The sequence below is a fragment of the Carettochelys insculpta genome, chromosome 1 (assembly GCF_033958435.1).
Source record: "Carettochelys insculpta isolate YL-2023 chromosome 1, ASM3395843v1, whole genome shotgun sequence".
Taxonomy (NCBI): Eukaryota; Metazoa; Chordata; order Testudines; family Carettochelyidae; genus Carettochelys; species Carettochelys insculpta.
The window spans coordinates 275,661,755-275,721,391 of NC_134137.1; the positions used below are offsets into that span (position 1 = coordinate 275,661,755).

The 59,637-nt window shown below is 42.9% G+C and overlaps 1 protein-coding gene across 3 annotated transcripts; it reads left to right on the forward strand.

The window, feature by feature from the left end:
• The first annotated feature begins 624 nt into the window (after positions 1-624).
• RIC8B (RIC8 guanine nucleotide exchange factor B) lies at positions 625-55,230 on the forward strand. Of its 3 annotated transcripts, none has more exons than XM_074983842.1 (11): positions 691-769; positions 6,092-6,139; positions 22,475-22,641; positions 23,115-23,723; positions 27,689-27,783; positions 32,550-32,703; positions 34,110-34,205; positions 39,365-39,509; positions 43,889-44,033; positions 45,773-45,892; positions 54,793-55,230. In XM_074983842.1, the coding sequence occupies exons 3-11, from the start codon at positions 22,570-22,572 to the stop codon at positions 54,902-54,904; spliced, it is 1,548 nt and encodes a 515-aa protein (XP_074839943.1). In that variant the 5' UTR covers positions 691-769; positions 6,092-6,139; positions 22,475-22,569; the 3' UTR covers positions 54,905-55,230. The 3 variants fall into 3 exon arrangements, with proteins under 3 accessions (XP_074839942.1, XP_074839943.1, XP_074839944.1); XM_074983843.1 differs by lacking the exon at positions 22,475-22,641 and adding an exon at positions 11,922-11,982 and having other exon boundaries at positions 706-769; XM_074983841.1 differs by lacking the exon at positions 22,475-22,641 and having other exon boundaries at positions 625-769.
• Positions 55,231-59,637: the final 4,407 nt, after the last annotated feature.

Here is a 59,637-nt window from a genome sequence, read left to right on the forward strand (position 1 = left end):
GCACATGCGAGGTGCCAGTCCTGCCTATTGGGTTGCAAGTGGTAATCGTCGCCCCCCCGCCACCCCCAGTGGGACCTTTTCACCTCCTGCAAAAGGGCACCAGTGGTAGTGGGGCTGTGAGGGGGCACACGTTGTTATTAGCTGCAGTGCTTTTTTTTGTGCCAGTACTTGCCAGTCCTGGGTACCGGCACTTCGGCAGCCCCAGCTGTGGGATTGGCTGGGGGCAGGGGACCGGCTGAGTACCCGTCCACCCTCTCGTGGCGACTGAGAAAGGTCTCCCTTTCCCGCTCGTGCTTCCAAATGACAGGCGTAGCCCGACGGGACTACAACTCCCAACATGCTTCGCGGTAAACTCAAGTCCCTGGCGCATTGCACGCTGGTAAATGTAGTCTTTTCGTGTCTCGACCCTACCCGAAGATATTTCTGCCGGGACATGAGGAGCGCAGCCAATCGCTACCACTAATCGGGCAAGAGCCCGCCTCTCTCTTGTCCGGCCCATCCAATAGCGACCGAACTCTCCCTCCGCCGCTTAGCCCCGCCACTCAGATGGGGCGGGACCGGGCCGTTGGTTTCCAGGGCGAATGTGGCGTCATTGGCGGTAAAGGGTGGAAGGTCGGGGCGCAGCTGGGTGGGCGGCGGCGCTGCGGCTGCGGCGCTCGCTGTTCGGGAGTGCACCGTAGGCATGGAGCTGGAGACGGCGCTGGAGGCCGTGAGGGGGCGCGGCGGGGCCGAGGGCCTGGAGCAGAGTCTGGGCCGGTACAACGAGAAGGTAACGGGCCCCCTGGGCAGCCCCCCCCCCCCGGTCTGCATGTAACGGCCCCCCACGTCGCTCCAGCCCTGGCACATCACCCTCGCATAACGCCCTCGAGCCCCTCCCCCCCACTGTGCCGCCCCCCCCCCACCTGTCCCACTCCCAGTGCTCCCAGGCTCCGCTTCCTTGTCCTGTTATAAACGCCGCCCCCCCCCACGGTTCAGTGTCTTCACATCCTGTGTCCTCGGGAGCACACAGGGTATGATGATGGTCCCATATACTGCAGCGCCCTGGTTACTCTGCAAACTCCCCTTCTGCTTTACCTTGTAAATTTGCACAAATTAACAAACACTAATTACCTTGCATAAGTTCCCCAAATATACTTCTGTGAAATAACTGCCTGCTTGTTTCATCACCCAGTCTCTATGCTTCCCATTTCTTATTTTAATATAAAAAAAGTGGAGATACACATCTCCTAGAACTGGAAGGGATCTCAGGAGGTCATCTAGTCCAGTCCCCTGCCCTCTTGGCAGGACCAAGCACCATCCCTGACATCTGTTTGCCCCAATCTCTAAATAGCCTCCTCAAGGATTGAGCTCACAACCCCAGGTTTAGCAGGCCAATGCTCAAACCACTGAGCTATCCCTTCCCTTCTTACCACAATTACATGTGTTCAACATGACAAGATATTTAACTATTTGATGGTTATACGATTGATTTGGGAAACAAGTGTGTATATCTATTTGACAGCCATGCAAGAACTTTATTATCCTTGTCCACACCTGTTAAAATCTAGCAGTTACTGGTACTGCAGGCTGATGGAAGAGTTGAAAAAACATAGTATTCCTATTTTTGAGTGGGGATTTTATTATGTGAGGGATCAATAATGAGGCAGCTTCAGGGAAGATTAATATTTGTGCAAATCTGTGTTTATATTTTCTTCCACCCCACTCTCCCATTTCTCGCACCTTAGGGTTAAGGTGTCATGTTTGTTCAGAGCTTAGCATGAAAGGTTGAGGCCTTTAGACTTTATCCTAATGTAAAATTACACAGTAAAATAGACCTGAATGTGTGTCTGTGTTCCCTAGATTATAAGTCATCATGCACCGTATGAATACTATATTAATATTAATTGCCCTGAAATCTCGATGATTTGTCCTGCACATTCAGTAATAATAATACCATAATGATTGTTTTAGCTGCGGCTGTGGCATTATTGACTGCTACTTTTAATAGCACGATTGCAGAATTGGGGTGGAGGGTGGGATCACACTTAAGTAATTCCATTCATTTCCCCTGGAAGATGATGGTGGGTAACTTATCCACCTAAAGGACCTGCTTTGTACATGTGAGGAGGCTGCATGATGTGGAGTCCATGTGGTCTGTGATGACTGTCAGTATGTGAATAAAATGTATTTCTGTCTCTTTCATAAAATCTGGGAGACAGCTGATTTAATTTGCTTCTGTGAGTGGCCACAATAAGGGTATGAGTGTGCAAGAAAGTCAGTTGAAGCTCATTTGGAAAAGGCTGAGTTGGAGATGTTGGCAAGAAGTATCCGCCTAAAGGCGGGCAAAGGGATGTCTTCTCAGTTACCACAGGGTTATACCCATGTGTAATCAAAGGATCTGTGAATATTTTGGATTACCTGTAGCATGAGTGGTAGAGGTGCAGTTTTTTGCTTGTTGGGCTAGATGAAGTCCACATCAGACAAAAAAAGACCAATCATGACATCTAGATTGTTGTGGTGTAGTCTATCTTTGAAGATCATTTCACACAGGAAGTAGCTGCCTAATTCTCTGTTCCATCAGGCTGCTGTTACAGTTGTTCTTCAGAGCTGGAAGTATTGTCTAGTGCTTCTGGATGCAGGTGCAGGCTCATTTTTAATTCTAAACCTGCTGGATTTGAGTGCTGGCTTCTTAAGTTGCTATGTCTCCTTTTACTGCTGTTGCAGCAGCTCCTCTCAGCTTACTATCAGTTCAGTCTGAGTCTTGGCCGTAGATTGTAGTCTGTACCAAGACTTTCCTCATGACTTTATAGGGAGTAAGATTTTCATTTTCTTTGTTTCTAGCCTTGTGATTTTTAAAAGGGAAACTTTTGAACTGGATAAGTGAATGGTTGTCTTCCTACATGTGAGATGGAAAGGAACTTGTCTACATTTCTCACTAAGTTGTGGTTTCTGATATTTAATGACAACAGTAGCTGTTTTCCTGTCTGTTTTAGTGGGAATCTTCAGCTACCTGGGGTTTTGTTGGAGACTGAGTATTTCAGCATGTTCTTTGCTGAAACTTGCTAAACTTGATTATATTGGTTAGGACGATTGCTAAGATACCCCCTGTGTGTGAACTTCTGCTCTAGAATTCTCTTGCCTGTCACAGCAGAGACTTTATGTAACTGTCACCTGTGGTACAGGGTGTAATGCCTTTAGGGCAGACAGTACAGGAATTTAAAGCTGACAAATGTATTTTTGTTAAGTTCCATATATGTAATCAGTGTCTGAATGCACACATACATCTCACCAATTATTTCTATTTTCCCCTGTCCAGCAGAAAAAAAATCCCTCATTTGTTCAGACTTGTCATGCCCCAGTAATTTCGGGTGGGAAATGGGCTGGGAAGCTTTCCTCAGTAGGATTTAGCATTCAAGGTGTGGTTAAAATTTCTTCCTCTGACTGGAGGTTTTGCTGTCTGTTCCAGAAAAAGCTGGCCTGGGAATGAGTCTCTAAACGTTGTCCTGATCTGGGCCTTTCTCTGTCTGTTATTCTTGCAAAGAAGTCTTACCACAGTGTTTTCTGTATCTCATTTATTTAATCCTCGAAGGCAAATTCAGACATAAGCAGAAAATGTCACAATATGTAGGTGCCATTAAAAGTTGATAATTGATTAGATTTCTTAACAAGACACATGGAGAAAAGAAAACACTATTACTGTAGGCATGCTCATCAAATTTTTAAGAAAACAAAACTGAGCAAATTCTAAAAGCAGCAGGTATCTTCCCTCCCTACTAAACAGTAGTTATTTCTTTTGTAGAAGGACCAAGTTCTGTATATGTCTAACGTTTAAGAGCTGTTTCTTGGTGGTTGCAGATGGCTGCTTAAAAAGAGCATTTGTTTAGGTGCTTATTCCTTCTCTCCCCAATTTATGGCCCCATTTGCAGTGGCACACTAAGGGTGCATCTGCAGTAGGAAATAACTTCAAAGTTAGGCAATACTTTGAAGTACCAGCAGAGAGTCTACACACATTTTTCCCTTACTTCTAAGTTAACTTCGAAGGGAGCCCAACTTCAAAGTCCTTAACTCCATTCCTGGAAATGGAGTAGTGCCCTACTTCAAAGTTGAACTTTGAAGTAGGGTGTGTGTAGACGCTCGGCTTTGAAGTTATTTTTGTAGTGTAGCCACAGCCTAAATGTGTGGGTTTTTTTTTTCCCTCATGCTTAACGATACCTAACCCCCAAGACATCCCTATATCAGTTACATGTCTGGGCCCCTTTCTTCCACTCAAAATATTTGTGGTGAGGGGGTAGTATTTGTGAGCTCATCTCCAGTTTTGGGTGGTGGTTCTTAATATTGAGCCAGTTCTGGTTTCATAAAGATGAATCCAAAGCTTCCCTGAAATGATCTGTTAGTATCTTCATGACCATTTTAAGTATAGTTAGTAACAGCTATCACAGCCTTACCAGTTATTTTACTTTTTGCATTGATAGGCAGGTCTTATGTGAAAGAAGTAAAAAGAATCTTAGGTTGACAGTGAGAGCCTGTTTTTACTTGTGGAGCTGATGCTGATAACATTTGACAGGGGGCAGAATAGGTGCATGCTTGGCGCCATGCAAGACAGAGTGCCTTTCAATAATCCATGAGAGGCAGTCATACTTGTTCTTTGGATCATTTGTATGTAAGGTTATGTAGCTTGTTTTATTCCTCTTACAGTGTTAAAGATAGGAAAGAATCAGTGTTCACTTCATTAGATAAAATTACATAGCATAACAAGAGACTTACACTCTACCTTTCTATTGCTTTCCATCTTTTTTTAGCATTCTTGAAAAATGTTAAAATTGTTTTTTGCCACTTGTGTGATGATTAATATTTAATGCAGTGCAGAGAATTCTAAAATACAACTTACAGTCCATGAGCTCAAGGTCCATCAGACCACACCTTTCTCAGACTTTATTGTACCCAGAATAAAAGAACACTAGGTTATGCATTTAGATGACCAATAAAAATTAGAAATTGAAGAAGTATGTTAACAGATCTTGTACTGTAATCAGTGATATTTGAATAAAACTTTTCTGGGCGAATTATTTTAAAAATATCCCAAACTGGAAAAATCAATTTAAAGCAGGATTTTTCAACTTTCGAATTAGACATGCCATCTGCTTGTGTATGTAAAATGTGAGTTGCTGCTTTACACATGTAACTAATCCTTACCAGCTGTGTAGGTTGAAAAGATGGCAATAATACCGGTTTACACTTAAGGGAAACTTGCTGTCCTGATTCTACTACAAATTGAAGTTAGTAACGACAATGCCTCTGATCACAGTGTGGGTCAGTCTTTGGCCATAAGTGACTTCGCTATGGCCATGCTGGGGGTAGAGTTTAGAACTACGGTAGAACTCTGAGATATGCACACTCAAGTTGCGTGTATCTCAGGTTAATGCGACTGTGAGTGGTGGGAAGCTGGCACCTGGCTTTGGACTTCCCACCACTCAGGGGAGCCAGGAAACTGACCAGCGCTGGTTAATTTCCTAGCTCCCATGCATGGTGGGCAGCCTGGAGCCAGGCACCAGCTCCCTGCCACTCAGAGGAGCAAGGAAGCACTGGTCAGTTTCCTGGCTCCTATCAGGGGCAGCAACGGACTTGGGGAAACTGCTCCTCTCAGGGGCATCATCCTGATTCTTGGCTGCTGCCACTGACTGGAGCAGGCAGCCCAGAGCCAGTCTCTGGGCTGCCTGCCACTCACAGAGACAGGATACTGACCAGCGCTGCTGTGCTGGTTGATTTCCTGGCTCCCCCAAGTTACACAGAGGTTGCATTCTTGCACAACCCTGAGTAAGTCAATTTTGTGTAACTTGGGGGTCTACGGTACCTAGCTCTTGGATCCAGGCTCATTCTACAGCTATAGAGGTGATTGGGGAACAGTTTTTAGAGGCGCTTACTACAGTCTCACAGTTGGGTATACAGAGGGTTAGAGTACATGATTCAAGAAAGTCCCTTTGCACTCTGTCAAACTGAGTGTTAAAACTGGCATTTGTCCTAATCGTAGTATGGCAGTAATTTTACATTTTAACTGAGGACCAATATGACAAATGTTACTGGACTATAAATTTAAACTTGTTTCTTTCTGCAGAATAGGGCCACTTTCAAATTTGATCCTGCAGATGAGGAGAAAAGAAAGGTAAGCAAAACAAATCTTTCTACTTGTGCATCCCTCCTATCAGGCAGTCTTTCCTTTGCTCTGTGTGGTGTGGAGACAGCTACAATTAAGATAGTATAAATTTGAGAGTTTGTCGTACTTACAAAGGTACATGTTTTTGCCTCTCTGGGCTTTCAGAAAAAGGAACTCAGAGTTCCTGATGAACTGATAAAGAAAAATAGCAAAAGAGACAAGTAATCTTGTTGAAGTTTATGATTAGGATAAAATAATTGAAGGGACCACTAACTCAGCTAGGCAAAATGTAATATCCACTTGCAAAGGCCAAGGAAAAAACTGGCACATTCAATGGAGGAACTCGTTTCATAGCCATAGTATATCACCAGTTTGTTTCCTGTATGCATCTGCTGGTGGAAAGAATGTACATAATTGGAAAAAGAGGCTTATGGAGCTTCTAAAATTGAACTACAGGGGGTATAAAATAACTAAATAAGTGTCACTTCATAGTTAAAGAGCTATAAATAGCAAATTATATGCTGTATGTTTAGGGAGTTAAAGTTAGCAAGGTAGGAAACATCTGTATTTTATGGCATGTTGCTATATGGGTGTTGGGATTTAACAGGTTGTGGGAAAACCAGAAAAATCTGGCATTAAGTGCTGTTGGTTTTGTTTTTGTTTTTCAAAGTTATGGTATAAGAAGAAGTGCATTATCATAAGGCCCTTGCTTTTTTTTTAAAAATTGATTTCAGACTGACTTGAGGATTCATTGGCAAAAGGAGAGGGTAAGAGGCTTGTGCTCTTGCTCTGGTTACTGGAATTAGTAATGAAAAGAACAGTTACAATACAGTAACTGTGTTTCTTCAAGATGTTCTGCACATGTGGTGCCCATTTATGGTGTAGAGCTGGCACAGCAAATGCTTTCACTGGGGATGTGCAGGGGAGGTGTTAGGTGTACACCCTGCAAACCCTTGCCCCATCCTCCACAAAAGGACATAGCTTTCCCAGCTGTCACTCATTTCCTTCACGGAGTGTCCATTTATCAGACTCCAAGTTGTGGGGAAGAAAGGAGAGTTGTGCATGCAACGCGTGAAACATCGTGGAGAGCCACAGTTACTAAGTAACTTAAGTTTTTCATATTACTGAAAGTGTGGATCACTGCTGGCTAATCACTGAGGTGAGAGCTAGGAGTTATCTAAAAACTGTCTTTCAAAACGGGCATCAAGGCTTGAATCAGTGGCTGATGAATAACGTTGCGTAACATATGAGTTGAAGTCAAGGTAGCTGCTCTACCTGTATTTGATAATGAAACTTATCTTAAATATGGTAGTCATACAGTTTGTGCTCTGATGGAATGAATTCTGATATTCAGCAGAGGTTTTTCGTTATCATAAGCATCTTGTACAATTAGACAACAATTTTGAAAAATCACTGTAATGAAATATCTACGGCTGTAGACCATTAGCCACACTGTTTTGAAGTTTTACAAAAAATTTTGTTCTGTTCAGATAACATAATAATGATGATTTTTTGGTCACATGGCGTACTTGTCATTGGCTTCATTTAAATTACATAAAGTTTTGGAAAGAAAACTGGGAAGTAAATAAACTGATAAGAGACTCTGGCTGTACTTTTGTAACAAAAAGACAATTGTAGTCACATAGGCACTGTAGCCATAAGAAAAACTGTTGGAGAGATTTATCATTAAGTCCTCTACCTAGTGTTCCCTATAAGCTGAGCGCTTCGGTGGCTGCCTGGGAGAGATTCATGTGCCACCCCGTTGATTAGCAGAGCACCTACTGTGGGCAGCATGTGTTTCTAGTGGTGGAACACATCTGCACATGCCTTAGTGCACATAACAAAACTTATTCTGCTCATGGAGGGAAAAAATTAGGGGGAACACTGCTTGTAACGTGCTTATTCTACAAGCTGATGTAATTCGCCACTAGGAATTCCACTTTGATAATAGATGAATTGCATAACTTGGTGGAGTTCAAAGTAGTGATGGTGCAGATCTGTTAGTAAAGAGAGCACAAGGTTTAAGTCACATGTTAGAGTGATCTCTTTCACAGAAGGAAAAACATGACGAGCCCTAGCAAATCTTTCCATTAAAAGGGGTTGAGGGGAACTTGCCTTCCCTCTGTTGGATGATGGAATGTGGAAATCACTGCCACATGTACTCTGAAATAGTAGTTTGTTCAAAGTGCTTTTAAAGATAAGTAATCTAAAATAATTGGAACACATCACCAAAATGAAACAAAAGCGTTAGCATGTGCCCATAGTGATTCCATGTGGCTGTGTACGTTGTCCTGATGGATATCTTTCTGCTCTGAAGAAGATTATTTTGAACAGCTGAAGAACACTTGTCTGCTGAGGACATCCAAGTATTATCCAAACTGTGAAATATGAAGGTGAAAAATTAGGCTGTTATTCTGAGAGATCATATCTTTCTGTACCGGTATTGTGGTGACTGACTTGACACCAGTTTTGGTTCTCAGATCTAATACTAATGGAGTCAACCTGGAGCTACTAGCATCACTCAAACCTTCTCATCTTTTTTTCTCATGTCTTGGGATCAGTGAAGGTGGAGGGGAAGTATATATCAAATGGTCTGACCAACAAATTATGAAAGTATCCGTTGGATTCCAGACTCTTTTCTGCTCAAGAACAAAAAATTGATATTTCCTGTTTTGATCTCATGCAAACAAGTCTAGTTGGAAAATTCCCCACTCTTGGAAGACATGGGTTAGTGGAGAAATTTTGATTATTCCCGCCCCCCCCCCCCCCCCCCAATGAGGCAAGGATGTTTGCTTACTTAGTCCATAGTACCATTTTTCTCTCCCAGGAACTGAAGAGCTGTCAGACTGATGTACTTCTGAATACAGCATTCTGATAGTTTTGTCATCTTGACAAAGGTGGTCTGATCTCACACCTGTTTATCTGTGAGAACTTGAACTGAGGAGTCTTTGACTGGCAGAAACATTTTTGCAAGCTAATCTCACTACTCTAAATTCTAGTATGTTTATTTGAGTCACAGATTCTAGATATGGTCAGGGATCCTGAATATGCAAGTAAAATGTGCATCCAAGCCTATTTTGGATAAATTAGCTATCAGAACTTTGGACATGACTGGAGAAGCATAGCAATTGCCACACATACATTTCCCTTTGTCATCTACCATTCCATCAAAGCTCCAAGATTTGATCTGGTATCATTGTTTTTAGTGACAAATCATGGAGTATTGATTTGTAAGCTGACTTGATCCATGCTTGAAACAGTCTTAGACATAATATGGCAATTGCAATTACTAGCAAGTATGAAACTCTATGACCTAGAAGTTTGAAATGCTTTCTTATTGTAGGCAGAGGTTAGGTACAAACGTGAAGGATACAATTTTTTTTTTAAAAATATGTCCACTAGGAAGAATGCTCTCATAGCTATTGAATATAGAGTTCATCATAGCTCTCCCATTGACTGGGACAGATCCAGATTTAACTTTGATCCCAAAACCAGGGATGAAAATAACTTCATCACTTTGCTTGCTGCTGCCATGGCTTGCATTTGTGACTTCCCCTTTACAAGACAGCTGTCCAGATAAAAATATCTGCAATGTTTGCATGCATAAAAGAGCTATTAGCACTACCAGGCACCCTGTAAACACCTTCCCAAGTGAGTGATCTTCAGAAGGGAAGAACCCAGACTGGATAATGTCTCCGCAGAGCCATAAAACAGTGCATTTGTAAGTGGACTTGCATATCCACTGCTAACCGCCTTAAGGTCTCCACTCTGGATTTTCTGTCTGGGTTTAGTCTCATAGCCTTTGGATCTGCTAAACCTACCCACAAGACAGTGGGGAATTTTCTGACATGGTTGTCTCCCTTGGGGTGACATAAGGAGTCATGCTCCTTTGGAATCTGGTGCCCGAATCATGGTTCATACACCATTTGGATTATCCAGAATAATCCAGGGACCCAAGTATCCCACACCCTCATCTCATATAGAATGAGGGGGCAGAAGCCATTCAGTCTGCTCGTCTGCCATCACACTCAGAGGGTCTGTACTGCCTGCCCAGCACTCATGGGCTATTGGTGCTGCTGCTGCCCCTGCTTGGGGCTTGCGGAGGATCATGTGAGCAAGAAGAAAGAACACATGGCAAATGGGAGGGAGGATCAGGCTGGCTCCATCCTCCCTGCCACCACCTGCTCCCCTGTTGCTGAGCTCCCACCTTGCCTGCAGCTCACTCTCCCAGGACCCAGCCTGCTCCCAACAGTCCCCCCTGCACACACTCACTTGGCGCCGCCTGGCCCGCTCCCAACACTCCCTTAGCCACAGCTGCCCCATGCACCCTCTTGTCTGGCCCACTCCCAACACCCACTCTGGCCCAGTTCCCAAAACCACCGGCCCACTGCTCGCCTTCTGTCAGGTACCACTGGTGCAGCCTGGAGGAATGAGCCGCCACCTCCTCCACCACTATAGGCACATGTTGCACTGAAGAATCTGATGATGGTGAAGGGACTGAGCAAACAGAACAACATAAATGTTCTGTAAGTTGAGGGTAATGAACTAATCCTTGGTGTCTAGCGCTGGGATAAATTAAGAGTTACTGTGTAGAACTTTTATTGAATGTATTGAATATTCCTGAGGTCTAGAATTGAATGCCAGCCATTTTTTTTTTTTTTTGTTATGAGGAAATAAAGATGTACTAATTTTTAATGCTTCTAACCTGATGAGGTCATCTGCATACTAAAACACAGAGATTTATACATATGTCATTGAACTCAAAGGGACCTTGAGAGGTCATCAAGTCCGGTCTCCTGCACTACATCTGGACCTATCCCCATCAGATTTTTTTTTTTAATCTAACCTGCTCCAGGCCCTTGAAAGGCTCCTTCAAGGATTGAGTTTATGAGCCTGGGTTTACAAGGCTAATGTACTAACTGCTAAGCTATTCCTCCTTTCACCTGAGTGTTGTTGCCTGTGACATTCTCATGAGACTAGTCCCTGAAAAGGAGCCAGGAAGTGGGGCAAGAAGGAAGCAAAAGTTAGAAATTGAAGGGCATAACAGTCCTTGCTTATCTGAAGGAGCCTTTTATCTATGGCAAATGGCATTCAACCCTGTTGGAAAAAAGATAGGAACAAGTGTGAAGTAAAAAGTTATAGATCTTTGTAGATTAGTACTACATAAAGGATATATGGAGATACACATCTCATAGAGCTGGAAAGGACCTCGGGAGGTCATCCAGTCCAGTCCCCTGCCCACTTGGCAGGACAAAGCACCATCCCTTTCACATTTGCCCCATATCCCTAAATGGCCCTCTCAAGGGCTGAGCTCACCACTATGGGTTTAGCAGGCTAGTGCTTAAACCACTGAGCTATCAGGGAAGAGGTAATTGAGCTGACTTCTTTTAATATGTACATCTTTTTCTAAATCATTTAGAAGGCTTCTGGTGTTGAGAATATGATAAAGAATATTGAGTAGCTTCTGACCATTGAATGACAAGTATTCAATTACTGCTGGAACTTCTGGTAAAACTGAGGCTGGTAACCATGCTGAATGTTGCATTATGATACCAATAGCCATTTAAATGAGCACCAGAATCCTCAGCTTGTAATGCAGTTTGATCAGATGTTTGAGCAATAACCTGTCCTTCTCTAGGAAGAGCTTTAAATTCATCTTCATGCTCTGTGGGTAATTTGTCTTTAAAATCGGAGTCTATCCCATTGTAGATATCATGGCTTCATAAAGATGTTGAATACACTTTCTTTTTGAAAAACATTGTCTTGAGGTTTTTTTTCTCCTTATGACTAGAATTTCCAGAGTGTCTTGCTTTCTTATTGTCTGCAGCAGCAACCAGTGATGGTGGTGCCAGGTGAGTATAAAAATACTCAAATCTTCTGGAGGGCATCCAATATTTATCATTACTATGAAGTGTTTAAACTAGCTGAAATGGAGGCATAGATAGCCCAGGCATCTTTTGGTGAATCTAACATCCATTAATAGGTGTTGTAACCTTGACTTGGTCTGCTAGTGTAGACTATCAAATAGTTTTATGCTTTTCCCTGAACTATGTCTACATGAACATAGTAGATGCACGTAATGTGCTTCAGCAATTTCTGGAAAGTTTTTAAACTGTTGGCTGATAGTGAAGTAGCCTGTGCAGTTGGTTTCATCAGGTAGGAAAGAAGAGCCATATGTAAGATCAGAATGATTGTCTTGATGAGCAGGTGTTAGAAAGACACAAGTTGGATGGGATTATTTTTGTTTTGTGCTTATATAGTGGTGGTGTGGCCAAGCATGGCAGAGACGTTAGATAAGACATTGTCTTAAAGACAGACAATATATAAGAAAGGGTGGAGGCAACATAGAAAGGTATAGTGGAATGAACTGGAAAGAAAAAGGGAAGATATTATTCAGCGCACGCACAGCTGTCTACTCTGACACACTTTTGCCACAGAAAGCCATCATGGCTTCTGGGCATAAAGGAGACCCTAGCTGGGCAAGTTTTGAAGAAGTTCATTCCCTGGATGAAAATGGAAAATGTGTCAGGTGGAAGCAGTGCAAGAACATGATGCAGGGCCTAGCTGTAAGGATGAGCCATCATAAGGGAGCCTGCTTTTTGGGAGCAAATGATGTGGATATGCCTGAGAAGATCAACTGGTCAGTAAGTGAAATAATTCACTTTGCAAAGCATCATTCTTCAAGACCCTCTCTATGCCTTTTAGAAGTGTGGTTTGACAAGTAAATTCCCAAGATGTTTGCTGTGTTGGATATTGCTAGGAAAAAGTTTTAGCTTAGCTAATCCTTACTACTACTACTACTACTCCTACTACTACTACGGTCTCTTTTCGTCTCGAGACGGTGGCTAGCAGTGGTGGTGAGGATCTATGGGCAGTGTTGGTCTGCAACTTCTCTCATGGCCTATCTGTCCAGTACTGGATTTGCACAGTTGACTGCAATAACCATGTCAGTCTGTTTTTGAATTCTTGAATCAGAGTTTTTCCTTCTAAAACAGTGAGGTGCCTTCTCATAGCAATCATCGCCAGCTAATCCTTATGCCTTGTCTAATTAATTAATTAGGTTTAGAATCGATCGTTGAAGTATGCAATACAGAAAGCTGCAGCAAGAAAAATCTAAAGTTGCCAGTTGCCACTGAGCATCATTTTCTTATTTTATATTACATTGTGGTCACAGACCATAACAGTGATCCCATAAATCTATTCCCTATTTTACTTCAGAATAACTCAGCTTTTCAAGGGACCCCCGTTTTGTACTTGTTTTCTTGAAAAACAAAAGTGCAGGTTAGTTCAATTGGACTTAGTCCAAAAATAAGTGCACGCTAAACATAGTCTTAGCTTTTTTTAGTAACTTAATGTAAATCAATTTATTTATTTATTTTAGTGAGTTAAATCAGTAATTTAAATCACCTTGATTTAAATCAATGCACTCTGTTGTTTTCATGTCTGATCATATTAGCATAAAAAGCCATCTGTCCCACTTATCCAGCAGTTCCAAACAATCTTACGCTCATCCCTCATTTAAACAAGTACTTTAGTTATGAGTACTCGCTAAAACAAGGGGGACACATACCTACCTTTGTTCACGAGACAAGTGAACTCCCCACCCCACTAATACAAGCCTTACCCCCCTCCCCATGGCTCCAACCTGCTGCAGCCTGACCCCCCTGCTGGCCCCACGGATGCAACCTGCAGCAGCCTGACACCCACGCCCACACATCGCTGGCCTCATGGACCCAACCCACCGCAGCCTGAACTCCCCCCGCCTGCCCCATGGACCAAACCCGCAGCAGCCTGAACCCCCCACTCCTCCTACCCTGTGGACCCAACCCACCACGGCCTTAACACCCCACCCTCCCTGTGGACTCAACCTGCCGCAGCCTTAATGCCCCTCGCCTGCCCCACAGACCCAACCCACCACCAGCTTTTAACCCTCCCCACCTCTCCTGGACCCAAACTGCCCCCAGCTTTTAACCTTCCCCAACATCCCCACCCACAAACTCAAGGTTCACTGACCTTTCAAAAGTAGCGCCAAATGCTGCCACTCCTTTGCCGAATTAGGAGCACTTGGAACCAATCAGAGACTTTTACTTGTATTTTAATGGGAATTCAGTGCCCTGCTTATGAGTTTTTGCTTACAGTGCTTGTATAGCAAGGGATGAATGTATTTGGTGTCGAAATCCCGAGCTGTCTCCTACTTGATTGCTAAATACTCCAAACTTCTTTCTTTGACAAGTTCTGTAATTCTATCGTTAAGGTCAGTGCAAAACTGTGGAGCATATATAAAATGAGGGCTGCTGTACTCATTTCATTGTTCTTCTTTATTTTTAATTCACTAACCTGTTCCCCACTGCAACCCCTTTAATATTTTAAATGAAGCTGCTGCAGAATTTTTAATATCATTGCAGATTGCCCCAGTACCCAGGATTGTCACTCTACAACATAGGAATAGCTGCTGGTCATGGAGTGCATTACCTTATGTGTTTTAGCTTGATGTTAAGATTCCAATGAATTGTGGATATTTTTGCTTATTGTAGCAAAGGTGGGTGCAATATAGACCATATCAGTGCAAATGCTGTAGGGTCCCTACTTGGGCTGTGAGAGTTTTTGGAGGGCAAGGGGGAGAGCTCAGCTTACTTTTTTTTATGGGCCCTGTTTTGCATCTGCTTTATGTGTGGAGTGCCTATTGTCTTCATTAACCATTCTGCCCTCAGAACACTGCTAAAGTAGGCGTATTAAATAAATTAAAAACTTGCCCATCTCGTGAACCTCCTGCTGAGAGCTTAATTAAAATCAACTGGGAATTTAAAACTCGGAAAAACCTCGGTTAGAAAACACAATGGGCTACAGAGTCTTAAGCCAGTCCAGGAGAAGGCAAATGACCTGATGCCAGTTACCATGTATTCAAGTAACTTGGGATCTTCGTGTACTCTGGCACGTAGTGCCTGATGATGCCAAAATGCAGGCAGTGCCATTGCTCCCATAAAATTAACTTCATGAAACTTCATAGAAAACATGTAATGTTACTGTTTTTCTCTTCCATCACATTGCCTCCTCCCCTTGCCCTGCCTCTCCCATCTCCAAAAACAAACACACAACCTTGGATTGTGATTTAGCTGTTTGAGGCCTTTTTAAAATGGGTTTTTCTTAACAAACAAATGAGATAACTGTAGAATTGTTTAAGAATCTTTTTAATAGCTAGTGGATTTTTCCATCTGTCTCCAAAATCAAATCTTCAGACTTCACAATTCTGCATTAAGACCATGAAACATTAAGGTTGAGCCAATATCTGTTTAGCTTTAAAGCAGAAGACCTGACCCTTGAGGTTACAGATAATCTAGATTAAAGATTTAACAAAGTCATATGAGTGGGTTTGAGTTTGGGAATTTTCCACAGAATTTACAAGGATCTTAAACTGCATTCTTTGGGCACACTGAATTCCCATTGAAATTGGGCATTCTTTGGGCATGCTGAATTCCCATTGAAGTGTAGGATGTGCAAAAGAATCAATCCCCAACTGCACTGCTTGTAAGAGGCAAAATCTGTGAAAACGGTTTAAACACTATGCTATGGTAACATTTGATTACGGCTTTTGATTCCCCCCAAACTCATTTTTGTCAGCATCTCTAAGCTCTTGTACAGGAAAATGTAGTTCAGAGTGAGGTAGCTGTAGGGGCAAATTATTTATCCTCACGTTAAAGTAGAATAATATATAGCTTTATGTATTTGAATATGGTGCCTCTCTATATGCTTTAGGTCCCTTTGACATAACTGCAAGTACTGCAAATGTAAGAGAACCCACTAAACTTTGAAAGCAGGTATTTTTAGCTAAACTCTTGCTGTTTACCCTTAAATTGCAGTTAGTTCCTTAACTAACCATCCATATTCACACTGTTTATAGTCAATAGACTAGTAGTTAGCTACTGGTTTGTATGCTAGAGTAACGCAAAGCTTATTTTTTTTCTAGTACCTGATATTATCCAAGGGCATGTGTAAATGGAAGTAGTGATTCACTAAGGGGAACAACAGAAAACTCACCCACCCCCTCCATCCCCAGTGTAGCTCATTGGTGTGGTGTTTTTTATTTTGTCAGCACGATTGTTTACAATAGCTACAACAAACCAAACTGAGCTTTCATTGACCTGAAACTGCTGCTAGCGGGGGGGGCAGGTTGTAGGGGGAATGCCTTACAGGGGTCATCAACGTGGCTGAGAGGTGCTCTAAAACGGGGGTCTCAGGCTCATCCATCTTGTGAAAAATGTTGAAATATGTTCCTGTTTTTATGTATGTGTGTTCACATTTATATACTGATTAATAAAGTTTTTTACATTCCACATACTTCCTTTCTTTCTTGTGCTGAAAGGGTTTTTTTTTTCTTTCATATGAACATAACTGAAATTTCCATCAGTTTGGGTCACATTTGACAGGTGGGGGTGGGGTCTGCAGGCTGCTAATTTCAGGGATGAAAAGTGGGGCCCAACATAAAAAGTTTGCTCGTCCCTGCTGTAAAACAGAGCTAGTGGAGCCTTGCTGGTGTGTGGGAGGCTGGCTGGGTGTTCAAATTTGTGGGATGTTGAGGGACAGCTGCCTAAATGACAAATAACATGCATTTTTCCTGTTTTAAAAAAACTAGGAAATTAAGTGATGGGGGAGAGGGAGGAACCTGTGTTCGTGCAAAGTTAAGGTTGCTGGTAATCTGTCTTTTGCATAACACTTGAGTTGAGCAAAAACTCAAATTTCTGAAAGACAGGAAATGCTCAGTTAAGGTTGGTCATGCAACCTCAATGCAGCCATCTTTCAGTAGTGCTAGAATATTCCCTGTTAACAATGACATTTACTCTTCCACCCCCACACTTCCGAAAATTGCTCCTATTTTTACAACCGAACACTACAGGTTGAACCTCTCTAATCTGGCACCCTCAGGACCTGACTGGTGCGAGACGTGAGAATTTGCTAGACCACGGGAGGTCATATTTTCTAGCAGCATTACCAACATTTCCATTGCTTTCTGAACTCTTAGAAGACATTCAGGGATAAATTACAGCTAAATAACAGCACAGAACACTGAGAGCCAGGACTGGAGGCTGGAAGCAAACTTTATGGGACCACAGGAGACTTGGCCACACCCATGATAAGTGGTCGTCTGGCTAACTAAAATCATGCCGGCTTACAAATGTTGCTGGCCAAGAGAGTTCTGGATTAGAGAGGTTCAATTTGTATTAAAGGGCAGAAAAAAAAGTTGCCCACCTCTGGCAGTTTGGATCAGTTTAGTAGTCTTTATGACATTGCCTTAGTTTTAGTACGGTGTCAGCAGAGGCCGAGCTTCCTTTACTGAATCATTGCTAGTAGGTTCATCCTTCTTGATGGCTTCCCAGGGTCTAGCCAGCTTGAGATAACATTGAAAGATGTTCTCATTTGTTTTTAGCCCATATCTGACTTTGTTCCTGGGGAAAAAGGGTTTTAATTCCTCTGTCATGGAAGGCTTTGTCCTTAAAACCCTGTAATTGCTTACTGTTACCTTAAATGTTTTTTAAAATTAAAAAATTCTTTTAACCATATTATCAAACATATGATTAACCTTTTGGGATAGTGACACCCTCTGTAGTCTGTATGTCCCACAAGTATAATACACGCAGACATCAAAGAGATGTCTCAGGAAATGCTTTACAAATCATTTGTGAGACTGAAAGTTTTTTTAAATTTAAATGTAGTTAAACTAGAGGCCTGGTTTCAGCTCTGCTTGCAAGTGAAAGTTGGGCTGGAGGAAAATTCTAAACTGAAACTAGTAGTAATACACATCCAAAGTGTATGAGCTGGGCCCCATGTTGTATGGGGGTGGGGAGCTCTGCGCTGGCTAGGGTAGAGGTGGGGCTGGCATGGTGTGTGGGGGTAGGGCTCCACTGGGGGGAGCTAGGCCAGGCCCCATGCTTGGTGGGGGAGGGGCTGGCACAGTGCAAGGGGGCTCCATCGGGGGCTGGACTGGGCCCTGCGCTGGCTTGGGGAGCAGTTTGGGCTGGCACAGTGCGGGCGGGGGCGGGGGTCTGTTGGGGGCTGGGCCAGGGCCTGCACTGGGTGGCAGAGGGACTGACACAGCGCAGGGAAGCTCAGTTGGTGAGCTGAACTGGCCCTGTAGTGGCCAGGGGAGGGGCTGGGGCTGTGGAGGGGGGCATCTGTTGGGGGCTGGGCAGGGCCCTTTTCTGGCCTGGGTCAGGAAGGGGACATGGTAGAGCCTTGCTCGGACCGACACAATAAAAATAATATATGTGATGTTCCTGTGTTTATCTCCAGTTTGCAACCAACATGGTTTTCACCATTGTGTTACATAAGTTTTACTACTGTTCACCACAATTCAGAACAATGAAATGATTTTTTTTTTTAACCTTAACGGAATTTCAAGTGCAATTCTCAAAGGTACCCTGGGGGGGCAGGGCAACTCCTATTGAAAATCTGTGGGAGTTTGGTGCTTAATAATTGCCCTTTGTGCCTTTGAAAATCACCCTTATGGTGCTTTTTAAACATGCTGTACAGTAAACCCTGACTTCACGCAATTTTGACATACGCATTAATCCTATTAATGCAAATATTGAAATCCTGGGTTCCAGCTGCACACTTCCCCCAGCTGTGGGAATGAGGCAGCTGGAGCCTTGGGTGGGGCATGGCTGTGCAGCTTCCCTTTTCAGTGCTGCACCGCTGGCTCCAAGTGGTGGAGGTGGCTGCAGAGTGCTGAAAGGAGCAGCCCTAGGGCTTCCCCCAGGGAGCTGGGAGCCAGGTGCTGTCAGTTTCCCAGCTCCAGCAAGCAGCAAAGAGCTGGGAAACTGACCAGCAGCTGCTGTGCCTGGGTCCTGGCTCCCAGGGGCTCAGAGAAAGAGGGAGGGGTCTCCCTCCTGGAACTTATGTGAAATTTGAATTACGTGGGGGTTGCAAGGAATGCAACCCCTGTGCAGCTCGGGGTTTTCCTGTACTGATAGAGCTGCAGTTCTAAGTTTGTCCAGTAAGTACAGCATGGCAGTTGCAGGTAAGGGGCATGGGGAATCTCTGTCCTGCTGAGATTTTTGGAAGGACCAGTTCTGAAGGTGAGCAAGTAAACACTCAATTCATGGCTTTTCTGCTGAGACTGCAAACAAGAGTGCCAGCTCTAAATAATGGTTTAGACCAGCAGCCAGCAACCTTTGTGAAGCGGAGTGCTGAAATTTGACCTTTTGACCTCTGTATGTGGTCGCAGTGCTGGTGATACTTTTCAAAGTCACTAACAGTCCTACTTACAATTGGCAGAGTAGCCTTCTTGTGACTCCAACGTTGTTGTGTCAAGGGTTAGTTTAAAAATATGAAGGGTCATTTCTTGCAGGGATCTGAAATGTTTTTTCCCCTAATTACACAAAAGTGCTTACTCCAGCCCTGGCCTCACTCTGCAGGCTGTTTTACAAGATGTTTGGATTTATTAGAGTACTGTTTAGTACAATGATTGGTTAAGGTATAGCTAAGCAGGACTCAATTATCACTATATAAACTGAGGTCCCAAAGGGAGTTCTTGGGATGCAACTCCAGAACATAGCCCCACGATCAGAGCTTCCAGCCCTCAACACCCTATCTCACTAACCCCATAAACCCACAGAAGGTAAGGTTACTCCAGGAATGGGTGTGTGTGTGTGTGTGTGTGTGTGTGTGTGTGTCATAGAGAATGCTGTGCAGGTAACAGACCAGGAGAGGCTGGTGAAGAACAGCAGCAGGAGAAGGCCCTTTGTTTGCAGATGCAAGACCTGCACAGCAACAGAAGGTCCTAGACAGCCCCAGGCAATCCTGGCCCTGCCCAAAAACTGCTCACAAGTGATGAGGAGACAGGCAGGGAAACATGCAGGGTTCAGGAGTTTTGTGCAGCTCCGTATTTCTCATGGGCTGAGCAAGGTGCAATCGTGTGTTAGACCCTGGGTGAAGTGCCTGTGCATTCTGTACACTATCCCTCCCTCGTATCCCTTTGTAGAGGTAAGCCAGGAGCCTCTCCCTATGGCTGGAGTTCTGGAGAGGGTGTGCTTTAACCAGGGGAGACCTCTGGGGTCAGTTCTGCTCCGAGGGGCTGGGCGAGAGAGGGTGCCAGACAGATCTGTGTCCAGAGGGCCCTGAAAAGTAGTAGTGCCTTTCAGTCTGAGGGATTAAAACATGGGAGAGTGGGTACCCTTCCAGCAGTCTGATGGGTGCTTGTCTGGGCCTGTGCTGAGCCCCATGAAATGCCTGCTGACTCACCTCTGGTCTGGACACAAGGCAGGCGGGGGGCCCTGAACTCCTGGCCCCTGTGTGGAGGTGATGGGCTGTGCAGTTACTCTGCCTGAGGCATACTGTCCCCACAGCAGTGACATGCAAAGTCAGGGTTTCCAAGCCCTGGCCCTGCACTCCAGTGGTGTCTGGCTGCAGCTCTGGTGGCAGCTCTGCCACAGGGCCTCTGGCCCCACACTCGGGCAGGGGGCCTGGATCTGGCCCCATGGCAGAGGCTGAGTTGCAGCTCCACTGTGGGGCCTGGCTGCAGCTCCATGTTCCAGTTGGAGCCTAAGCCCAAGCCCCACGTGCCAGCAGGGTCCCCAGCCCTGCACTGCAGCGAGGGCTCTGCAGCGGGGACTAGGGCTTTTGCCCCACACTGTGGTTGGGACTCCACAGGGGGGGCTCACCTGCTGCATCAGGGAAGGAAGGGCAGGGCTGAGCTCCAGCTGTGTGCTGCTCTAAATTGGCTTGTGTGCCAAGAGTGGTAGGTGTGCTGGGGGAGGGGTTGCTGACCCCTGGTTTAGACCTTGAGCTAAAGCCATATGAAATTGAAGGAAAACATTTCCATTGGCTGCAGTAGCCACTGGATCAGGCTTTCATTAGGGGTCTCCTTGTACATGGTACAACTATAAGTACACAGCAGTGGTTATCAAAAAGATTCACAGATAAACTTTTAGAGGCAAAGAATGCAGGCAGACTGGTAGGTCTTTAAACCAAAACAGTCCAAATATACTGGTAGCTGTGTGTGACAGTCAATAACCAACTTGTCTCCCACTTTGATTATTGTATTGTATGCTTTCCTGTTTAGCAATTTGGTGTATCTTACAGCATTGAATCACAGTTTGACCTGCCTAGTATTGTTGAATAATATGTTGTTTCAACACATTTCTTTGTACTGTTAGCTATTGCTGTAACAATATTCCCTGATGTACACCCAGTGGAATTTTGATCTCTAGCTTTGAGTCTAAGCTATGAGCACTTATTCTAGTGCTGAAAAAGCCAATTCATGAAACATTTCCTTAAGTAGAAAACTGTTACAGTATATCAGTATTCATATGAAAATGAGAAGTGTGTACACACGTGGCATGTGTTTCTGGTCATGAACTGATTCATACTGTACCAATGAATGCCACTAAGAACTACCCAGATGAGTGACTACGCTATTTCACTAGTAACTAACACTTCAAGGGACAAGAAGCAAAGGAAAAGTTAAATGGGGGAAAAAAAAAAGGTCTTGAGTTGTATAGAATGCAATAAAGATTTTATTACCACTTACTGGGGAAGACTTTCATAACTAGACATGTGACTCTGCCATCCATGAGTAATGTCATCCTGAATTTGTGACCATAAAAACTTTACGTAGCCCTGTCCCATCGTGTAGTCTCTTCTGTCCTGTCTTCCCTTTCTTTAGGTTGATTATTCTGATTTTCTACAAATCTAAGCGAATTCAGAGTGCTTTGATGAATCTTTCTGTAACTGAAATATTGTTTTCCTTATCTTTGGATTTCTAATTCACTTTTGTGTTTTGCTCAGCAGCTATGCAAATTAACAGTGGCCTATAATATGAATACCTCTATAGCATTCTGTCCTTTTGATCAGGAGTCTCTTAATCAGGATAACCTATGACTGTTTTGCAGGCATTGTTTGAAATTATCCTATGACTGCATATTCATTAGTTTAAATTGCTAAAAGTCTGCATTTCACTGTGTCTCATCTTGCTAGTTTTCATATGCCTTCTTTTGTCTGTTAGTAAAAAGACCATTAAATACCAGTCGGAGTCAAAGTTGAGGGAAACTCAGACTGGGTCTTAAATCGGGGAGATGTATGCATGTGTAGGAAGAACCACTTAGCTGCCAGGTTAGTAGAAGAGATTTGGTACTGTATTCCAAATATTTAAGACTACCAAAATCATACAATCTTTTTAAAAAATACTACAAATATCATAAGGACCCACTCTGCTTACAGAAAAGTAACAAAAGTCTTGCTGTGACACAATAGGAATAATGCATAGAGCTGTAGTTCTGGTGAAACTGGTAGCTTGCCTGTGACCTAGAAGACACACTGTCATCTCTATCTGTATCCATATTTTGGTCATAGGTATAAGAAAAACCTTTAGGCCGAGCCTGCATGAAAGGGTTTTTCCAACAAAACTGGGCTTTTGTCGAAAAAATCCATGATGCGTCCCCACTCAAATGTGCTTCGTCGACAGTCTATCGACAAATCTCAGCAAGTTTGCCAGCAGCATTATATCTCTGCATATTCAGGTATAACGCCTTTCTCGACAGTTTTTTGTTGAAAAAGAAGCCATGTTGATACTCCGGGGCCCTCTGTCGACAGACAGGGATTCTGGTTCACTGGGCAGCCCTCTTTGCACGGCTTCCGATTGGCCATTCTGTCAAGAAAGGGCCAGACAGTCTGGCTGCTCTCTGTTGACAGAGAGGATTGCTCTTCCTATTCACTTTTATGTGTAGATGCAATCTGTTGACAGAAGTTTTGCTGGCAAATCCCTTATGACAGTCACTTCTTTTGACAGATGCTTCTTGTGTAGATGTAGCTTCAATGATATTCTTTGACTGTTTTTATAATAGTTAGTGTTTTGGAAAGTTAATAATGACCTACATAAAATAAGACTAAAATATTTGAAGAAAATGACGTACGTTTTATGGCTTGACAGTAGTAAAAGACTTTTCATTCAAAATGACAATGATTGAAATTTTGTTTTTGTATGTGTGCACAGCAACTGTGTGAAGGAATCTTAAACATCCTTGAAAAAGACCTGAACACTTCATCTCAAGTTGCTTGTCTTGAAGCCCTTCGGATTCTCTCCAGAGATAAGAAGGTTTTAGTGCCTGTGACGACAAAGGAAAACATGCAGATCCTGATGAGGCTGGCAAAGCTGGACATGACAGAAGATTCTTTGGAGGATGTGTCCTATTTCCCAGTTATAGTGGAAGCTTTAAAATGCCTCTGTAACATAGTCTTTAATAGTGCCATTGCACAGAAGCTTAGTTTGGAACTGAACCTTGCAGCTATGCTTTGCAATCTACTGAAAAAATGCAAAGACCAACAGTTTGTTGAGGACATTAAATGTTTTGACTTGCGCCTTCTCTTCCTCCTGTCACTTCTGCACACAGATATTAGGTCACAGTTGCATCGTGAGCTACAAGGGTTGCAGGTTTTGACTCAAGCCTTGGAAAGTTCATTTAGTATAAGGTGGACAGACAAGTACAAAGCTGCTGATGAGCATAATGGATCTCCTTTATCCCTGCAAGAAACAGATTGTGCCATTGAGGCACTCAAAGCTCTCTTTAATGTGACACTCGACAGTTGGAATGTCCACAGTGAGGTAAGGTCTGAGTTGAAATTCTTTGATTTGGGCTTATTTTGTCTGTGTATGCTCAGAGGTGGAAAATATCACACCCCCAATTACATATATGTGCTGTATAAATGTATGCATTAAAAAAAAAAATGGGTGAAAAGAAATGACTTTATTTTCCTCAAACAGAATTACCTGGTCATAAAATCAAAGGTTTAAAACTGTAGACTCAAGCCATGTTATATTTTTGCTTTCTGGGTAGCAAGTCCTTCTGAAACGTAAATCTTGATGCTGATAAATTCTACTTTCCCATCTCTGTGGTTTTTCAGTAGCATTAGATGAAGCTTCTGTCTCCTGACCAAGGGACAGCAGAGGGAAATAGGCTAACATCCTTTGCTTACTGCCCTTAAAGCAACTACCTCTCTCAGCCCTGGCTTCTGCTTAGGAATATCTAAGACTGAGTATTTTCATGTGAAGAGTCATCTAATTAGAACTAATTGATTTGCAGAGAACTGCAGTTGTCACAACATGTGGATGTCTATTAGTTTTATCAGATCTTTCAAGACAGGATGGAGTATTTTCTCCTAGATCTTGCCCATCTGGTGAGTTTTTGAGCAGAATCCACTGGAGTTATTGCTTGCCCTAATGAGAGCAATTTATAGCCTTAAACATTTTTCCCCATCCAGAATTTTAAAAAGTTTCCAAAACAACCTAAAATAATAGTGATTGAGCAGCAAGTTGGTCTTTACATGGTTTTGAAAGGGGAAAGGAGCCTTGAATGTCGTCATCTTCCTTGAGAACATAAAGATTTAAGGTTAATTTGGTATCACGTAACAATCACAGTGCACCAAATAGTCGGATGCCATATTTTTTTAACTAGGTAGTCTGTAATTAGGGACTTACCTCATGAAAAGCAGTCTTAGCTCTGATCTAGTCCACTAAACTAAGCTCTTGGAAACTGCTTGCTTGCTTGCTTGCCTTTTCCCCCAGCAATATGAACCCAACTGATATTGCAACAGACTTCCCAAAGTCCTGTAGACTATCAAGTGAAACCATGGCTTGGCCAAAATATGAAGAGAAGGATCAGCAGTTAGCTGTCTGGCCAGTTCTTCATTATTTTGTCTTCATTTTCTGGCACCTTAAAGGAAGGGTCTTGATACAGATATAGTGGACTTCTCAAGATGATTGATACTGCATCTTTCCCAATGTTTTGTCCCACTGAAACATCAAAAATAATGGAGCTTTATGCATATGAGAACTAACAGTCTCAGCAGTGGAGTTTTCATGGTGATTCATTTGTTGAAATATCTTTAGAAACATGGAGGTTTCAGCTCAGAACTTGAGCTTTGGAGAAGCCAAACAAGCTGCTGTAAACTGAAGCAATAGCTTGTACTGAGGGAGCATGAGGAAAGGAAGAAGTAGTCCAGTTGCTTTGGGTCACTTTTTTATATCACAATTAGTGTTTGGATCACTTCTAGGCTTCGAAATTTTATTTGGTGTGTCAAGATGAAGCTTTTATAGTAACTTGTTTGCTGCAGATTTCCAAAGCTAAATAGTACTTCAGTAAAACTATTCTCTCTAGTTCTAAACTTTAGCATTCCCAAAGGGATTGTAGTTAGGCAAAGTTTCGTTTGTCATCCTTTTTAATGAACTGGAAGAAGAGGTAAACAGTACACTAATTAAGTGTGCTGGAGATGCGGAATTAGGAGGTGTTGTGACCATCAGGCAGGATGGAAAAATATAACGGGATCTAAAGAGTTTATTCCCATGAGCAAGAAATGAAATTCAATCTAGGAAAACTCCTATTTGAAACACAATATTCAATGGTGAGAGACTTTCAGCGTAATAGTGCCAGAACTAAATTGATATTGAGTGATAATCTGTAAGTCGTGGGTGGTGGTCCAACATTTCTATTACAGTAGCATGCCAGTGGCCAAATCTCATTGAGCCCTATTGTGGTAGTTGCTGTGCAAATACTTAAGCGACATTCCTGCCAACAGGAACTAACAGTCAAAATATATATAACTAACACACACACACACACACACACACACACACACACACACACACACACACACACACACACACACACACACACACACACACACACACACACACAGAGGGAAGAGGACAGAGGTAATATGTACACCGAAACAATTATGGTGCTTATTGGCACACTTTAATTATATGTTTGGACCTTTTTTTGGAGGGACAAGTGGGGGAGTCTATTTTAAAAATAGGGAAGGATAAGCTGAGTGAGTGCGATGAGTGAGCACGTTGAGTAAGGTCAAAGAAAAGGATAAAAGAAAGGAGGAAGGAGAGAGAGAGAGAGAAAACATGGGAATTTTGGCTCTGCCTCTGCTTCTAGCTGTGCAGGCTTCTAAGAGGAATAGTGCCCCCAGAATGAGTTCTGCCCCCTTCTCCCAACCTGTAGTGAGATGCAGAAGTGCAAAAAAGAGCAGTGATGTTCTGAAAGCTTACAGAGAAATGACACTTCATGGAATGAGGAGGGTAAAGGGCAGTATAGCAATACCAAAATGTCATGGGTGTAAATGGCAGGGAAAGAAAGGTAGTTGTGGTATAAATTGGAGTTGAAATTGACCAAAGTATAATTTTGTCTGACTATCAAAATAGAGTTCATAATTAGGAAATGTGTTGGAAACGCTAGATGCATAAACACTTGCTTGCCTAACTGACACTTTGAGGACCAAAATCCCAGAATCAGGTCCCAGTGGGATTTACAAAATCCCCATTCTGCTGCTGGCAAACCATTCTCTGCTGAATTTTTGCTGTGAAAGTTCCATATGCCTATGTTTCTGAATCTAAGCATGCTCAGTGTAACTCCCAGGCTGGGCATCTAGACACTGAAGGTCCAGAGCAATTTGGGCCCTGGGTTTAACCACTGGGCAGTGGGGTGGTCTGCTTTGAGCTCCCTCTTTCTCTTCTGCTGGAACTGTGTCACTGTAATTAGTCATTGGATCCTGAATCTCACACCTTGTGGGTGAGTTCTCAAACCATCATTTGTTCTCTCCAATGATTCTTTCATTATTTTTCCACAATACACCAGTGTCAGCATCAGAGATTGAGGGAGCCTCGCATCAATTTCCCCATCAGGTGAATCAGGGAGTTGAATCATGGATAAGGGTGATTCTGTCACTCCCCCGAGTTTCTTGCAAAAGTGGCATATATTCCTGTGCCAAGAGAATTTGCAGCTGAGAAGGCCAAACAAGGAGAGGTGCTCTCTGCATGTTAGACTAAGGGCTGGTTTACATTACAGTTGTAAATTGACCTAAATTACACTACTTCAGTTATGTAAATTACATAACCAAAGTTGACTTAACTTTGGTCAATTTGCAGCAGTGTATATGCTGCTCTGTGTCAACAGACAACACTCTGCTATTGACTTCCCTTACTCTTCTGAGGGATCTGGGGCACAGGAGTCACGCAGAGAATGGTCTGCCATTTATGTAGCACGTCTTCATGAGACCTGTTAGATTGACACCATTGCATCGATTGCAGCATCGCTGGTCTAACCGTGGGTGTAGATATGCCATGAGATGCCAAATTCTGTAAGAAGACACCACTTAGGACAAATTCCTTGTCTTGGAATCTCCCACGGGCAGACTTAATTGGGGAAACTTCAGAGTGTGCAGGCTTTTGTGAATCCTAGACTGAGGCACCTGTCTTTCCCCACTCATTATGTATAGGGAGGCTAGGTGCTGAACTCAGGCTCTTTGAATCCTGTTGATCTTTTAAGGGGGGATAAAGTGAGTCCCAATAATCTCCCAGAGGAAATAATGGAAACAGAATCATGTAAACTTAGGCTCCACCAAGCATTCAAATGGACTCTGAAAATGCAGTCCTTTATTGGTAGGAAATAGATTATATGATCTAATGGGTATTTTCCATCTTTAATTTCTATTATTCTAGTGACCTGAAACCCTCATTTGCAATCGTCAAAATGAAAAATATCTTCATAATTTATATTTATATAGAATGAATCTCATCAGTTTCGTTATATGGCTGCCATCCTCCGCCACTGCTTATTAACCGTGGGCCCTACTGAAGACAAAACTGAAGAATTGCACAGGTTGGTAGAATTAACAGAACCAATATGCTTGAGGGATAACTTTAAAAAAAAAAAAAAAAGTTAGAACAAAGGTTCTCAACCAGGGGCACAGGTAACTCTTGGGGGGAGGGGACACTTGGAGATTATTGAGGGGGTACATCAACTAACCTACATATTTGCCTGGTTTTACAACAGGTAACAAAAACAATAGGGAAGTTAAGTGAGGTGAAACTTGTGGGTATGCCAGATAAGTCAGATGCTTGAAAGGTGTATAGTAGTTTGGAAAGGTTGAGAGCCACTTAAAGAATTAAATATTTCTTTTTATTTATCAGTAGGTCAAAATGTCTATTAAGACTGTTAAGTAAATACACGGAAATGTAAAAAGGCCCTTGTGCAAACATTGAAGATAAAATTATTTACAGGAATTCTAGCTGCAGCATTCTTTGAAGTTATCTTTAACTGTAATTATCTCTCATAAAGATCAATTGGAGATCTTGTGTATAATTTGTACTGCTCTGATGCACTAGGTTGGAATAGTTGGTCTGATGTTTTAGGTCACCAGTAAGCAGAATTTCTGTACAGATATTCTAAAGGGGCTAGTATCATTTCAGGTATACATTTTAATCTGTCAGAAGGTGAAACATTTGCAATAAGTTCATGATCTTGGATCTGTGCTCTTGCATATGACTGGGCTTGCAATAGTTAAACTTCTAAATTGCCTTCCACTGTCCTATCTATTATTTATGTATAAATGCCATTAAACTGCCTTAGTTACCAGGTCCTCTTCCTGTGCTCTTTGAGAAGTCTGCAGCTGCCTTGAATCTTGCTTTTTGAGTCTATAAAGTGGAATTCTATAAAGTGGTTGTTTTTTTTTCCACCAAGTTTTCTTGAACTGTGGTTTGCAAGTTAGGCACAAATATGTAAAAACACACACACATGGTGAAATTCCTTTAATCTAGTGCGTCGTCTGGGACCAGACAGGTGCCAGATTACCAAATTTTCTGGACTGTTTGATGTCACCATCCCTGCGTGTCCCCAGCTTCTTCACCACCCCTGCATGCCGTGGCTCCAGCCTCTGCGCACCCCGGCTCAACTCCACCCCCCTCCCCAGCCCGTCTGCAACTCTAACCCACCCCAGGCTTAATCCCCAACCTACCACCCAAGCCCCATAATTTACACAAATATCTAGGGACTACTATATGCTAGACCATCAAATTTTTCTGGAGTCTCTGTAAATGGGACTATTTTTGACAGATTCCAGGCCATCAGTATTTGTGGACCATCAGAGGCCAGGTTAAAGGAATGTTACTCGGTGTGTGTTTGTGTCTGTCTCTCTCTCTCTCTCTCTCTCTCTCTCTAAAACTCAGCTTGGAGTGAGCAGAATGTTGATGAGATTTGTTCACTTCTGTCTTTGTCAGTTGTTATGCATGCTGTTCGGAGGATCTGGCACATCACTTATGGAGTTATATGCCACCACAACAGGGCAGAAACTCCTCCACCTTCTGGGCAAGGTTCCTTGCCCTGATCACCTCCCAGACCAAGCCTGTGGCTGCAGGAGTTTATCTCCATCTCTTTGGGACAACAACCTTCTTGTGCTTCCAGTTAATGAACTTAGTCCTTTTGGTCAAGTGATAGGAGGTTGTGCTGTAGTGCTGACCTGTTCAAAGCCTGTTGATTATGCATGTTGAGGGGAGAGGTGAATTGGTTCCAGCTGTAGTATATAATACCATTTGTCTTTCTAAAACACCATACAAAAACAAAAAAACACCACAACCTAGGAAGTTGAGTGCTGTTGAGGTTAGAGAGTCAGGCACTAGAAAATCAAGAAATGCCACGCTCAAGACTATCTGTCAGCAGAACGTGAGTTCAGTCCTATTGTACATATGCTTATAGTACAGTAGTCCCTTGATGTATACTTCAGTTGCATCATGGGCAACCTCAACATAAATCAAATTTTGTGTAAATTGGCTGGGGGTGGGAGGGTTGGGGAGTTCCTTGGAATTCCCCTGGCTGGGGGAGCAAACAGCTGGAGCCTCTGCAGAGCTCTGCTTCTCCCTGTTTTCCCCTTGCTGGGGGAAGTGTGTGGCTACGTCTACACGTGCCCCAAACTTCGAAATGGCCATGCAAATGGCCATTTCGAAGTTTACTAATGAAGCGCTGAAATGCATATTCAGCGCTTCATTAGCATGCGGGCGGCAGCCGCGCTTCAAAATTGACGCTCCTTGCCGCCGCGTGGCGCGTCCAGACGGGGCTCCTTTTCGAAAGGATGCCGCCTACTTCGAAGTCCCATTATTCCCATGAGCTGGGAATAATGGGACTTCGAAGTAGGCGGCGTCCTTTCGAAAAGGAGCCCCGTCTGGACGCGCCGCGCGGCGGCAAGGAGCGTCAATTTCGAAGCGCGGCTGCCGCCCGCATGCTAATGAAGCGCTGAATATGCATTTCAGCGCTTCATTAGTAAACTTCGAAATGGCCATTTGCATGGCCATTTCGAAGTTTGGGGCTCGTGTAGACACGGCCTGTGTGTGTTTGGGGGTTGGGGTGCAGCCACACAGCCTCAGGTTTTCCACAGCTGGGAGAAGCTGCACAACAAGGAGCTTTTCCCCACCGGGCTCTCCAGCTGTGGGAGCCAGGGCCTGGAGGACGGGGGCCAGCGGGGAGCGGTTTTGATTTGCACTTAACTCGTACTTCTCGAGGATTTACTGTAGTAGTAAGCCTCTTCCACTCCTACATCTTGGAGCATAGGCCACTGACGTAGTCTTTAATTATATGGTTACACGCTTCCCCCACCTCATTTCATTCAGTGCACAGACTGGACACAAAAGAGACAAAATTAACACTTCCTAAGCAACCATAAATTTGGCTTTTCTTAACTTAAATCCTTGTCTGGTAACTTCATGATGTGCTGTAGTAAGGCAATTCTGGAACTGGGATGGCTTCAGCCTGGGGGGGTTCACCTCATAAAACTCAGAGGGGTTGAGTACCTGCTGAATCCCCGCAGAGGTAGTTGTAAGTAAACACAGATGTTACTTTCCAAATAATAGTTTCAGTAATTATATATTTCTACTCTTTTTAACTTCTGATAGCACTGGATTATTTTCAAGTTTGTTTCAACAATAGAACTCCTAGAACTCTTACTGTGGAATCTTTATTGCTGGAAATGAGGCAGAATTCAAACAGAACAGACCTTATCTTTCAGAATCCTGATTTTTGGATGGCATCTGCAGGGCTGACAGTTGTAAAAAGTATCTCTGTTGAAAACTGAGCAAATTTTATGTGGCTTCTTTGCATCACAAACATATTTTTATAGTCACTCTTCAGCGTATAAACCACATTTTCAACTGACTCCCATTTTTCAAGTCTTTTTTTTTTAAAAAGATGCATTTTACTATCCAAATGCATGACTTGGACAGCCTATTAAGGAGCCTTTGTATGAACCCTTGGGCTCAAAATAAACTTGAGGATTTATTGTATACTAACACCAAGTGTTGGCTGCCTGCCCTGAAATATGGTTTAGTTTGCTTCCTTATTTTGAATGCTAACCTGTAGTTTGATGTCAGTAAGTAAAAGTTTTCCTTAACTAGCTTAGTAACTGTATTGTTTTCTTGCTACTAATGTGAGTGTCACGTCATTGCTTAATATTTGAATATGAGCTGCTTAATGCATCACATAGTACAGCAAGTGCCATTTTTTGCTCACTAACAAGGTTTTAATTCAGGAGTTCAGCTGTGCTAAATAGGCCTTTGCTTTTAAATTTGCATATCAGGAGGGGGCTGGGAGTGCGAGTGGGTGGACGTCATGTCCCAGTGATTAATGATTTCTAGGAAGCTAAAAAGAGGAGAGTAATATACACAGTATTTCTACCCCCTGGAGTAGGAATGCAAACGCTATTGTGCAGATCTGTGCATAGTCACTGACTTCCTGGTAGCTGGAGAATTCATACACTCTTCTACCACAAATAAAACTGTCAGTGAATTGACAAAGATCAGAAAGCTGGGCTTCATTTATTGAAAAGAATAGCTTAGGCACAGTGATCCAGAAAATTAATTTTGTAGGTGTTTGGGAACTCAGTTGTTTAATAAGAAACCAGTAAAAAGGGGTCTTTCTATGAAAAGGCTGAAGCCACCAAATATTTGTTGAATTGAATTCTGTTCTGTTTCCTGCTGTATGAGTTGTTGGAAATTGGATGCGTTTAGATTGCTTAAAAGAGAGGTGTTTTAAAGGAAAGTAAAATAATACAGAGACTGTTGAAATTTGTTGACATCCTTTTCAGAAAGGAAGCTAATACTTCAGGCAAAAGGACACCATATCTACTGCAGTTACTACAGAATTACACTTTCTAGTTCAAATTCACAGCAACATTCTCTGGGTGTTTGAAAGTCTTAGACAACAAACTAAATTTGCACTAGAACCACAATGTCAAGTTGCAAGATAGAACTGGGATGGAGGGCAATAATAATACCTAGTTAGATATGTTTGGTGCAAGCTGCTTATTCATAGTTAGTATTTTGCTTTGTTTTCAGTTCCTACACTGGCTATTTTTAAGCACATAAGCAGTATTGGTAATGATATACTTTTCAGTCAGTGTTAATGTTGTTAAAGGACTAACTAGATAAAATACTAAATATTAATTGAAAGCACAATGCTGATTATATATGCCATGTTCTGTAGAAAAAACAAATTGTGTTGATGGAATGTGTTTTTAAATTGGTTTTTTTAATCTCTTCCATGCTTAGTTTAAGGAAGGTTGGTAGACTGAGAGTAACAGTCTTTCTCAAAATCTCTTTCAGTAACGCAATCAACCTTTTAAGCAATATTCCAGTTTCTTGTTTGGATGTTCTCATTAGTTCATCAACCCAAGAAGAATCAGTTTTAAAATATAACGGTATGAATATGGATGCCATTCAAGTGTTGCTGGATTTCATGGAGAAAAGAATAGACAAGGTATGGGGACACGGAAGGACTTCACAAAAGTCATGCCTAGTAGCAAAGGTAGAAATGAACATGAAGCAGAACTTGAGATCCATATACCTTCCTCCTCTACTTCAGAGTTTTAAATCTTTAAGAGGAAGGAATGGTATGCCATTCAGCAATCTGGCAGGTCAGACCCATTCTGGAGTTGGAAAGTTCATGTGATAAGTATATTAATGCAGAATTCTTTATACATTTATGAAGCATGTCAAGAGGTATGTGATGTATAAAAGTAAAACATGTATATCTCATAGCACCACTATTAAAATAACAGGGAAGAGCAAAGAAGAGATCCCACTCAGTCAGAATTTATTTACAGATGATAAAACCAGACTGATTTCCAACCAGTTTTCTAAAGTGATATTGATTCTGTTTCCTCTGAATACAGTGAAGTTTTAAAATACAGTTATTGTTATAAAAAGTGTCTAATGTGAACCATTTGTCTCTAGTGGCTAAGATGTCAGATTTTACTAACTAAACTTTTTATTTCTGTTAACACTGAAGACAGTACCATCTACTTATAGAAAAGTGAGATCAGCAAAACTTGATCAGGACAGAGTTCAGCAAATAATTTAAATGAAGGCTTTTAAGTTCTGAGCCAATATGCATTGGGTTTTGGATGAAACCTTAAATGCTTTGCTAAACAAAATGTGTTTAAAGTGAGCTCACAGCACAAGGAGAATTTTGAAGGCTGAAGCTGCACCATTAAATTGTGCATTGCACGTAATGTTCAAAATTCAAAGCAGTTGAAAATATTTTGGGTTATGTTGTTTTTAAAAGCTAATCTTCATTTGAAAATTTTCAGTTAATGTAACGTTCCTTTTTAAATTACTGAATGGAGCATCAGAAATTATGGACTTCTGAAGAATTTTGGTACCATGTTCATACGCTTTTTTCAAATTGTGTATAGTACAGTACAACATTGACCTCCTGTGGCTCAGCAAATTCTCTCATTCAGCACCAGTCACATCCTGAAGGTGCTGGACTAGAGAAGTTCAACCTGTAATCTATTTTCATGCTGAGGTTTTCTGTGCAAAAGTTTTAATTTAGAGGAAGACTTTACATAATATTGTTATAAACTTCTTACTGAAAGATTTCAATGGCTATGTTGTAGTAGTGTGTGGTGAGACTCTTAACATTTATGTGTTGCTGACATTTGAAGGGGTTTTTTAACTGAGAAGGAAGAACCTTCATTTCATTGCCAAAATAAGAATTGTTCTTTTCCACTTTCCTGCCTACTAAATTAGACTCTTACTGTTTTTTTTAAAGTTTCAAGCAAAGCATGCCTATAAGAACTGCATATAACATATAAGGTATAATGTTGTCTGACTTTTGTAATTTAGCCAGTGCTTGGGGTTTTTTTTATTATTCCACTTCAGGGAAGCAGCTACAGAGAAGGTCTAACTCCAGTTCTGAGTTTACTAACAGAATGTTGCCGAGCTCATCGGAACATCAGGAAGTTTATCAAAGCTCAGGTAAGGTTCAGATATAAATTTAGAAGCCTGAAAATAAAACATGCAGCAAAATTTTTCAGGCTTCTACAGCACAGGGAAAGTTTGATTGTATTTTAAAATTTCTCTAAAAGTTGTCTATATCCCTAAGAAACTGCAATGTCTTTGTTATCTTCTCTCAGCTCAGTGACAAAAATATTAATATACATTAAATGTTTTCAATGTAATGTTATAATCTGATTTCAAAGTACAGTAGACTTCAGATAATCGGAACCTTTGGGACCTGGATGGTGCTGGATTGTTGGATATGATGCACTAACAGGAGGGTACTATAAACTGGTTTATATATATATATATATATGTATATGTATATGTGTGTGTGTATATGTATATGTGTGTGTGTGTGTGTGTGTATATATATATTAAATAAAAATACACACACACTATATAAAGTGTTTTAACCCTTTTTATTGTACATACTGTATACAGTATACTGTAATGTTTTAGTTTTTAACCCTTTACCCTTTTTATTGTACATACTGTAATGCATAATTTAGTCATAGAATGAAAGAATAAATGTACAGTACAGTACTCATCATTATTGTGGTGAAGCCTTTGAATACAGAAAGCAGAAGATACTATGTACAGTAGTGTGCAGCGCTGCCTAATCACTTAAGCTATTAATCACGTAACCTATTAATACAGTAACTTAAAACTCTTAATACAGCACTTTATTCACTGCCTTGTGACTCGTTTTTTGCCAAAGCTCACTTGCTAGGCTCTTGCCACTTTGGTGCTGGACTATTGGGAGTGCCATACATTTGGATGCTGGACTATTGGAGTTTTACTGTAGTACAAAGAGAATCAACATTGTCATACGATAAATGCAGGATATATCAGCAAATAAAAATTTAAATCCAACCATAAAAATATTTAACAGACTGAAGAACTTGAAATTGTCCTTCAGATTAAAATACAAAATGTAAGATACAAAAATACAAAATGTAATACTTGGAATGTAACCTCATGGCACATCTGTAAAGATAAAATATACAGAGGGGACACTAGATGAATTGTTTCAGTTACAAGAAAATATCATGGGTCCAGGATTTAATTGGATTGCTTGGGCCCAACTTCCATGGCCTATGCCACAGAGCCTCTGTTCAGCAACATTACGATAGGAACTGAGACCATAAGGTATGAGAGAGAATGACTTTTTCAAAAGAGCCTAATGGGACTTGCGCACCCAGGTCCATTAATGACTTCTGCAGATCCTCCCTATAACTAATAAAATAGGCTTCCGTGCAGTGGTAGAGCTATCATTCCATTAGTATTTTAGTACATTTCAACTGAGCATTAGTCATAGATTACAATACTGGTTGAACCTCTCTGATCTGGGATTCTCTGGTCCAGCAATGACTGTGATCTGGTAGGACCATGGACATTGCTGGTCAAAGAGCCCTGGCAGGTGAGAGCTGGGGCTGGCTGGGAGTCTGGCAGCAAAGGGGCCAGAGGCCAGGAGATAAGATGAGTTGCAGTGTCCCCTGTGGCAACTCTTTGGATGATGTGGCTTCCAATTACATTCTGCTCAGGGCCAGGCCTGAAATCGTAGTCTAGCTCCTTGTCCTACCACATCTTTATCCTTGCATCTTTTGTTTTGTGCGTTACTCTTAAATCATGCTTGGTTTTTACTTTGATGAAATCTGTAGTTGCTGCATATTCCCCACCTAAACCCATATTCATTTGCTTGACAGTCACTTCCCTGGGAACCTATTCTGTTAATTACACACAAACTACATTAAAAGTTCACTACTGAGGTGGTGATGTCAACCTCTCAAAAGTTAGAAATTGACAGAATTAAGGTTGTCTTAGTATGGCCCCCTTGTGCATACATTCGGATGCAAATTCTAATTACATGATCTTCATGTGTGTGGACAAAAGGGCCAAACTAAGGTTGCACAGGCAACCTTTTTATGACATTTCCTGCTTTCTGAGTGCTTGACTTTGCATCCATAGTACTATTCTTTTAATATTGTTTTCTGTGTCCTTAGTTTGTTAGCTCCTTAAAAAAGGTAAATGGGGGGAAAAAAAGTCATGTGGCATCATAGTGACACCCACATGGCTCATCAGCAGGATTGGAGCCTTGGGATCCACTGCGCAGTGATTAAAGTTAGAGTAACTGGTAAGAGCAGGAAGTGGTCATTGTTCACGTGGATCAGCATATCGGGCTGTGACAGCCTTGGCCCCATTTTAGTTAACAATTGTCTGCTTGGTTGGGAAAAATTAAACGGAACACTGCCCATGGCTCCCATTGTTTTCCAGCCATCCTGGCTTTCCCTTCCCATACACACACTATCCTCATTCTGCTGTTCCTTCTCATCCCAGTCTGATCCACTCCAGTCTCAGCAGACCCCTTGTCCCAAGCCACTCCTTTCCCTCCCTCCTGCATTGAGTTCCTACAGTTTCCTCCTCCATGTTGTTTCAATGTCACTGGGGTGCTTTCTGACACCACAGGTGAGACAGGTTCGTTGTCAGTTCCAGTGCCTGGCTCTGAGTAGTGATTACAGGGTAAGTTAGGGTTCACCCCTGTTGCCCTAGGCTGAAGGGAACATGCTCAGTTGCTCTCTGGAAATGGAGCTTTGAAGGGATGGCAAGTGGGCAGCATTTAGTTCTTGGTATTGACTGGAAAGGGATGGAGCATGTTTGGTCACTGTGCATACAGTGGGAATGATGCTTGCACACCTGGTTAGCAGCACATGGTGTAAGAAACTAGAGAAGCTCAGTGAGGATGGACACTTCCTATTTCCTAGCTACTAAGCTTGAAGCCTGCAGCAGACACACAGCATAGAAAATGTCAAACCAAGCATCAGAGTTTTAATGGGACATGTTGGGCACCCTTAATAGGTGGAGTTCAAACCTTCATGTTCAGTTTGTATTCTAGTACAGGCAAGGGGTAACAAGTAAGTGATGTAGAACTATTAAGTCCCACTGAGTTACACATTTGAAAGTCCTGCCTGAAGACTTCCCGTGAGGTATAAGAAGCAAAGTCAAATGACCTCTTAAAAACAAAGGTCCTTTCTTCATGCCTGCATCACTAAGGTTAGTATTTGATGAAAGAGTATGACAGTGCATACATGGAAATTAAGTGGAATATTCTGTAAAATATCTTATGGTATGTCTACACACCCTGCAGCAGTCACCCTTCCAGCCCAAACAATGGCTTGAAGTTCTGTCTACTGCTAATTTTAGAGCACTAGCCTGAGGCTGTTGACCTAGCCTAGGAGCTCACTTCAGGAGGCTGCGTAGACATAAACGGTCTTGTAGGAAGGCATATTTTTCATACATGCAGAAACTGATTTCTTGAGCTGTGTGACAGCAAAACTCATGAGATGAACTTCTGCTTTTACTTGATTTCAGTTATTTAACCAATCTTTATATGATCTACCGATTACAGTAAATCTAGCAGCTTGTTTACATTTCGTTCTCACTGCTTGTGCCATCCATTTGAACAAAAGTGAAGTGATCTCTACCAGCAGGGGTACAGTCTGAAGATATTCCAGATAGGTGCACATGTTAACTCAGATTTTTGGCTACAAGAATACTGGAGACAGGCCAAATCCCTGAGATTATTTAGGACTGGTGGATGTACCTGGCACTGCTCGGCTCTTTAACTGAAGTAATTTTTGGAAAATAAATTAAAAATACACATGCAGTTTTCACTGACAGTATTCTTCAAAAATGAAAGGGAATGAAGGTTGGAGTGAGGGTTCAGGGATGAAAAGGGATGGGTTGGGTGGCTTAGGGCAGAGGGTAGGAGGTGCACAAGTCAAAGCAGGAAGGGTTGCAGAAGTTAGGGCAGGGGTCTCAGGGCAGGGGCCTGGGAGGTGGGGAGGTACTGGGGCTCCCCATGGCCATGAGGGTGACACTGCTACAGCGATAGCTTCACCCAGGGCTGTGCTCCCCAGCCAGCAATTACTGGGAGGGAAGGATCTGGGGCTATGTGCCTCGTTGTGTGGGGACTGGGGCTCTTTGGACTGATCCTAGCTTCCAGCTGCCCCCTCTCCAAGCTTGCAGCTTCTCCAGGGGGGTCTTTGCTTGGGGTCGTGGCCACCCCATCCTGCAGCCTGTTGGGGATGAGACAGTGCTCTGTGGGGTAACACTGGCTTCCAGCTGCTCCCACCCTAGCCCTGCAGTGGTCTAGGGGGGCAATGCTTTAGGGTCTTCCCTAGAATCCAACAGCCCTCCATCTTACAGCCTGCTTGGTGTGGTGTTCCAGGGGCTGGCTAGACTCCAGGGCTGCATCCCACCCCCAGCGTCCTCTGTGACATACAAGCTGTCTGAGTAGGAACAAGCTCTGGGGGCTGCTCTTCCCTCCTGCAGATCTCCTGCCTCCCCTCCCCTCTCCTCTCCCCACAGCCTGTAGGCTGTTGATGTGGGGGCAAGACTGATCAGGGGAAGGCTGTTGTAGCTATCTCCAGACTCCAGTGGGCTCCCCCTCCCCTGCAGTCTGTTCGAGGTGCGGTGTGTGTAGCAGGTTCTGGGTTTGGGGCAGGGGAGCAACTTACCCGGTCTCTGTGACAGGCAAGATGGCAGAGCCCCAGCCCTGCTGGTCTCATGGTGCTGCAGCTGCCCTCAGTGTTCACTCTCAGTATCGCATCCCTCCTCTTAGTGCCCCTCCTTTATTTCCTCCCTCTGTCCCCTCCTTTTAAATGCCTTTCCTGGCACAACCACCCCCTAGCTTTGGTTTAAGTTAGGGTAAGAGGAAGCTGCATGCCAAATTTTGTGGTTGTAACTCTTATGGTTTAAGAGGAGTTCTTGGAACAAAGATAAAATACACACACCCACAGAGATGCACATATCGCCTAGACCTGGAAGGGATCTCAGGAGGTCATCTAGTCCAGTCCCCTGCCCTCTTGGCAGGACCAGTAACCATCCCTGACATCTATTTGCTCCAATCACTAAATGGACTCCTCAAGGATTGAGCTCACAACCCCTGGTTTAGCAGGCTAATGCTCAAACCACTGAGCTATCCCACAGAGAGAGATGGTAGAAGACAGGATTTAAGCTTGTTACATACATGATTTTCCAAGAACTCAAAGTTAGCAATGTTTTCTTTTCAATTTGGTGTATATTAAGTTCTGCCAGCAATTTGTGGTGTTTTCACTTTCTTTTCATGACATTAGGTATTGCCTCCATTAAGAGATGTATCAAATCGTCCTGAAGTTGGCACAACTGTGAGAAACAAACTTGTGCGCCTTATGACACACGTTGACCTTGGAGTAAAGCAGATTGCAGCAGAATTCCTTTTTGTTCTTTGTAAGGAGAGAGGTATAAATCAATTTTGTTTCCTCTTTTTTCTAATTATAGCAAGGTTTTTGGAAGATATTCTTATTTTTTAACACTCCCACTTCCAGTTATGGCTATTAGTAGCACAAACAGTATTTTTAAGCTGCTAAAATCATGCTTAATGTTCATCATTTTCAGCCAAATACTAGATAAGGGCTCTCATTTTCTGTCACCAGCATATTATATAGTTGCTTTCCAACGGGCTATTACATTGTACTAAAATCATGATTAGCGTATCCTGACAGAGTTAAACTTCATTTTGGGGGTCTGGCCCCACTCACTAAACAGTCATTATAAATTAATGAAATTATCTTATACTACTTTATATATTTTCTCCTACCTTCCCTCTTCAAGTCAGCTAGCTTTAACACAAATATTGTAACTGACTGATGGTTCTCTCTGCTTCCAGACAGTGCATACCACTACCATGCTTCTGTGTAACATTAAATAAATTGTATGTCTACTCTTCAAATGACATTAACACTTTTTAATGGTCTAGTTAGTTTTATGTTGGTTGAAGTGTTTTTTTAAAGAAGATACCGGAAAACCAAAAATAAAATTTTAATTGCTTTGCAGATATCTGTGGCTTCAGTTAAGAAGAACTGGAGCTTTAGTTGATTAATAGGATTCTAACATTGTTTATTTGGTACCAAAAATACTCGGTGCTTCTGAGATGAATAGGAAGACAACAGTCTATGCTTCCAAAGTCTTTCATTTGGAAGATCTAACAGTTTACTGGAAATAAATTGTGATCAGTTCAAATTAAATATCTCTATTATCCAAACTACTTTTCCGGACGTATATTTAATGGTTATTTTACATTTTTATAATACAGTTAACCCCTGAGATAAGCACATTTGAAATGCACATATCTTGCGCTTATGTGATGTGGGGGGGGGACAGTGCTGGGGTCAGGGAGACCCACCATCCTGCAGCTGAAAGCCAGCTGGGCAGTGCCTGGCCAGCAGAGCCAGCTGTGGGGTCCCTGGGTGGGAGTTCTCCCCACTGCCCCACAGCAGGGAAAAGGCTGGGCTTCCAGCCCCCAGTGGCAGTTCTTGGTTCCCTTCTCCTCACTGCTTGCAGGGCCCAAGAAACTGACCAGGTCATGACTGGTCAGTTTCCCAGGTCCTGCAAGCAGCAGGGAGACTGGAACCAGGCTGTCCCTGGTTCCTGCTCCCCACCACTCTGGGAGCCAGGAAACTGACCAGCCTTAGTGGGCTGGTCAGTTTGCAGCTCCTGCAAGCCCAGGGAAGCTGGGAATCAGGCTGCAGTCTGGCTCCCGTCTCCCCTTGACTTGCGTGAAAATTTGAGTTATGCGGGGGTTGGAGAAACGCAACCACCGCGTAACTCAAGGGTTTACTGTATGCTTCATGGACTCTTGAAAGCTTAAAGCAAGTGGTTTTCAATATTAACAAGCAGTCCAGTAGCACTTTAAAGACTAACAAAATAATTTATTAGGTGATGAGCTTTCGTGGTTTTCCATGTTTTATATGTAACAAAAGATCTAGTACCAAACCAGTAATAATGTTAAAGTATAACTGTAGTTTCACAGTACTGTCTATAGTACAGCAGCCTACAGTTTCAACCGTCCGCCTACAAGAGGTGTACTCTCACATCACTATGCTTGTTCTCCTCTCTGCTCCCCTCAGCCCCGGCAATTCCTACCATTCACAGTAGGCAGAGACCACTTCCAAACAAGAGGTACTATTTGGACTGCCCATTGCTCCCAGACTCCTTATTAAGACCCTGGTAGTAGTAACAACGTACTGATGTGGACACAGAATCCTGGTATTACCATACTTGGAAGACTGCCTGATAAAGGGTCACACTCAAACATCACACTTTACCCAAAGAACTATAATGCTCTTCCATGCTCTTGGCCTACAGACGAACAAGAAGAAATCAGCACTTTTTTGGTGAAATAACTAGAATTTATCAGAACTTATATAGATTTGGTAGAAATAAAAGCTCCTTGAGCAATGTCCAATTTTTGCAGAATGACCTCTCTCATAATCTCTGATTGCAAGTAGTCTGACAGTCTGCATACACATGTTTGCAACTGTTAGGACATATGGCTTCCTATATGTTCATATTCAAACATGCATGACTACACATGCACTTTCTCTAGGGATTGATAAGCAGTTACATGTTCCATGCAGACACAGCCTAAACAAAATTCTACCACTGCCAATGAAAGCAGGACAGTGTCTACACTGGTGGACTGTCCCGAGTCGACAGGAGTTCAATTCCAGCAAGTGACTGCATCAGTCCTAATGAGCCCAAAATGCCTCACTGAATTGGGGGAAAACGTTTCTCAAACTGGGGGTCCTGACCCAAAAATGAGTTTTAGGGGATTACAGGGTTATTTTAGGAGGGTCACGGTGATGCCACCCTTACTTTTGTGCTGCCTTCAGAGTCGGGCAACTAGAAAGCAGCAGTTGTAATGTTGGCTGGGTGCCCAGCTCTGAAGGCAGCCCCCCACCCGCAGCAGTACAAAAGGAAGATTGCTAATATCTCTGTCAGCACTTGGCACTCAGAGGCTACGTCTACACGTGCACCCAACTTCGAAATAGCTTATTTCGATGTTGCGACATCGAAATAGGCTATTTCGATGAATAACGTCTACACGTCCTCCAGGGCTGGCAACGTCGATGTTCAACTTCGACGTTGCTCAGCCCAACATCGAAATAGGCACAGCGAGGGAACGTCTACACGCCAAAGTAGCACACATCGAAATAAGGGAGCCAGGCACAGCTGCAGACAGGGTCACGGGGCGGACTCAACAGCAAGTCGCTCCCTTAAAGGGCCCCTCCCAGACACACTTTCATTAAACAGTGCAAGATACACAGAGCCAACAACTAGTTGCAGACCCTGTATATGCAGCACGGACCCCCAGCTGCAGCAGCAGCAGCCAGAAGCCCTGGGCTAAGGGCTGCTGCCCACGGTGACCACAGAGCCCCGCAAGGGCTGGAGAGAGAGTATCTCTCAACCCCCCAGCTGATGGCCGCCATGGAGGACCCCGCTATTTCGATGTTGCGGGACGCAGATCGTCTACACGTCCCTACTTCGATGTTGAACGTCGAAGTAGGGCGCTATTCCCATCCGCTCATGGGGTTAGCGACTTCGACGTCTCGCCGCCTAACGTCGATTTCAACTTCGAAATAGCGCCCAACACGTGTAGACGTGACGGGCGCTATTTCGAAGTTACTGCCGCTACTTCGAAGTAGCGTGCACGTGTAGACGCAGCCAGAGAGTGGCAGCTGCTGACTAAGGTCCCAGCTCCACAGGCAGCAGTGCAGAATTAAGGAAAGCCATACCATATTATACCATTCTTACTTCTGTGCTCTTGCTGGTGGTAGCTCTGCCTTCAGAGGCTGGACTCCCATCCAGCAGCCACCGGTCTCTAGCTGCCCAACTCTGAAGGCAGCACTGCAACCAACAGCAATGCAGAAGTAAGGGAAGCAGTGCTGCAACCCCTCCTGTCCCCACTACACACAAAATAAATTGTGACCCTCCCACAATTCCTTTTTGGATCAGGACCCCTATAATTACAACAGTGTGAGATTTCAAAATTAAATAGCTGAAACCATGATATTTACCATTTTTTTTAAAATCTTATGACTGTGAACTTGACCAAATTGGACCATGAATTTGGTAGACCCCCTAGTAATATTTAAAATTTATAGTCAGGCATTCCAGTGGACTGTAAAGAAGCTAGGTGATCCAGTCCTACTGATTTTTTTGGTGTGAGTTGGGAACCTAACAATTTAAGCATTTTTGAAAATCCCATTCTACAGAGTTTATCCAACCAAATAATGCCCTTGTGGATGTGGTGTGGTGTTGTGTGTGTGTGTTTTTTTTTTTTAAGCACTTCACCACCATTGGTTTAACTCTTAGGATCATCTTTTGGGTAGAGCATATTATCCTGTTCATTTTACAGAGAAGGAACATTAGATGGAATGGTAGCTACTGGGTAAGTCGCAAAACGAGCAGGATTTAGAGCCAGGATTAGAATTGTGGGAATCCCAGGGTCCCAGTCCTGGCTCTTACCCCTGAGCCCCATCTTCTTGTCAAGAGTTAAAGCACACAATTTCACTTCTCACAGCTTTTCAGCCTCCTGAAATTTTTGTCTAACAAAATGATACAGTACAAGCAAACTTAAATTTGCCATCTTTTAAGGCTTAATTTAAAAGTCAAGGACTGAATTAAAATGTAGAACCTCACCTTTTCCAGCTATTCTATAGAAAAAACTCATCACTGTATAGAGAAGTAAAGTTTTAAAACCTGTTTTAAAGATACTAATGTTGCACTTTGTATTTAACTTAAATTCTAGCTGAATAAATTGATCTGTCTCTTTGCAGTTGATAACTTGTTAAAGTATACAGGCTATGGTAATGCAGCAGGACTGCTGGCAGCAAGAGGCCTGTTAGCAGGAGGAAGGGGAGATCATTGGTACTCAGATGATGAAGATACAGACACTGAAGAATATAAATCTGCAAAGCCAAAGTACAGTACTGTTTTTTTTAATTCCCGTTAATACCACCCAGGCTATTGTGTTTTGTCTTAGGTCAGGTCAACACTAGACATTAAAGTCCAATTGTAGATACACAATTCTAGCTATAGCAGTTGTGTAGCTCAAATAGACTTATCTACAGTCAACTCTACCTGGCTGTCCTCACAGAGGAGCTCTCCTGTTGACCTCCCTTACTCCTCGCGATATTGGGGAGTACAGGGGGTTGACTGCCAACTCTCTATAGTTCTATTTCACGTGTCCCTACCAGGTGCGTGAACTCGAACCCCTGACTGGGTCAGTCTTCCACATAGTGAAGATGTACCCTCAGTTCCCTTTTCTCTGCCCTCTGTCAAAGTTGGCTTTCATAATTTACAATTTTGGATGTGTGTGTGTTTACATAGACAGTTGTGTTCCACAGACTTTGGGAAGGTTTTCAGTGTTTTTTATTGTGATCTAGCGTAACTTTCTTGTCTTTGTTCATACTTGAAATCTTCCTGTCATAATTTCATCAATTGCAACTAATCTGGTAAGTGATGGGAAATGATTGGATTAGGATGGGATGTCTTGGTATTATCTGTTTTAGATAATATGAAGGGTCACTGTTTCAGCAGGCTTTGAGTTATTTCAAATGCCGATTGTAGTGCTTGAGTAGTGTTTACTTGTTATCTGATGTTGTTCTGCCTTGATTGAAGTCATTGAATCTTTTTGATGGAAGAAAAATATAGGGTATTTGATTTTGTTTGCAGACTCTCAAATGTGATAAAAATGTGCCAGTCCCACTCTCTTCTGAACTTCTAATTGTACAGCACAAAACTTTTTTCCCTAAAGCAGCACATTCCACTAAGAAAAAGAGAGATGTCCGACTTCCATCTCCCCAGATTTTGGGGACATCTTTCTATCCACCTGCTCTTGGTCTCTTTTTCAAAAACCTGAGCTGAAAATAGTCTTTTCATCTCCACACAATAAATTACAGACATCTTGAATGTAAAAGATATTTCTGGGCATGTAGTCTGTAATTCTTCATCTTATTTGTGAAGAGGTTTTGAGTATGACTTCTTCTACTTTTATTGAATATTATTTTCAGTATTTCCTTTTTTGAAGTATGATTCTGTTCTGAAAAGTCATACTCAAAAAAAAAAAAAATATTTGATTTCCATATCAAATGGGCTGTGACTTTACAAGTGAAAAAAGAGGGAGAAAAGGAGGGAAAGAGTTCCTGACATCCAGCATTGTAAATTCAGCTTGTGGTATCAGAGTAAGACATATGTCAGTAAAAAAATAATTGTGAAAAGGAGATAAAAAGTGCTATGCCACTTTAAGGAACCCCTACCACATATTTTGAGCCACCGTCAGAACTGGGCAATGCATGTCAGAAGAAATAGTTCCAGAAAAGTAACTCAAAGCCCACCTTCATTGGAATTCCTCCTTTTGAGTCTTGAGCCATAGGCATAATGAGTACTAATGGAACTTGGATATTTGAGTGCTTAACCTGGAGCTAATATAATATTTAAAAGCAAACAATGAATGTAAAACGGTATGGCACAAGGTCATCCCTGAACCTAACTGCAAAATTTTACTAACAATTCTGTCATAAGGAGTTAAACAGCTTCACAGTGCTACCCCAGGGATCAGGAACTTCCAGTCGTTATCTGTCAGAATCCCAAAAGAGAAATTTGTGTTTGTATGTATTTATATGTGTAAATACTACAGCCATCTTTTTCCCCCTTCCCAGTATTAACCTCATCACTGGTCATGTAGAGGAGCCAATGCCCAACCCTATGGATGAAATGACAGAAGAACAAAAAGAATATGAAGCCATGAAACTTGTCAACATGTTTGATAAGCTGTCCAGGTAATGTAACCCTAGCCAAAATACTACAATCAAACAAAAAGTGGGTGTTTTTAATTATACCTTCTTGAGAGGGATGATCAGGTCCCAGTTCTTCACTGTCAGAGGTGTGTATTAATGCCAATGAGATCATTTGTGAACTTGTATTTAACATGGTTGTAGCTAATTCTGATTAAACTCTAGTGTAGACAGAACCTTTGGAGGGTTCCTGTGATTAGAGGAAAGGAGAAGCAGGTGCAAATTAAGTTAATTCAGAAATTTAGTTTAAAAGATCAAGCAAGATAATAAAATGCTGTGAAAAAACAATTGTTCCTAAAACCTACCTGTTTGTGACAGTGCTTCTGCATTTTTAGCACAGTCTTCCAGGCTGGCTGCAGTTGTCTGTAAGCAGAAGTGATAACTGTAGATAGTGTCTCATTCTTGAGAGTAGTGTTGGTGTGTGCTACTCTCTTTTCCTGACCCTGCAGGGGGGAGCAGGATGGGACAGAATGGCAGGAGAGTTTTCAGAATGGATTAGGAGGAGGCTGGTTTGATGAACAGAGGAAATGAAAGATCATGTGGAGAAAGCCGTAGATAGACTGTTGGGGAGTGTGTGACCAGCAAATATAAGAGACTGTCACAGTGTGGTAGGAATAGGGACTGAGGAAAGGTGGGCAGTATACGGCATAGACCAAGTGATTGAGAATCAAGATGAGAAGCAGCTGTGGTGGACACCCTAAGGCTCCAGATAAATCGGCAGACTGAGTGACAACGTGCATTATTTCTAATTTTTAGGTAAAATCTAGCCTAGGTTATGCAAGAAGTGAATAAACGTTGTTACAATCGATATTGGATGGCCCGTGGGAAATGAGTTTGTATTAACGGGCTTATAAACTGTGTAATACAAGTGGAAAAAGTGACTTTTTTCTCTGTTAATCTTGAGCATTACAGCTGTGATTTATTGTGGCCTAAATGAGGATAAATATGAACTTCAACTTGTCCATCTACAGGTTGATCTTTCTGTAGATGGACAATACCATAAAAGAGGTACAAACACAAATTGATGCCATAGAATTGAGTTCATTTAACACACTGGCTCTCTTTACCAAGAGGAGACAAATCTGTATTCAGTAGTTATAGCTGTTTGCCTTGTTAACTTAATATTTAGGAATTGGTGCATCATACATAAATGTCCCAGGAGCAGTTTCATCCTCCATTTCCCCTGCACATGAATAGCAGAGCAATTCTTTATCTAACACGATCAATGTTAGATAAAATGTAGAAAGTTCTCCAGTACCTGTTACAGTGAACTTTTACGTCTGGCTGCTCTGGGACTGGAAGGTTGCCAGATATGCAGACATTCTGGGTAATAGACAGGTATACCTAGCAATGCATAACACTAAAGAAAAACAAGATTAGATACCGCTAAGAAACAAACAAAAACGTGCAGGGTGCTTTATTTACCAACAGCAGTAGTATTGTACACTGTAAACTTATACTGTGTTTGCTGTATTTATTTGTATTTACTTTCACTATACTGTACTTATGGAAAACATAACTAAATTTACTTATGGTTAAAATGCTGGTTGAGAGTTCCAGATGATAAAATGCCAGTTAAGAAAGAGTATACTATATTTACACATGATATAATATTGAATGAGATTGTCAGTGGCCTTCTCTTTAAGAGTTTAGTTCAGCTAAATATTTTTAGGTAAGTCATTTTCAGACAGATGAAATCCCCAGTCTTGGAAGACTTACGAATTCAGTGGGATTGTCATCATGTATAACATTTGCAGGATTGGAGCCAAAATTGTATCTACCCGTTGTCTCCAGTTCATTATTTAGACTGTGACCTCTTCAGGGCAGGAACTGCCTTGGTTATATAGTTGTTCTGTGCACACTTTAACAAGGCCAGGAGTTGACAACTGAAATGGTCATTTTCCTGGTTCCAGGCTCCCTGCCATTCTGGGAGCCACGTGCTGCTTCTCCCTGGCTTCCCCCAGCGGCAGCGTCTGCCTGCCTGCCTGGCTACCCCCACACGGGGAATCCTGGCAGGTAGACAGCTGCAGAGTGGCTTTGAGTTGCGCTTAACTCTCATTAATGCGGGTTAAGCACAACTCGAAGTTGTGCATTTCAAGGGTTTACTGTACAAGGGTAGGTCCCACAAAATATATAGCAATGAAATATAAATAAGATTTTCTAATATAACTGTAACAACCCATCCTACCCATACTGCATCCACAAAAACAGCAAGGAGTCCTGTGGTACTGTAAAGACTAACACAGATTTATTTGGGCATAAGTTTTGTGGGTAAAAACCCTCTTTATTAGATGTGTGGCATGGAAATTGCAGAGACATGCACACATCTAACAAAGGGGGGTTTTGCCCACAAAACTTATGCCCAAATAAATCTCTCAGTCTTTTTGAGATGCTCCAGGACTCCTCATTGTTTGTTTGTTTTTTTATGCTAACATTTTACCCTATTTGTTTACAAAAACTAAACTTTAGTAAAACTTTGCCCCAAGAAGGATGTTCTCTTGTTTTTGCTATTGTAATACATGTATCTCTCATTATTTAAATGCCAAAGAAGAGGAAGACTGTGAATTCTCTACAGAACTGAGGAGTTTTCAGCACTATTTGGGCCATGGTTAGATAACATGTTGGGTGGTTGAAGCTGGCCCTGAATTTATTTCCAATAAAACCTATTTGTAAGCAAGTAGTATAAATCATCTTGATGTAGCAATGAAAACTGTTAGTAGCAAGTAAGTTTACTTTCCATAATAAGTCATATGATTGTGCTTTCAAAGCCTTCTCCAATCTGTGCAAAAAGATTTACCATAGGTTTTCAGAGTTGCAAAAGCCTAAATTTAGCCAAATTAAATCACTGTTGTGCAATTTTCCATCTGTTTATATCCTACTCTTTTGGAAATATTCCATGTTAATTGAAAAGTCTGATAAAAACACTTTCTCCCTCATAAATGATAGAAGAATTATGTATTAATTGACTAATTTAAAATGTCAGGGTGCTTTTTCCAAGCCAACCTTGTATTAATAGCAGGAATCCTTTTGCAGATGAAATGGTCCCCAATTATCACAGCTTGGGTTTTGTTGTGCATTGAAGAGAAGTCAACAAAACAAGTATGTAACAGAACCTGCCTAAATAGCAGCCACACTCATTAAAAACACAGCATTAATCATTGGGTGAATGAAGAAGGCATTGGTATATGGATTCTCCCCCCTCCTTTTCTAATCATAGAACAAAATAATGTTACATGAAAGGATCGGAACTATTATGTAGTACTCAATTATAGGGAGGTGAATAGGTCCAAAACATGCCATCTTATCAAAGGAGCAGACTGGTGTTTGCATGATGGTTGTTTCATTACAGACGCTGTCATTAATTCCATGTGTCAATACTGCCCTGTCTTACACAGAGCAGACAAGAAAGAAGTACCCTTGAAAACAAGGGAATGATTTTTGAATCGTTATCAAGCTAAGTGGCAAGCAGGAAGCTGAAACTTGTATAGGTAAATTTGAAGGGACACTTGGGAGATCTGGAAGTAGGAGAAAAGAATGCATTTTACCAACTGCTTAATTAGGGTGTGTTTTTTCTACTTGTATACTTGAATAGAATGCTTTGTGTTAGGAACATGCATAGTGCAGAGAAGAGTCTTTGATCTTGTCAGAGGTTGCAAGGATGTTCATACACATTCAAACCAATTTTATTAATCTGTGCATCCATATAGTCACATTTATAATACATTTAATGGGTACAGCAAAATTCATACCGCCACCCACACAGGGTGCTGGAAGTAACGTCTCTTCTGTAATATGAAACAACAGCACTTCATAGCTGTGGTGGTATAGATGTGATATTATTTTGTGTGAAGTGCATGGATGTATGTCAGGAGAACCACAGATGACTTTTACCTTGCTTTGAACAAGAGTGCAGGCTCTCAATTGGCATAAATTGGCATAGCTCTATTGTGCAGTTTCTAAGTGACCAGTGCTCAGCTGGTGACTGGGTGACGTTGATGGACCTATGACAGCTTACATAAGCTAATTCTCCAGATCTGAAGAAGTGGGTCTTTCCCACGAAATCTCATTTCCTAATAAATAATATTGTTAGTCCTTAGGGTGGTACAGGACTGTTTGCTTTGTTTTGTGAAGACACAGACTAACACAGCTACCTCTCTCACAAGACTACATAAGCTAAGGATCTTCATGAGGGCTGTTGTATGTGAATGTCAGTCGATTCAGCAGGCCTACCCAACAACAATTGTGTTTAATGCACTCATTCCAGACACATTGTTAGCTTTGGGCATCTCACACCTTACCTCTTGTTGACTACTTATTCTCTTTACTTTGGTCCTTTTTTTCTCTCTTCTCATCTCTGCTTTTGAAGTACACATGTTACTGTGGGATGGTTTGATACTTCAAGAACCAGCCCAGCTGAGAGGAAGCACAGAATTGTGCTGTCTCAGAATCAGGGCCAGCACCAGATTGACTTGGAAACTGTTGTAAACTGGTTCCTTCTTTGCCTTGAAGCAAGAAGTAATAAATTGTGCGAGCTCTTTTGTTAACACAGATTTTTACTTCCTCCATGCCAGCTTAGCTGCACTGACTGACCTATGCCATATCAGTATGGAACCAAGGCACTGCCCATCTCCATGAGAGGTGTAGTGGCAACCTGGTAGTCATTTCTTTCCCTCCTCTGTAATGCCTGCCAATCGAGGAAATCAGTGCAGGAAACTAGGGGGTGCTCAGCAAAGATCACAAGCCCTAATGGATAAACTTTCTTGGAATGACACCTACAAATGCAGTATAATATGCAACCAATATATATCTTGGCTTGAATGATATACCATGATATGAGAGATACATGTTTGATTATCATAATCATATATGTGATCAGTGGGAGTGGGGTTAATTTCTGAGTTATGTTGTCAGTGAATTATTTTGAGTATTAAACTTCTAAAAACTAATACGGATGCACATACTGTGGTTGTATGGTATTTTGACAGATGTATAAATTTTGAAAATGACTTCTTTTAGTGAGGGCAAGTTCATCTCCAGTACTATGACTTCATATTTCTGTGCAGTATGTAGATATGAAATAAAATCTAGTCTAAAAGGTAAATCAGACAATATAACTCTTATCTTGATACTTCACACATTAAAATGGTTAAAACTTTTTTGTGAAACTATACATATCATTAAGACATTTGCCTCAGTGGGCTTAAAATACGTAAATTTCTGTGAGGTTTTGTAGATCAATTATCCCCACAAACTGCATTTTGTTGGGAGGTTAAAAATGAGAAATTTAGCTTGGGCAGCAAATGTCCTGCATTGCAAAAGATGGATACCGAAAGTCTGATGAGAAAATTGCAAGAAAAATACTGGGTAGAATCCCTGCTTTCTTATGTTTCCCCTACCTTTCAGCACTGGCACTGAAGACCTGAATCAAAGCTGCAGGGCCTCATGTAGCTGGTGCATAAATCTATTTCCTTTGGGTCCCATCTACAATATTGAAATTGTAATTTTGTTTTATAACAACCCAAATGCATATTGACGAGACAGGTCAAATAAAGATGTCTAGGATCCACCTTAACTTAAGGAGCCTGAAAATTTGGAGTACTCTCCAAACCCTATTTTTATTTCTTGATGATAAGATAAACTGTTTGCCAAGGTACAAGTGCCTTAGGCTTTGTAAGGAGGAAAGCCACCCTTTGTATCTGTCTGTGTTAGACATTGGTGACAACTCCAAGGTAATCTGAGTTTTTGAAACCTGTCCAGATCTGCTTCTGCTATCTGTCCCAGAGATCTTGAACCAGGAGAAATGAGTGATGACATTTGCTCATACACATGTGAAGAACTCTGAGATATTTCCAGTTGTATCTGCTGTCATCATTATGAGTTGACTGAAGGGCAGCTATTGCTAAAACATATCCAGTTCAAATTCTTATTTGACCATATAAGGTCATGTAAGGATTGTGTCCTTAGCCTCTGTTTGCTAGAAAGTGGGAATGAGTGATCACTTGGTGAGTACCTGTTCTGTTCGTTCCCTATGTGGTGTGTGGCATTGGCCACTGTCAGAAGACAGGATACTGGCCTTAGGTGGACTTTAGGCCAGGTTCCTTGTGGCTGTTATGTCCCTTTATGTACAGAAGAGATGAGCTACTTGAAGAAGGCTCTTTCCACAGCTCCCTTTTAAAATTGCTGTGATTGGCCAAGTTGCCCTTGTTTCTCATCTTGTGGTAAGACAAGGAAGAGCAGGATCTTCTTATTTCAGCAGCAAAGGGTGACAATAATGGATCCATTGATGTTAATGGCCAAATTTCCGCAGACTGCTGGGAAGCCAGGATTTTTACTCTTTGTCTATGGGTCTCCCTGAGCAGATGCATTGAAGTCCTACTGTAAATTTTAGCCTGGTGTATTCTGGTCCCTCATGACTGCTTTATTTTCCTCTTTTACTACCATTTTTATTTGGTCTTTTTTTGGCAGTGTGACCCTTTTAATATTTTTAATGTGCCCAGATACATGGGGACTTACGACCAAGTGGCCAGTAAGCCACGTGATTCTATAATTTTTGACATGCATTGCAGATGTGTTTTGGAAGAAAGCCTAGGAATTTTTCCAATTCTTTACTTGCTAGAATTTAAAAAATTTACTCATCAAAGAACTGTAGACTTTTAAGCATTGGATGAAGGAGACTTAGTGTGCATTATAGAAAAGCAAATGTGCCCATTATTGAGACAATATTTAGTTGTCTTGTTGGAGGGCCTAATGGTAGATGGAAGAACACAGGCCCTGTGCTTTCAAAACTAGATGCATCGCTCCTTGCCATTGTTTGGCCATACAAAATCAGATTTTGAAAATATTGTTATATCATCTCTTCCCCTTTCCCAAAGTGCATGTTAGAGCTTAAGTAGCAGGAAGAATTTTCTCAGGAAATTTTCAAATGGTCAAGAGACTCCTAGAACCCATACTACCAAGGTGAGGAGAAGAGCAACAATCAGTAATGAAGTGGAAAGCGTGATTAGTTAACTCCCTTCCATGAGCAGAATAGCCAGTAGATCTACATCAGGGATTCTCAAGCTGTGGGTTGCAATCACATTTCAGTGGGGTCACCAGGACTAATGTTAGACTTGCTGGGGCCCAAGTCCAAACAGTTGGGGCTCAGGTTACAGGGCCACTACCTGGAGCTGAAGGCTTCAGTTCCTCCCTCCCCTACGGGTCATACAGTAATATTTGTTGTCAGAAGGAGATTATGTGCAATGAAATTTAAGAATTGCTTTTCTACACAAGTGCACATTCCCTTCCCCTGTCATGTTCCCCTAAAGACTGAGGTTCAAGGATTCAGAATGAGAAGCCATACAGTCACTTGTCTGCATGCTAGGGTTGCAAACCTCCTACACAAATTCCTAGCCTATCTTGGCAAAACCATACTGGTTGTGTGGCATTCAAAGTCTGTCGAAGCAAACAGATTTTTTTAAAACAATTGAGTTTCTACGTGGTGCAAATAGTCACTCAAGCACATTGATTCGCCTGTGCAATTAGTTTCGCTTTTTCTGTTGGTCTCTGGTATCTCATTTAACCATTGCTCCTCGGTGTTCTCTGTAAGCTGTGTACTCGTGCGGCTGCTCAAAAGAAATGCAGATGCCGCCCAGCTGATTATCGGAGCATCCACAGCCAGGTTTTTGTTTCTACTGATGATGCACATTCACACATGCCTCAGTGCACATAGAAAAATGTATTCTGCACATGGATGGGAAAAGTTAGAGGGAACATTTTTGCTCACTTTTTAATATCTGTCTTATTGTTCATACTTTTCTAGCTGCTTCTGTAAGAGCCATAGTTGGAAGGTGGGATTGTTGGCTCTCTGTACAAAGCCCTTCCCTTTTGTCCTAAAGAGTGAATAAGGAAACAGGCAGCATATTAGAGGGGAAATAAAGTATTTCCCCACTATATGTAATTATATTCTGCTCTTTAGGCTATGGCTGTCTTTGGGGGCAACAGGCATGTTTTAAGGGATTCCCTTTCAAATCAGAGGTAATTTAGGGTCTGCCATCCACATCATTTTAAATGAAATTGTGAAAATTAAAAAGAAGGGCTATTTCATAGAAAATCAAAATGCTGTCTTTGACTTTACAGCATTTGCTATAATCCACATATAATAAATGAGGTGATAAAATGTGAGGATTAAATAAATCTGTGCTAACACTTTTTGATTGGCTTAATCAATAATTAATCATCTTTAGATGAGGCTGTGGCTTGTGGAGTAGATATAATTGGATTAGCTGTGGAGAGGCCTTTGGAGCTTTGAAGGGATTAAAATGGCTGTCAATCCTGTAATTAAACTGCTACAAACAAAAGCAATAGTTTAAAAAAAAAAAAAAAAAAAAAAAAAAACCTGCCTGTTCAAAATGAATCAACAAGTACTTCAGCACCACTAGAGGTTGTATAGGCAGATTGTATTCTCCTGAATGATTGATTTATTTCACTGAATGAGATGAATATGTATCAAACCATCTATTTTAATTGTGTGTGTTGCCCAGAATGGCAGGTGAAACTTTAGCAACCTTTTCTTCTTAAAGAACTCACGGAAGAAAAGCTAATGTATGTTTTTAAAATAGTGAAACCTGTTCCTTGTCTTGAGTTTCTGTTAGGCATTGACTTTTCCTGTATTTTTTTAATTAGCTTATTAGGTTGGCCTACATGAATGTAGTCGTTATGTCTTCCCCTTCTAGTCCATTTTGGATTTGTTTTCTTCTTCTTTCTTGTTCAATATGGAGATCTTCATTTAAAAATATTTTTAAAGACTCTGTGAAAATGTAGTTTGTGTGTATATCCATCTGTTTATCTAAAACAGAACAGTGGATTATTGCATGTGTGCATAATAACAGTTCTTTAAATTCTTACAGGGATGAGATTATAAAACCAATGGGAGTTCGACCGGATGGCACGATGACTCCTTTGGAAGAGACAGTTGGCCAGTACCAAACCAATGAGCAGGACAGTTCAGATTCAGACTAAAGCATCACCTGCTTCACCATCAATATCTCCTTTAATCAGCATCTTTCCCTCAGAGCCGCAACATCTTTTATCTGTACATTTTACCCTCTCATTAGCCAGTGTCACTTAAGTCTTATTATTGGGATATTTGAATGATGGATCTTGTGGTGTAATCGCTGCATTTTTATGAATCCATTTATATAGGAACAAATGATCAGTTTATTAATTGTAAAGCAAATTGTATTTCAGTGAGATGAAAATAAAAGATTGCAATGCAAAACCATTAACTACTTATTAAAATTTGCTAGATTCTTCTCTTGCATTTCAGTAAGCTTTTTCTTTTCTTTTGTTTAGTGTGTCTTACCCGGCTGGTCCTCAAAATACAGTTTCATCTTAAAGAAGCAGAATGACTTAATTTGCATTAGCAATAAAGGGTTTTACACTTAACATGAGCAGCCTAGTGCAGCTGTCAGTTTACTTAAGCATTTGCTCATTCCTTCTACAAATACTTTTTTTTGTGGGGGGAGAGGTATTGTTTATCATCAGATTTTATCTCCCCATTCATTACCAGGGTTAATGAATCTGTTTAAAAGTTTAATCTCCGTCAGTCAGTTACTGATTTCTGCTAAATCAACTTTTTTCCCTTTTTTTTACATAAGCTGTATTTGGTTGTTTCCTGAGTCAGGGCCTCAGAGCAAGTCTATATTACTGATGGCCTTGATTCAGGAAAATATCCCTATTTGAAACAGTGCTTAAGCATGTGCTTAATTATTGCCAGGGATGGACTGTGCTTGCTTAAGTGACTTCCCAAATCAGGGCCTACATGTTTAAAATTAGTAGATGTAGAAATTGAAGGGAACTCAAGTCAAGAAAGGAAAAGGGTTTTAGGGGGTGGGGGCAAACGATTTTTTAACTTGGTGGAGGTGAGGCAAGGTTTTTCATACTTCACTAATCCTGTTTAGTGTGTAATTTTTACAGACCCTTAAACAAAATTGTGAAGTTTTTAGGAGAGCTTCATTATTGCTGTTGCCTTTTTGCCCACCTGGCATCTCTGTGGGTGCATCTACACTACCTGGCTACTTCGAAGTAGCCGGCACAACGTCGAAATAACACGCGTCGTGCGCTATTTCAACATCGAAATCGATGTTAGGTGGAGAAACATCGAAATCCAAAGATGGGAATAGCCCCTTACTTCAACGTTCAACATCGAAGTAGGGAGTGTGTAGACGATCCGTGTCCCATTACTTCGAAATAGCTGGGTACTCCATGGTGGCAATCAGCTGAGGGGTTGATGCTCTGTCCAGACCCTGCAGGGCTCTGTGGTCCCCGTGTGCAGCAGCCCTTAAAGCACCATGGACCCAGATTTCCTGTGGCAGGAAGCTGAGAGCGTGCAGGCGGCAGCACATGCACGTGCTAGCCCTGCACACCCTCCAGAGGTCCCGAACATCTCAACCAGTGCCATGGCAGCCAGCCAGCCCCCAGAGCTCCCCCCACGGGGACCCAGGCACCCCCGGCAGCCAAGTGGGGGGCCAAAAAGCGGCGGGGCCCCTCCTAGTCAGAGGCCGAGCTCCGAGACCTGCTCGGGCTCTGGGGTGAAGAGGAGGTGCTCCACGTGATGGGGAGCAAGTGGCAGAACACAGAAGCGTTTACCTGACTGGCCGAGGGCCTGGCCACCTGGGGTCACCCTGCCCGCGCTCCAGATCACGTCCAGAGGAAGGTGAAGGAGTTGCGGCAGGGGTATGCCCGGCCCTGGGACTCGGCCAGCTGATCTGGGGCCGCTCCCGCTGCTTGCCCCTGTTACAGGGAGCTCAGGGCTGTCCTGGGCCCCCGGGACACCTCCTCCCCCTCAGCCACCCTTGACACCACGGCCGACGAGCCCCAGCAGGCCTTGGAGCCGGAGGCCGCCCCCGCACGCTGGGGCCTGCCTGAGAAGCTCCCCCTTGGGATGGCGGAGGAGGGGTCCAGCAGTGAGGAGGGCGGGCTCTTCATAGACCTCCCCTCCCGGAGCACCAGCCGGGCATCCACCCACTGGGTTCCCCCAACCGTGCCAATGGACAGTAAGGTATGTACCCCACAGAGCACACACCCATGGGCCACAGGGCGGGGGCACCAGCCACGACCGGGAGCCTCACACACCCCCAGTGGACCCTCAGCCACAATTGCCCAGCCACAGCACGGTACCAGGGGGGTGTCATGGCCGTCAGCACCCACACCCATGGACAGCACTGTGCCCTAACGCTGGGGGTGGGGGGACCATGCAATGGGGACACCCAACAGGGACACCACAGCCACCGAGGGGGACGGAGACCCAACACCCAAGGGGGAGCGGGAGGAACGGGCCACGGGCCAGGGCACAGTACTAACAGCCTTCCCCTCCTTCTCTCCCTTTCTGCAGTTGCACCACCCAAGGCCCCAGGCAGCCAGGCACCATCCATGGTTCCCAAGAGCCCGCCGGAGGTCAGCTACCACCAGTGCCCGGGGACACCTCCCAGGCCAGCAGGATGGTCACGCCACCACCAGACCCAGGGGATGGCCCCCATGGACCCCCAGCTCCTGGCGGCTCTCCGGCGGCAGATGGAGGTGGCTGAGGAGAGACTCTGGTTCGACTGGGAAGAGTCCACCTGGCGCTGGGCTGCATGGCAGGAATTCATGGGGGTATTCCGGGACATAGCCGGGTCAATCCAGGAGGCTGTTGCCTGGCTTCCACCCGCCCGCTGCCCCCTATGCCGCCCTCCCCGCTGTTCCACCCAATGCCCCACCTGCCATGCTGCCTGCCGTGCCGCCTGCCAGCCCCACAGGACCGGAGCCCACTGGTGCTGAAGACTGGCCAGGGGAGGCATCCCAGCCATACCTGCCAGTTCTCCCGGCCCCCAGCCCCATGCAGGGGACCGCGGACAAGGAGGGGGTCGCGTCCCATACCCGCCGGCAGTTGCACCCCTCTACATCCACCCCAGACTGATGGGCTGACGGCCAAGCCACCCGCTGGGCCCCCGTTTGTATACAGTTGTTCCCCTTGCGTATAGTTGTTCTCCTTGTATATAGTTAAGTATTGGAGGGGTAGCCGTGTTAGTCTGGGTCTGTAACAGAAATGAAGGGTCCTGTGGCACCTTATAGACTAACAGAAAAGTTTTGAGCATGAGCTTTTGTGAGCACAGACTCACTTCATCAGATGCTGGTCTTGGAAATCTGCAGGGCCAGGTATAAATAAGCCAGAGCAAGGGTGGGGATAACAAGGTTAGCTCAGTCAGCAAGGGTGAGGCTTACTACCAGCAGTTGATCTGGAGGTGTGAACACCCAGGGAGGGGAAGCTGCTTCTGTATTCAGCCAGCCATTTGCAGTCTTTGTTTAAGCCTGAGCTGAGGGCGTCGAATTTACGGATGAATTGTAGCTCAGAAATTTCTCTTTGGAGTCTGGTCCTGAAATTTCTTTGCTGTAGGATAGCTACTTTTAAGTCTGCTACTGTGTGGCCTGGGAGATTGAAGTGCTCTCCTACAGGTTTTTGTATATTGCCATTTCTGATATCTGATTTGTGTACGTTTATTCTTTTATGCAGAGACTGTCCAGTTTGTCTGATGTATATAGCAGAGGGGCATTGCTGGCACATGATGGCATAAATTATATTGGTAGATGTGCAGCTGAATGAACCCACGATGGTGTGGCTGATCTGGGTAGGTCCTGTAATGGTGTTGCTGGTGTAGATATGTGGGCAGAGCTGGCAACGAGGTTTGTTGCATGGATGGGTCCCTGAGTTAGAGTGACTGTGGTGCAGTGTATAGTTGCTGGTTAGGATTTGCTTCAGGTTGGCAGGTTGTACAGGACAAGCCCAAGAGAGAAACCAGCAGAACACCACTAGCCATCACCTACAGTCCTCAGCTAAAACCTCTACAGTGCATCATCAGGGATTTACAACCCATCCTGGACAATGATCCCCCACTTTCACAGGCCTTGGGAGGCAGACCAGGCCTTGCCCACAGACGACCTGCCAACCTGAAGCAAATCCTAACCAGCAACTATACACCACACCACAGTCGCTCTAACTTACGGACCCATCGTTGCTGTTACAGATCCAGACTAACACGGCTACCCCTCTGATACATAAGAGCAGTGTGACACACCTGGCACCATCAACTCCAGCCCTGAAGCCAGGAGTGTCGAATCCAGGCTCGTTAGTTCCTAACTCCATGCACATGGAAGTCTAACGAGCCTGGATTTGACACTCCTGGCTTCAGGGCTGGAGTTGATGTCTAAGGTGCCACAGGACCCTTCGTTGCTGTTACAGATCCAGACTTGCCCACAGACGACCTGCCAACCTGAAGCAAATCCTAACCAGCAACTATACACCGCACCACAGTCGCTCTAACTTACGGACCCATCCATGCAACAAACCTCGCTGCCGTCAGTGCTACCCTCTCTCCCAGCACTGACTCCAGAACTTACGCCAGTACATGCTACAGTTCAACACCAAGGCAAGCCAACCTCCGGGGCTATCGGATACTGCACCACTTTTGTCCGGGTTGTGTCAGAGTTGGAGGCCAAGTTGTCTGTCTCATAATAGCTGTTACCACTCGCATTCCTGTTCACAGCAGCTCTGCCATTGGGAAGCGCCCTGGCATCACAGGTGTCTTGGCCTCCCCAATGGCAGGCTTCTATGCAGTAGCCATTTTGGACACCCTGGGCCTACCATCAAGATCAGGGCCCACTGTCATGGGTGGCATTGGTGTCTTCATGCTGACAGCCACAATGGTTGTTCTGGA

What these genes read in the sequence shown, in the direction of transcription:
- RIC8B (XM_074983841.1), top strand. Translation starts at nt 683, where the DNA reads ATGGAGCTGGAGACGGCGCTGGAGGCCGTGAGGGGGCGCGGCGGGGCC. An exon ending in TGGGCCGGTACAACGAGAAG is followed by an intron (nt 770 to 6,091) that starts GTAACGGGCCCC and finishes TTCTTTCTGCAG; the next exon opens with AATAGGGCCACTTTCAAATT. An exon ending in TGTTCTTTGTAAGGAGAGAG is followed by an intron (nt 39,510 to 43,888) that starts GTATAAATCAAT and finishes GTCTCTTTGCAG; the next exon opens with TTGATAACTTGTTAAAGTAT.